At 59.0% G+C, this 67,310-nt stretch overlaps 4 protein-coding genes and 1 long non-coding RNA gene across 8 annotated transcripts in view; 2 read left to right on the top strand and 3 right to left on the bottom strand.

The window, feature by feature from the left end:
- The window catches only part of PTK6 (protein tyrosine kinase 6), a 6,885-nt gene extending 101 nt beyond the window's left edge, over window positions 1-6,784 (bottom strand). The window contains 12 exon segments of the mRNA XM_059036564.2: window positions 1-203; window positions 436-596; window positions 1,668-1,703; window positions 1,706-1,741; window positions 1,743-1,852; window positions 3,071-3,135; window positions 3,137-3,254; window positions 3,830-3,935; window positions 3,937-3,984; window positions 4,524-4,684; window positions 4,975-5,164; window positions 6,601-6,784. The exon segment at window positions 1-203 is cut by the window's left edge and continues 101 nt beyond it. Of these exon segments, the coding sequence (XP_058892547.1) occupies window positions 23-203; window positions 436-596; window positions 1,668-1,703; window positions 1,706-1,741; window positions 1,743-1,852; window positions 3,071-3,135; window positions 3,137-3,254; window positions 3,830-3,935; window positions 3,937-3,984; window positions 4,524-4,684; window positions 4,975-5,164; window positions 6,601-6,741 (1,353 nt within the window). The 5' untranslated portion in view covers window positions 6,742-6,784 and the 3' untranslated portion in view covers window positions 1-22.
- A 3,456-nt stretch (window positions 6,785-10,240) lies between these two features.
- Window positions 10,241-12,847, top strand: FNDC11 (fibronectin type III domain containing 11). Its single transcript, XM_059036569.2, has 2 exons — window positions 10,241-10,317; window positions 11,839-12,847. The coding sequence occupies exons 1-2, from the start codon at window positions 10,241-10,243 to the stop codon at window positions 12,845-12,847; spliced, it is 1,086 nt and encodes a 361-aa protein (XP_058892552.1).
- Window positions 12,848-24,665: 11,818 nt separating this feature from the next.
- GMEB2 (glucocorticoid modulatory element binding protein 2) lies at window positions 24,666-48,840 on the bottom strand. Of its 4 annotated transcripts, XM_059036538.2 has the most exons (11): window positions 48,779-48,797; window positions 47,788-47,848; window positions 39,902-40,066; window positions 39,435-39,532; window positions 38,765-38,892; window positions 33,144-33,247; window positions 30,517-30,674; window positions 28,652-28,723; window positions 28,190-28,327; window positions 27,755-27,877; window positions 24,666-27,240 (listed from the first exon to the last, which is right to left on the bottom strand). In XM_059036538.2, exons 3-11 carry the CDS (start codon window positions 40,030-40,032, stop codon window positions 26,582-26,584), a joined length of 1,611 nt encoding a protein of 536 aa, XP_058892521.1. In that variant the 5' UTR covers window positions 40,033-40,066; window positions 47,788-47,848; window positions 48,779-48,797; the 3' UTR covers window positions 24,666-26,581. The 4 variants fall into 4 exon arrangements, with proteins under 4 accessions (XP_058892521.1, XP_058892520.1, XP_066870020.1 ...); XM_059036537.2 differs by lacking the exon at window positions 47,788-47,848 and having other exon boundaries at window positions 48,779-48,840; XM_067013919.1 differs by lacking the exon at window positions 47,788-47,848 and having other exon boundaries at window positions 38,765-38,887; window positions 48,779-48,807.
- Window positions 48,841-49,052: 212 nt separating this feature from the next.
- On the top strand, window positions 49,053-55,587 carry LOC131740612 (uncharacterized). The gene is made up of 5 exons (XR_010836635.1): window positions 49,053-49,216; window positions 54,331-54,525; window positions 54,615-54,693; window positions 54,848-54,935; window positions 55,234-55,587. It is a non-coding gene; the product is annotated as an uncharacterized lncRNA (long non-coding RNA).
- Window positions 55,588-55,724: 137 nt separating this feature from the next.
- Window positions 55,725-66,895, bottom strand: STMN3 (stathmin 3). The gene is made up of 5 exons (XM_059036603.2): window positions 66,301-66,895; window positions 59,977-60,069; window positions 59,584-59,759; window positions 58,221-58,412; window positions 55,725-57,645 (listed from the first exon to the last, which is right to left on the bottom strand). The coding sequence occupies exons 1-5, from the start codon at window positions 66,317-66,319 to the stop codon at window positions 57,586-57,588; spliced, it is 540 nt and encodes a 179-aa protein (XP_058892586.1). The 5' UTR covers window positions 66,320-66,895; the 3' UTR covers window positions 55,725-57,585.
- Window positions 66,896-67,310: the final 415 nt, after the last annotated feature.

The following is a 67,310-nucleotide window of genomic DNA, read 5'->3' as shown; positions in this document are numbered from 1 at the left end:
CAGTGCCAAGGAGGCAGCCGGCTCAGAGCAGGTCCTCGTACCTTCTGAGGCTGGAGAGCTTTTCCCGCAGCCCTTCGAAGCAGGGCCTCTGCTCGGGGACCCTGTGCCAGCAGGAGAGCGTCAGCTTGTGTGTGGTGGGCGGGCACTGCAGGGGGCAGGGCACGCGGTAGCCTGCCTCTCCCCGCAGGAAGGTATGGACATGCCTGTGGTGGCAGGACAAGAGGGGCTGTGGAGGCAGGGAGGCCAGTGCCATCCCCCCGCCCCCAGGGAGCCTTGGGCTGTGCCCTCGCCCTCTGCATCCCTGGCACTCCCCTCTAATGCCCGCCCTCTGGACGGTGATGCCTGGAAGGCGTGAGGCTCCCAGTGAACGGTGGAGACGCCGTGTCCAGGTGACGGCCCCACCCCGCCCTGCCCGCAGTCGGCAACACTGGGCGCCCAGAACCTGGGTAGGGCATCTGACCCCTGCTGAGAGCCCCACGGAGGAGAACCCCGAAGGACCAGATGTCAGATTTGATGGAGTAATGCCCTCGGGACAGTGCCTCGGGGGCGGCCCACTTGTAAGGGATGCTGTGGTCGTGGGAGAGGTAGACGTTCTTCTGCAATCAGACACGTTGGGGGCGGGCCTGGGGGCCGCCTGCACCCTCCCTCCCCGCAGCCTGGACAGGCTCGGGGAGCCCGGTGCTTGGTGGGCAAGTGTGCCGTTGGGACCCACACTGCGTCAGGGCTTCCTGAGACCCGTACTGCCGGAGCTGAGCAGGCAGAACCCGCCCCAGAGGACCATAGTCACAAAACCCAGCAGAGAGCTTCCCAGGACAAGGGGCAGAGTTTCTCCAGAAGTGAGCTGCGAGGAGACACCGGGAGGGGCGGTGGGTTAGCAGCCAAGCTGGCGTGACACCGGGGTCCGCTCGAGGAGCACACTGCAATGGCTGACACTTCGCTCTGCGGCATCACGATTATAGGAACTCCTCAATTTCTCACTGTGACTGGGGGTCCCGGAGGTGCTAGTATCACCTGCCTGCTGGGCCAGGCTGAGCACGGAAGCAGGGCACTGGCCAAGGGCGAGTGAGGGTTGGGCCCGCTCCCCCCCGCGCCCTGCCGCCTGCGCGCCCGGCCCTGCTGGGCTGCCCACCCACTCAGCAGGGATTTCCCTGCCCCCAGCCTCTGGGCGCCCAAGCTGGCCCCATGTAACTGTCCTCCTGGACTCATCCAAGTGCCTGCACTGCCCTCCCAGGAGCCTCCTGATCCCATTAAGACCCAGCTCCGGGGGCTCCCCTGGTGGCACAGTAGTTAAGAATCCGTCTGCCAGTGCAGGGGACACACGTTCGATCCGTGGTCCGGGAAGATTCCCACATGCCGTGGAGCAACTAAGCCCGTGCGCCACAACTACTGAGCCTGCGCTCTGGAGCCCGCGCGCCTAGAGCCCGTGCTCCGCAACAAGAGAAGCCACCGCAATGAGAAGCCCGCGCACCGCAACGAAGAGTAGCCCCCGCTCGCCCCAACTAGAGGAAGCTCGTGTGCAGCAACGAAGACCCAACGCAGCCTAAAATAAAATAATTTAAAAAAACACCAGCTCAGGCTCCACAGCCCACATCTCACCTGAGGGCGGGAGGCCCATGGGAACCTCCAGCTCCCTGCACCCTCTGGTCTCTGCCCTCCCCCGGCCCTACCTTGATGAGCCTGGCCAGCCCAAAGTCCCTGATTTTTTGCAGATGTTGTTTTCCCCCTCGAGGATGTTCCTGGGGGGCCAGGTCCCTGTGGATGTAATTCTGCGATTCCAGGTACCACGTGCCCTCGGCCAACTGTGCTGCAATGCCCACCAGCTCTGAAATGGGCAGGGTTTTCTCATCGGAGTCTGCAGAGGCCAGGTGAGTGGGGCCAGCCAGGGTTGAGTCCTCTGCAGACCCCTGCGCCCAGGGGTGGGGCTGGGACAAAGGGCAGATGGCCTGATTTAAAACTGGAGCTGTGGACCCACTGCAGCCCTTGTGGAGGGCTATTAGGTATCAGAGCTACCACAGTCCATACGTACCCTTTGGAGTTTCCTTCTGGGAATCCACACTGAAGCAATGGGAACTCAAAAGATGTACGTACAAAGATGTTCACCACAGCGTTATTTACACGGTTAAAAACCTCAAAAGGTTTCAACAACAACAGGCGCCTGAGTGGACGTGGCACATCCACGTGGTGGTGCACAGACCGTCAGGATTTCATTTCTGATGAACAATTAGTGATACAGGAAACTGCTTGCAGTGATCAAGTGAAAAGCACTGCACATGTTGCCGTATTAAAATATACCCCCCGGGGTGGGATAGGGAGGGTGGGAGGGAGACGCAAGAGGGAAGAGATATGGGGATACATGTATGCATATGGCTGATTCACTTTATTATACAGCAGAAACTAACGGCACTGTAAAGCAATTATACTCCAATAAAGCTGTTAAAAATAAATAAAATAAAATATCCCCCCAGATACACACATATGCATACTGGATGTCATTTATCCTACGGTGCACATTTCTTCCCATTTCAGCGTCTCTGAAATTGGGCTGCATCTGCATACAATGGCGCCTCCACGAATTGGCCGCGATTGTCTGGTTTGGGTGTTAAATAACGGGACTTGTTATAGACGATGAGGTCTGTGCATCAACGAGATACGTGGTGCGAGTGTGGGTGCGTGAGCAGAGCAGACAAACACCAGAAGGAGGGACAGCGCCTTCTAGGAAGAGAGAACCGCAGTGAGAACCAGGCCTGTGCGTTCCAGAAGTGGGAGGGGTGGGCAGGCCACGCCAAGCATTTGATAAAAACGGCCTCAGTTCACCGTAGGTGTAGGAATGATGAGCGGCTTCTCTTGTCTTTGTTCTTATCTGTATTCTGTCAAATTCCTGCAATGAGCGGATGGTACATTGGTCAGAAGATATTTTAAATCCTTTCTTAAAACAGAAAAGGCTGATGAGCGATCCCAGGCTGTCTGGTGAATGGTATGGGGGGCGGGGGGGGCGGGTTTTCTTTTTCTGTGCCTGCTTCCCGTTCCCTCCGGCGGGCACGAGTCATTCTGGTGCCCCCGCCCCGCTCACCGCGCAGCGGGTCCAGCAGGCTCCCCTTGGGCACGAGCTCTGTGATGATGTCCACGGAGCCCCCGTGGCGCCACAGCGTACGGTGCCACGATGCGCTTGTGCCGCAGCTGCTTCATGGCCTGGATCTCCGAGTGGAACGTGCGCTGACGCAGAAGGTCAGCCGTCGGGGCAGGCGGGTGCGGCCCTCGAAGGAGCTGAGCCCCTGTCCCACCCACCCCCCGCCCTCACGCAGCAGCGCCTCAGGAAACGTGGGCGCCCTCCCCGATGCCCCAGCTCCCAAGCCATCCAAGGATGCCAGGGCAGACACAGCCTGGGCCCCGCTGTGCCCACCAGCGGCTCTCCCCACACCCCGGGGACCACAGACACCCCCATGTGGTTTATGCCTGCCCAAGCCAGATGTGGAGCTGGAAGGGCCCCTCCCAAGTGTGTTCCCTTGCACCCCTGGGCCCCTGGTTCCTGAAGTGGGCGATCCCACCCTCTGGTGGGTCCCAAGAGGATTTTAGATGAACCTTTCCAGATTTCTAGTGATCTACTTATTTTAATGGATTTCCTTCCATTTAAGAATTTAAAATTCCCTTTTAAGATAAATGCATTTAAGTAACAGCATGAAAGGAGAATGCCACCGGGACACTGCGGCAGCTGCTGCAGGTGATCCAAGTTAGGGCGGCGAGTGGTTGGCAGGGCGTCAGGGCCCAGGGCGGGTGGGCTGCCCCAGCCCCGTGAGTAAAGCCGGAAGCCCCTGGCCTGGAGCCCGCTCACCTCGGACGGTCGCCCCGATGGCCACTCGGACCTTGTCCTTCCAGAGCCTGCGAAGACCTCCCCAAAGTGGCCGGAAGCCCAGCTTCCTGCAGGGCGTGAACGCTTCCCCGCGGCCTCTCCCTGTCGCCACGGTGGGGCGGGGGCTCCGGCTCATGCTGCAGGGACACGGGGCAGGGGCACCCGTCCTCGGGAAGTCAGCCCCTGATCGATCCTCAGATGTAGGGCCACGTCCTGCTTGGGAGGGTCCCAGTGTCCGGCATGTGGCCAGGCTCTCCCAGGGGCTGCCCCAAGCCTGGCTGACCCCTGCTGTGTCCTGCAAACAAATACCACCACCCCTCCACCCCCGCACCTGCTCTGGGCCAGTGACACTGGCCTGAGTGCCACTCACACAAAACTCCTGTCTGGCTGCTCGCCGGGGCACATGGCCCAAGCTCCCACCAGCCCAGAGAGACTCGACGTAACAGGCGCACAGCTGACCTCCAGCGGGCCCGAGGGTGAGAGTGGCTGGGCAAAGGAGGGCACGTCCCCTGCCCACTGTCCCCCCGCGCCTGGCTCTGTACAACCACGGTTCCCACGCGGCCCAAGTCCCTGGGCTGAGCGTCCCCAGGGGTGCCCCGGCCAGTCAGGGAGTCAGGACCCATACCCACCACCACCCAGGGGTCTGTGTCCCTGTAGGGGGCAGGGGGCGGCCTACCTTTCGGCGGGGCGAGGTCAGCCACAGGCCGTGGGACAGGCTCTGGGCCTCGCGGTGGTCCACGGGCTCAGGCAGGCTGGGGAAGGACACAGCCTCGTTGAGGTGCAACTGGCCGTCCTGCCACCAGATCCTGTAGCGGCAAACGGTCTGCTGGCCCCGCACTGGACGGAGGGGACGCTTGTGAACAGGCGCTGAGAGGGGCCCACTGGCAGGGGTGCCCCCAATGCGGAAAGGAGAGAAGCGGCCAGAGCCCGGGGAAGAGGCACCCAGGCCGCGGGGCCTGCACCCGCTGAGGGCCAGAGCTCCCAGACCAGGGCCTGGGCGTCACAGCGCAGAGGAAGGGACAGGCCAGAGGGGCCGGGCTCTGCATGCACGAAGGGTTTAGGGACCAGGAGCCCCAAAGTCAGGCCCAGGTGGGGCTGCGGAGCGGGCAGGGGCAGGAAGCGGGTACCCGAGAGGACGCAGTTGGCGCCCGGCTTCTCGCTGACCCGGATCAGGAAGGCCCCCGGCTCGTTGCCCGCAGCCTGCGGTCGGTGCAGGGCTTCCGACTGAGAGATCCGGCCAAAGAACCACCTGCGGGGCGGGGGGACCCTGAGCGGCATGGACCCCCGCCTGTGCCCCCCACCGAGTCCCAGCCGCACCTGATCCTCTGCCTCCTCGTGACCGCCACCCCGGCCCACAGCTGCCTGCTGACGCCCACTGACCCAAAGGCCCCTTCTGTGCCCATCACCGACCCCAAATGTCCCAAGTGGCCAGCTCTGGGCCCCAGGAAAGACCCTGGTGACCCAGAAGTGGAGAAGGGCCCTCCCGCTACCCGTCTGTGGGCTAGAGCCCCCCGTCCTGTGGGTACAGCAACCCTCCCCACCTCGGATGTGGCTCTGTGGCCACCTTTTGCACCCGGGCCATAGGCACGCCACGCTCTAGCACCGTGGGACCTGCACGTGCACCCACACACGTCCACAGGCATTCTCACACCCCAGCTCCGAGCGCCAGGGCAGGGCTGGGCCTGCAGAGTTTCCCAGGGGACCTCTGCTGCCAGCCGCCCCGCCCTCTGCACCCTCGGCTCCCTCAGGCCCCGTGTGAATGTGGGTCCCTGCACGGAAGACCACTGCCCAGCACTGAGCTCCGTGGGGTCCGCAGGCCACCCCCACCAATCCAGCACCTGTGGAATCTCTCCCATTTGCTCCACCCCCCCCCCCAACCACCCGGCCTCCTTCCACTTCTCGAACGTGCTGGGTTCCCAGGGCCCAGGGCCTCTGCACTGGCAGCACCGGCCCCTGCCTCATCACTGTCGGGGGCCCTGCCTGTGCGGTGCTTATGTGTCTCCCCCAGGAGGGGGGGCCCTGCCCGTGTGGGCTCCGGCACACAGCAGGTGGTCAATCAGCGGCGTGCACAGGCGCGGGGGGGCGGGGCATGGGAACCCCTCCACCGGGCCCTCCCGTCCAGAGCTCAGGGAACCACCTGGGGTCGCGTGGACTCACGCACGCCACGCCGCGCCCGCGGCCTAAGCTTGCTGGGCAGCCCTCAGGCCCACAGTTGTCTCTGGGAGCCACCTTGCCAGCGGTGGGCAGCCGTGCTGGTATGGGCAGCAGGCCTGTGGCCCACACCCGGGCGGGCCTGTCGCAATGGCCCTCCCGCTCCCTCTGACGAGGCCAGCAGGCTGGTGCCGGGTGTTTGGAAGGTGAGCGAAGCTGCACTCCCCAAAAGGCCCAGGCTCTGCCTCAGACTCGCTGTCAGCTGGCTGCCCTTCTCTGGGTCCCGGCACGGAGGAGGGGCCGGAGCCTCTGCAGCCGCCATCCCCAGATGTCACACAGCAGAAGCCCGGCCAGGGATCCCAAGGCCGGGATGGTAGGCCCAGCCCCACTGGGGGGGGGGGGGGCAGGGAGACGGAGCCACGGGCCACCCTCCTTGGCAGCCCAGGGTCCCTGCCCGCACCCGGAGCCCAGCCACGGCGGTGCAGAGCTCTGTCCCAATAGACGCCCTGCAGGGCCCAGGGACGGGCAACTTGGAGTGACCCACGAGGGCCGCGGGGAGACTCACGGCTCCAACCTCGCCGTCTGCTTCTCGGCCAGAGCACGGTCCACCACCACTCCTCCTCCTTTCTGGCCACGTGGAAGAGGTCCCCTGCCCGGAAGCTCAGCTCCCCGGCTGTGCGGGCCTCGAAGTCCCAGAGGCCCACATACTTGGGGCCCGGGGGAGCCTGGCCCGGGGGCCCCATGGCCAGGGCAGTGGCAGAACTGAGCCGCCTGGCCTCACCGCCTCTCTGCTCCAGCTGGGAGGAGCATGTGGGCAGGGCTGAACCTGACAGGCCGTCCCCACCCCACCGAGCGCCGCTCAGGTCCCCGTGACAAGGCAGCCGGGCCAGCCACACCTGTGCCACCAGAGATGCCCCTCCCAGGCCTCCCCAAGCACCCTAGGCTCTACACCAAGGGCCACCTGTCTTCCCACCCCCTGGGCCAGGTCAGTCTGGGCGCAGCTGTTACCCACCCGCTGGTGGAAACGTGCCCAAGCGGCCACTCAGGTGCCCCTGCCCACATGGTCAGACCTAAGTGCCAGGAGGGTGGGGTCACCAATCAGACGGGGGCACTCAGCCAGGGGGCGTGGGACTCGGAGCTGGAGGGTGAAGGGCAAGGCACCCCCTCCCCAACCTCCCAGGGCTGCCGGGGCTGAGCCGGGACTCAGGGACGGCCGGGGGGCTGCCTCTCTGCCCTCCCTCAAAGGAGCTCCCCCAAGGCCCAGGTGCCTCCTCCCCAGCGGGAAGCTGGGGTGCCAGGGACTCTGCCCCCGACAGAAGGGCTGTGAGGAGGAGGATGACCAGGGGAAATCGCACACTCAGCCTACTTGCTGGCGCTTTCCCTTTTATTGAGAAGAGACTGCGGCACCGCCTGCCTCACTTTGAGATCAGCGACAGGTATTTAACAAGTTCGTGAGCATACGGGGGCAACCCGCTGACCAAGGAGGGGCGGGGCCCAGAGGGGAGGGGCGGGGCCCAGAGGGGAGGGGCGGAGCTGCTCGGCATCCGTCGGGCTCCCTCACCCCCACACGCCCACCCCTCACCGCCGGCCAGAACGCTCTCGGGCCTTGGGCCCCACGCGTGAGCCGTGTCCGGGGGGGCCTCGGGGAGACGCGCCGGGTCCTGCCTGAACCACACGGGGAAGCGGGAGGGATCCGAGGCTGAGGTCTGGGCCCCTCCCAGGGCACCAGCACCAAATCTGTTGGGCTTGCGCTGATGACACGCCCCAGGGATGTGCCAGTGACCCCCACGCACACCTGGCTCTCCTGTCACCCCGCCCAGCACGTTCCTCCCCTCGCAGGATGCCTGCCAGCTCTGCTCCCCACGCACCCCAGTCCCCGGGAAACAGAGCGAGCCCTTCAGTGCGTTCGGAGCCCCGGGCCCCACACTGCTGCTTGGTCACTGCTACCTGGCCCAGAGCAGGGAGGAGGGGGCCAGGTGAGTGTGGACAGGTGAGAAGGGTGGGCGAAGACATCTCTGTGACCCAGCTTATCAGCCCTTCCACCCCGGGTCACCCCCTCACCCCCTCACAGCACAAGCCCACTCCTGCCCTCACCGTCTCACTCAGAACTGCGTCCCAGTCCCCAGTCCCCTGCCCTCCAAGGAATGACGCGTCAGCAAAGATTGCTGGATGCCAGGCCTGAATCCCTGCGTGCGGCGAGGAGGAGGGCCTGGCGAGTGCGGCAGGCACACACACCGTCCAGCCAGCTCGCGGCTCGGCTTAACCACGCCTGCCAGAGCCGCTGCGGCTCTCCCTCCTAGCGGAATCAGGTGCCCAGGCACACCGTGCCCGCACCACACCTTTCTGTTTGCTCACCGGGGCCTGGAAGAGGGATGCTGGACGCGCAGTCCCCAGATGCTATCCTGGCTCACTCCTGTCTCCCCAGAGCGGACGGTACTCACGGTTGGTTCCAGAGCGTCTCAGGGGCGGCCTTGGCCACGTCGGTGATGGGCACCAGCCCCGTGCTGGGCCAGCCCGAGAGCCTGCGGGCGAGGATGTAGCCGCCCTCCTCCCTGAGGGCGTGCAGCCTCTCCCCGCGGCTGACACTCAGCTCCTCCGCGGTCCGCGCCGGAGCGCCCTGAAGTCAGCGCCCCGGCGGTGGCCGGGGGGTTGCAGGGCTCCGCGGTGGGGGCGCTGCCGCGGGTTCCGGCTCCACGTCGCCGTCGGAGTCCGGGTTCGGGAACCGCGGCGCGCCCGCCGGCCAGATCTTGTCCCAGAAGAAGGACAGGAAGGTCAGCTGCTTCCTGAGGAAGGGCTCCATGCCCGGCGGTGCGCCAGGCCCTGCAGGGACAGAGAGGGTGCAGCAGCGGGGCCCGGGGACCCCGACGGGAAGAAACTGGAGGGGCGGCGCGACGGTGAGCGCTGGAGCCTCGCTGCGCGGCGCCCCTGCTGGCGCAGGGTGGGCGGCTGAGAGTCGCTCCAGAGGCCCCCGCCCGCTCCCTGCGGTGCTCACACCAGCGCAGGGTGGCCCTCCAGCTCCGGCCACACGACGGCCGCTGCTCTCCTCGACTTCTAGGGTGTCTCGCGGGCAGGACTGGTTCCCCGACCGCTCCGAGCCGCGTGCGTCTGGGGCGGGATCTGTCCCAGGACGGCGTCGGGGCGGGGCCTGGAAGAGGTTTTCCCGGAAACCGGCGTCGGGGCGGGGTTGTGGGGCGGGGTCTAGGTGGGTGGGGCCGTGGTGGGTGGAGTCTCGTGGGCTGTAGAAGGCGACACGGGGAGGTCCCTGTGGGGAAGGAGACATCTGCGTCTTGACTGTCAAGGTCACTCTCGTGGTGTGATCTTGTAGGACAGCTCCGCTAGGTATTCCCCTTGCGGGAAATGGGCAAAGGGTGCTTGGGATCTCTGTGTTATTTCTTACAACTGCAGGTGAATCCACAATTGTCTCAAAACTGAAAGTTTAATTTTAAAAATTTAGCTGACGAGCAAGAAATAGAAAAAAAGATGGGGCCAGAGATGGCAAAGGTCCAGGACATGCCTGACCCAGAGCACGAGGGGAGACTGCTCTGCCGCCCACCCCCTCTCTGTGGGTGGGCCGAAGGGTTTCGGGTGGCTTCCTCTCACCACTTTCCAGGTGCCAGCCTCCCCCTCAACCTTCAGATAGCACCCCCTTTCCAAATAATCCAACTCTTGCGTTTCAGACCCCTAAATAACGACATAACAACAGCTACAACTTACAGAGTTAGCGCCCAGGGCACCCACGCACTCCCTCCCAGGCCTGGACCCAGAGGACAGGCTGATGGGCTCTTAGCCCGGCAAAGCCTCCTCCCAAGAGTGAGGTTACCGGGAGTGGTGGGCGTGCCCTGGGGGGCAGGCCCTGCCACGGAATAGAATGGGAGGAGAGCTCAGGGACAGACACCCTATCCTGGAAGGGTCCCCACCACTGACCTGCAAGGGGGTGGAGGCAAGTGGCGTCCCTTGGCTTGAGGAGGCATCCCGGCCGGGGCTCGGGCCGTGACACCCCGGGTTCCCAGGGAAGGGAGCGAGGCCTCTGGACGGTCTGTCTGAGCTGAAACCTGGGGGCGGGCCCGGGGCTGACACTCGTTGGTTCCTTCACTCGGATCCTGGGGCGGGAGCCCCGCGCGATCTGCCGATCTGCCCGCAGCCCCTCAGGTCGAGGGCACCCGATCCCCACGCCCTGGGCTCTCCGCCCACCCCGCCCCCCCCACCCCTGGGGGCGGGACGTCACAAAGGCCCCCGGTCCCCATGGCAACCCGCGGAACGCCGTGGCGCAAGGCTGGGCACCCCGGCTCTGCGCACAGGCTGCAGCCCTGCTCCGCCCACTCCAGGACGCAGGGCAAGTGTGCGCGGGGAGGCGAGGCGGGCTGGGGGGATGGAGGGCTAGGGTAGCGTGGCGGAGATGGTCGGGCGGGCGCGGGTGGGGGTCGGTTGGGGGGAAGTGGGCCTGGCGCCGGGGGAGTGTAGGGGGTCTCCGAGGCGAGGAGGGTGAAGGTCTGGGTAGGAGGGCCAGGACAGGAGGATTCTTTGGAGGAATTCACCAGCAGCCCCTCTGCCTTTTCCACCTGAGAGACGGTGGGTATCTGGAAACACCTCGGACCCGTAGCCAGGTCTGGAGCTAGAGTGCCCTCCAGAGGCAGCTTGACTCTGCCCCAGGCTCCGGCCACCGCAGGACCTAGGGCAGGAGTCCTGGGTCCTGGTGTCTGTTGCACCTCAGCCCAGATACCGTGTCTGCAGCGTCCAGGACCAGGGTCTGCTGCCTCTGCCCCAGGAAGGTCAAGGTCTGGCATGTGGGGAGGGAGACCAGCTTGGGTCCTAACCTCCCTCTGCCCCTTGGCAGAGCAGCCCTGGGCGAGTCACTCAGCCTCTCAGCTCCCGTTTGGAACTCACCCAACCCCCGAAGCCACTGAGTCTGTCTCACTGGCCTTGGGGGTGGCTGGGGCCTGGGACAGCAGCCGGGGATGCTGGTCCCTTCTGCGAGGAGCCCCAGCCTTGTGGTCAGGGCCTGCCAGCCTGGGAGCACAGCTATGCCCAGCTCTGGGGTGCACTGGCCCCTTCCACAGACACTCAGAGCTGGGAACCCAGGTTGGGGAGGGGTGCCAAAGGACACTCGGGCTCTGGGGTCCACGGTGGGCTAGAAGCCTGGACTGAGAGCAAGCTACGAACTGTTCTAGCTTCGGGCACCCCCTCTGTGAGGCACGGTTACCATTCAGGGGCTTTTCTCATGGACTCAGTGAGCTCATGGGGGTCCTGAGGCCCCAGGACACAGCAGGGCTCGGTAACCAGGAACTGGCATGTTTACTTCTCAGAGCTGAGGCCGGCAGCCTCCCTGCCTCCTGGGCTGGGCCCCGGCCGTCTGCTCTGCACCTGTAGTGGGGCGTGGAAGGTGTGCAGGCCCCTGGTGTCCCCAGCTGGGGTCCGGTGCTGCTCAGACAGGATCACGCTGAATCCTGTCAACAGCTCCAGGGAGCAGCGGGACCCCCTTCCAGACACGGCCACAAAGCCGGGCAGCGGCTGGGCTTTCCGCACAGGCCATCCTGGCCCTGAGCCCCCGTCTCAGCCCTGCCCTGTGTCGTCACAAACGACCGTCAGTAGAGTGTCGTGTCGGCCCCGCAGTGTCCGCTTTTATCTAGATCTGCAACCTGCTCACCCGGCCCTCCAAGCAGCCTCTTTCCAGAGAGACGAGCCCTCCCCACAAAGTCCTCCCGCCCCCGCCCCGCAAACTAGAGGGCCCAGCATGGGGGCCAGGGGCCTGAAGTCACCCCCACACAAACACTGCCCCGAGCGAGCCCCTGGGTGGGTGGCAAAGGCCAGTCTTACCGTCCCGCTCATACCCTGCCCTCCACCTGCTGCTCCCGGACCATGAACTTGCAGGGGACAGGCCTGGACCTGGGCAGAATGAAGCTGGACAGCCCTCGGCGCCTCCTGGACCAGGAGGAGGCGGGGGAGGCCGCGGGCCGGCGGCTGCTGGAGCCCGAGACTTGGCGGACCTACGCCGAGCGCCGCAACGCTCTGCGCGAGTTCCTGACCTCGGCCCTGAGCCCCCAGCTGCTCAGGCGCCACCAGGCCCACATGGAGCTCCTCAAGAAGTGCTCCTACTACATCGAGATCCTCCCCAGGCACCTGGCCCTGGGGGACCAGGACCCGCAGCTGCTGCCCTCCACGTTCCAGTTCATCAACCCCAAGAAGTTCCAGCGCATGAAGAAGGTGGGCACGGCCCAGACCAAGATCCAGCTCGTGCTGCTTGGGGAGCTGCTGGAGCAGCTGCACCACGGCCGGTCTGAGCTGGACGCCCTGCTCCAGTCACCGGACCCGCGGCCCTTCCTGGCGGGCTGGGGGCTCGTGGAGCAGCGGCTGGCAGACCTGTCGGCCGTCATGGACAGCTTCGTGGCCACGATGGTGCCAGGGCGCCTGCACATCAAACACCGCCTGGTGTCTGACCTCGGCGCCACCAAGATCCCCCCCATCCAGCTCACGCTGAGCGCCAAGATGCCCGTCACGTTCGACCGCCGGCAGTCGGTGGCCCACCAGGACCGGGTCAGCCTCCGCTGCTTCGCCACCCTCCCGCCGGCCGCGCCGGAGCGCTGTGAGCTGCGCTACGAGCTGCTGGACCCGCAGACACGGCAGGAGTGCACGCAGCGTGGCGTCATCCCCGTGGCCACCTGCGCCTTCGATGTCCGAAACCTGCTGCCCAACCGCTCCTACAAGTTCACTATCAAGAGGGTGGAGGGCTACATGCTGGTGTACGAGCCCTGGCTGGACAGCCTCACCCTGCAGACCAGGCCTAGGCCCCCTGAAGGGCCCGCCCCCAGTAGGCTGGGCAAGCTAGGCCCGGCCCCGACCACACCTTCCTAGAAGTGATTTTCTAGTACTTATCCACTAATAAAGAGGAGCGTAAGCACACATCGACAGCTGAAGAAACAAACCTACTTACTTTTTAAAGGAGGCGGCAGCCACATGAGTGTTTTTCCTGACTCAGCCCAGCCCACCCACAAGTCCCTGCCCCCCCCCAGCTCCTGCTTCCTTTTCTAGGGGGCGCCCCAGGCTGGCCTTTCCAGGACACTGAGCCCTGGACCCCTGCACACGCACCCCAACACGGAACTGGGCCGGGGAGCCAGGCGTGCCGAAGCACTTCCCCAGCACGAAGACCTGGCCCGGAGAGGGGCTGGGGGCCTCCAGTGAGAAGTCTGCTCCTGGCGCCTGCTTGAGCAGGGCCACGTGTAGCAGGGGTGCCTGGGGGAGAAGACGACGGCGAGGTGACCCCTGGACGCTGTCGCAGCCATCAGGGTCCAGGCTGGTGCACAGACCACTCCCTCCCCTCCTGCTTCCGGGCTGTGACACCAGCATGGTCCTTGGCCTCTTTGAATCTCTGAACCTCGGGGCTCCCTCTGCGGAACGGGGTCACTGAGCGCCTGTGGACGCTGAGCGAGGTGACGGTGCTGCGTGGGGTCCTCGGGGTGAGCAGCCTGGCCCCTCCTCCTCTGCACCAGACACCCCCCAGAGTCACCCCGCGGGGCGGCCTAATCCCAGCCTCAGGAGAGGCTGCTGCAGAGCCCAGACCCCAGCTGACCCCCCCGCCTGTGCTGACCCCTCGCCTCAGAGTGCACGGTAGAGGTCCGGGGGTGCCGAGTTTGCTTCTCCCGGGCCTGATGCGCCAGGGGCTGGTTGCAGCCCATAGATACGCCTTCAGCGGTTTCAGCCAGCTGCACAGGGAAGCCTGGCTCCAGCCCTGTCCCCACCCATTCCCCTGGCCTCCAGCCAACCACCAGGACCTCACTGCGGCTCTGCTGGCATTCGGCCAGCGGCGGGGCCTGGTGAGGCACCCGCCCCTCCCGCCAGGCTGTGGGCTCCCTCAGCGCCTCGGTCCCGGTGCTGGGTCCACTCTTGCAGCTCTTGCTCTGAACGCGCCTTGGTGCACACGTCCCCGAACCCACAGAGGTTGGGCCTGGGGCGGGGGGGCAAGAGTAAATTCTGCAAGACAGCGCCTGGCACAGGCGGCTTCCCTAGACCTCCCTGCCCCACCCCTCAGGGGCTGGGGAGGTGCTGGCCACACAGAGGGGACAGGGAACCCTGGTTCAAGCTGAAGCTGGGCACATCCCGCCGCCCCATCCTCACCGCGGGCAGAGCTCCAGCACGGAAAGCCCAGCAGGCAGGCCGCGCTGCTTCCAGGCCACAGCCATGTCTAAGGCCGGCACCTGTGTACGCTCCGGGGAGGGGCGGTGGTTCTCGAAGGCCTCCCGGGAGCCGCAGGTGGCCCGTACAGCTGGACTGCGGGGGGCTGGCCGTGGGGGTCTGGGTGCCCGTCCCCAGTGAGGGCGCGCGGCGTGAGCAGCTGCTTGTGACCGAGACTCGGCTCCCCAGCCTCCCACACGGCCATGTCCACGGCGCTGTGGTCGCCCCGCAGACGTGCGGAAGGCCAGCGGCTGGCCGTGCGGGAGACGCGCCCGCACCTCCACACCTTGCGGCTTGCGGCGGCCCCCGTGCTCGCGCGCGAAAGGAGAGAGGGGCAGGCTCCGTGCCCGGGGCAGCAGCCCGGGGAGCCCACGGGGCTGAGGCGTGGCGGGCGGCGCCGGAAGCGGGGAGAGCAGATCCGGAGGAAGCGGCCGCCAACGCCGCGCGCATGGCCCCGGCCAGGCGCGCAGCTCAGCCCGGGCCCCGCTGCCCTGCCCCAGGCTCTGCGGCCGCTGCCGCGGCGCTCACGCTCGAGGGTCCAGACCGGCGCCGCCTCTGGGCTCCCGGCAAAGGGGCGCTGGTTGTGGTGGCGCCCGCGTGAGCCGCGGGGCCGCCCGCTGCTCCTGGCAGCTGGCTTCGGGCGGGCCAGCGGGCTCTCCTGGGGCAGCTGTGCTCCACCCTGCTCAGGACGGAAGTCTTTTCCACCAAGCCACTGGGTGCGGCGGGAGCAGCCCAGACACAGGTCCAGCCGGGCGCACGCTCCTCGGCGGCCTTGCGACCCTGGCGGTGCCATCTCTGATGCTGGCCTGGCTCTGTGGGGCGGTGTCTGAGGCTCAGCGGGTCCTCTGGGCTGTTCACCTGCGATGAGAGATCTGGGACAAGAGGACCGAGGGGCCATATGCACACCGGGCAGGGGCTCGGCCGCGCTCTGCCTCTCCCACGGCCCAGGGAACCGACGGCGACACAAAGGTGATGTTTGAAAAGGCAGTGGAGCGTCAGCCCCGAGTCAGAGAACCCACCGCTCCAAAGGGAAACCTTGAGTCCACCTCCAGCGGGGGAGCAGCGGTGCGACCCCAGCCCGGGCTGATGGCCGGAAACCGGGGCGGCTGGAGCCCGTTCAGGACCAGAGTCCAGAGGTGGCTGACTCTCCCTTGAGCGATTGTGCCCCCGGGTGACTCAAACGTCTGAGTGTGGAAATTACCTCATGCCCCCACTCCACCGTCCCCTCCCCCGGCCCCAGGGCCGCCCCCAGACCGCAGCGGTCTCTCCGCCCCTGGGGTCGCCCCGCGATCCCCCCGCTGGTCCACGGTGCGAGAGCCCCTGGGTCTCTGAGCAGAATTCCAGTCACGCCCCGCTGGGGTCCGCGGAGGGCACGGAGGCAGCTTGCTAAAAGGGCTGCAGGTTTGCGGGGAGAGAAACCCCGAAAAACAGAGCGCGTGGAAAGGTGCCGCCAGCAGAGCCGGGGGGCAGCCCCCGCCCAGGAAGGGGCCCTTTCCTCAACGGCACCAGCCAGCCTGGGTGGGAGGGGACCTGCCCTCCAACCCGGCGAGACTCTGAGGTTATATCTACCCCCCTAAAATCCACCAAAGATGTCTGGCCTGTGCCAAGCATCACCCACCATCACTTGCCGTGACCCATCCAGCCTCACCTCCTAGATTGTAGAGCTGCCTGGACAAGGGGAGGGCCGGCCGCGTAACCAGCAGATACGGGGACGCATCAGGGACCCCGCGCTCCTCCTGGCTCTCCTGGGAGACACCGGAGTCAGACGCATCTCCCAGCTCCACCACAGAGACCCCCAGACTGTGCCGCCAGTTACCCACCCCCACCGTATGCGGTAATCGGCAGTGAGACGAAGTGGTTATGACTGTTTTAGGCCACCACCTTTTGGGGTGATGTCTTGCACAGCAACAGGTGACTGATATACCAACACCCACCCTCCCACAGAAAGCCCATGCACGTCCACCCCTGTGGGAGGCCTGTGGGGAGGGGCGGCAATGGAAGATTCCCGTTAAGTCAGGAAGTTGGCCGAGGGCCATGAATTGTCACGCCAGGAGCCTCAACATATACAAACATCCAGCTAGAGGAAAACATTCCAAAAATAACAGCAGAAACAGAAGACCTGCGGATGAGCCTAATAAATGTGCAAGAGAACTGAAAAGTTCCCGAGAGCCACGACAGAACACCTCTGACACTGGGATGGATAAAGAGATGTAACGTGACTGCTGATGTCAATCCTTCCGAAATGGATCTAAGAGTTTAATGCGATTCCAGTAAAAATGATAAGATGAATTAGGGGGCAGATAAGCTGGTTTTATTTTTTATTTTTTTAGCATTTATTTATTTATTCTGGCTGCTCTGGTTCTTAGTTGCGGCATGCATGCGGGATCCAGTTCCCTGACCAGGGATCAAACCCGGGCCCCCTGCACTGGGAGCTCAGAACCTTACCCACAGGACCACCAGGGAAGTCCCTGATAAGCTGATTTTAAAGTTCGTTTGGAAAAGCACCACATAAACAAGCAAGAATAGGCAGGAAAATTATTACAAAGACGAGAACTAGGAAATTGAAGGAGAGAGAACACTCCCAAATTCGGCGTTATCCTGATACCAAAGCCAGATAAGGACACCACAGGAAAAGAAAATTACAGACCAATAATACCCCTGATGAATATAGATGCAAAAATTCTCAACAAAATATTAGCAAACTGAATTCAACAGCACATTTTAAATGCTGGGCTTGGGCTTCCTTGGTGGCGCAGTGGTTGAGAATCCGCCTGCCGATGCAGGGGACACGGGTTCGTGCCCCGGTCCGGGAGGATCCCACGTGCCGCGGAGCGGCTGGGCCCGTGAGCCGTGGCCGCTGAGCCTGCGCGTCCGGAGCCTGTGCTCCGCAACGGGAGAGGCCGTACCACAAAAAAAATAAAACAATAAAATAAAATAAAATAAAATGCTGGGCTTATAGAAGGGCTATAGCACAGCATAACAAAGGCCATATGTGACAAACCCACACTTAACTCGACGGTGAAAAGTGAAAAGGCTTTCCTTTTAAGATCAGCAGCAAAAGACGGATGCCCACACTCGCCGTTTCTTTTATTTATTTTTTATTTCTTTGTTTATTTCTTTCTTTATTTTTGGCTGCGTTGGGTCTTCGTTGCTGCACGTGGGCTTTTCTCTAGTTGTGGCGAGCGGGGGCTGCTCTTCATTGCAGTGCGCGGGCTTCTCACTGCAGTGGCTTCTCTTGTTGCAGAGCATGGGCTCTAGGCACGTGGGCTCAGTAGTTGTGGCACGTGGGCTCAGTAGTTATGGCTCACGGGCTCTAGGGCACAGGCTCAGTAGTTGTGGCGCACGGGCTTCGTTGCTCCGCGGCATGTGGGATCTTCCCAGACCAGGGCTCAAACCCGTGTCCCCTGCGTTGGCAGGCGGATTCTTAACCACTGACCCACCAGGGAAGCCCACACTCGCCGTCTCTGTTCAACGGAGTGCTGGGGGGCCAAGTGCTCTTCAGTCCCTTCCCCTCCTCGTCAAGCAGGCGTCACGCATGGGCATCCTGGACCCCTCCTCCCCCACTACACCCATCAGCAAGTTGATCCAGAACCAGATGCCGCCTCCAAGTCTAGAATCCTAAGCAGCCTCCCAGCTGGGTCCCTTATCCTCATCCCTCTCTGCTAGGAACACAGCCGGCCTTTCAAAACTCTGCTCAGGAGTAAATGCAGAGGTCTAGGAAAGGACAGTGTATGCAGCCATCAGAGTGGTAAGTGAAGCAGGACGTCCGTGTGGTCTCAAATGATCTCCCCAAGCTACCTACTAGTTACAAAGGGAAAGCCATCAGAGGTACAGAAGCCGTCAGTGTCCCCAGAGACGGGACAGCCTGACTTCATGAGCCCCAGGCGTGACGCACCGCGGGGAACACAGCCTCAAAAATGCAGACCTCAAGCAATCACGATGAAGCATCACACAGACTCTGCAGACGCCTCTCAGGATGTCCGTCCAGGTCATGAGTGACAAAGACTGAGGAGTCGGCCCAGAGCGGAGAGATGATGAGATACAGACCTGGCTGCACCTCAGACTCTAGAGGGGATGTCGGTCAGGAAGACATGTATCCCCGTCTGTGAAATTATTCGACAGTTGCCATCTGAGTGTGGGCTGGGTGGAGGTATAATCAGTGCAGCAGTGCTGAACTCCCTGGTTTCATAATGAGGCGTGTGGCGTCAAGGGCACGGCTCCTGCAACTTACTCTCAAACGGTTCAGAAATAAAAGTTTATGCATGTGACAAACCACACGGGACAAAATGGAAGCAACTGGTGGATGGAGATAGAGCGTACAGTTCTTTGAACAATTTTTGCAAATTCTGTGTACCTTTGTTTGAAATGACGTTAAATTAAAAAGTACACAAAGCATCTGCTAACACCCTAGTAAAGCCGAACCTCGGCCCCCAGCGTGTCTCCAAGCGGGTAAAGCTCTTCCTCAGCCGCCTCGCCGCAGCCTGGAGCCCAGGCCTGTTCACCTGTGACAGGGGGCTCTGGTCCTCAGCCGGTGGTCCCAGCAGCCTCTGGTTACACCCACCCCAGCAGAGCTTTTAAGGGCCATCAAGGGCCCTCCCAAGGTCACAGCCAGGGACCCTCCCAGCTGGGGGGAAGGTCACACCTGGCCCTGGGCAAGCAGGTTGCTGCGGCTGTGGGTGGGAGGGTCCCAGATCTCCTCAGCGTCCCAGGAGGGTCCCAGCTTAGCCTGTGGGGATTAGAATCGTCTTTCCCTGTGGGGTCATGGGGAGAGGGTCACGGGGGCCTCTTCCCCCTGCGGATGGCCGGTGCGGGGGGCACCTGACCACGAGGTCTCACCCCCACTGCGCTCTCTGTCCTGACTCCAAAACGCCTCTTCACCGCGGGTTCTCACCTCCACCCTGTGCGCCCACCCCCACCCTCAACCTCGCCTGGAGCCCCAGACCAGCCCCTGGGCAGAGGGTGACTCTGGAGAAGGTGCTCTCCGTGGGGGAGGAGCCGGTGGGGGCCCCCCCACGCTCCCGCTGCCCAGATCAAAGCCCTCCCTCACCCGAGGCCTGACCGCTCCTCTGAGGCAGCACCTTGGGGGTTGGTCAGCTCCTCGCCTGTCCCGTGGCGGCCCGCTGCCCCCCCTCTTGCAGATGACCCGAGGGAGGGGCCTCATCAGGACTGAGGAAGGCGGGGTGGGCGGGGTGCTTCCCAAGCCCGGAGGACAGTCTGCACGGGCAGCAAAGCGGGGGCTCTCCTGTCCCGGGTCGGGTGATCTTGAGGGGCTGCAGCCCCGGCTGACCTGGCCCTCCCCCGTCCCGTCCCCGACCACGGGGACTCAAGGCCAAGGCCAGCACGCACCATCCACCGAGATCGGGCTTCCAGTGAGGGCCTTGAGGCCGGAGCCCGCGTCCTCTCCGGAAACACAGGCTCCTGAGGCCAGAGGTTAGCGTCCACATTCCTGGCCTCTGGGCCTCGAACCTCAGCGTGCAGCCCGCCTGCCACCGCCCAGGGGAGGTGCTCTCCTGGCTGCGCGGCCGCCCATTTGGCGCCTCCAGGACCCTCAGCTGTAGGAGAGCACTGGTCTTTGTGGCAGATGCTGGGTTGCCGGGATCCAGAACGTGCGGAGCGCCCGACAGAGCCGCTGCCCGTGTCAGGAGAGCGTTGCACGGAGGGACGGGAGGGTCTGCGATGACCCACCCCTGTACCTGCAGTCAACTGGCCTTAAAAAGGGCGCCAAACCAGGGAAAGGGCAGCCTTCCCAACTGACGGTGCTCAAACAAACGGATAAACGGAGGAAAAAATGTAGCGAAAATGAGCCTCTAGCCCAGTCTCACCCTGCACAAAAATTAACTCAAAAGAGATCATCTGAATGTCAAAGCTAAACCACAAAGGTTTTAGAAGAAAACAGAAGAAATCTTCACAGCCTTGGGGTAGGCAAATATTTCTTTAAAAGACATGAAAAGCACAAAAAAGTTGATAAACTGGATTTCATAAATATCAAAAATTTCTTCTCTTCCAAAGATGCCAGTGAGAAAAAAGAAAAGGCGAGCCATTGACTGAAATAAAATATTCAAAATACACATATTTGATGAAGAACTGTATTCTTTTAATCTTAAATCTCAGTAATTCGGGAACTTCCCCGGCGGTCCAGTGGTTGAGACTCCGCGCTTCCACTGCAGGGGGCGTGGGTTCCACCCCTGGTCGGGGAACGCAGATGCCACGTGCCGCGTGGTGCAGCACACACCCCCACCCAAAAAAGCCCAGGTTTCTTAAAATGAACAAAATATTTGAACAGACACTTCATATAGAAAAATAAATACACAAACGACCAAATAGCACATTAGAAAGGTGCTCAAGTCATTGGTCACCAGGGAAATGAACATAAAACCCAATGAGATACCACTTAGAACCCTTAGAAAGATTGGCGATACCGTCTGAAAGTACTGCTTTTACAACATGTGATGCGCTCTGAACTTTCTATTCCATTCTGTTCTACTAGGTTCCATGCTGTTCTACTGTAGTCTATCGATAGTATTCACGTTTAAGCAAACATGATATTCTAAAGTGATTTCACAAACGCTAAAATATGTTACCACCTGTTTGAAAAACAATAACCAAGAAGCTATATCAACTATTAACCTAGTAACCTAACCTGAAAGTAGATAAAGGACCCAATTTGATTTATAGGTTTAGTGGAATCCCAATCAAAATCCCAGCAAGCCATTTTGTGGATGTCGACAAACTGAATATAAGGTTTATGTGGAGAGGACGCAAAAGACCCAGAACGGCCAACAAAACATTGAAGGAGAAGAACAAAGTTGTAGCACTGACTCCCTGACTTCAAGACTCACTATAAAGCTACAGGAATCAGGACGGTGGGTACTGGTGAAAGAACAGACAAACGGATCAGCCGAACAGAGCAGAGAGCCCAGAAGTAGATCCCCATAAATATACTCAGGCGATCTTTGTCAAAGGGAGCAAATGCAGTACAATGGAGAAGAGACAGTCTCTTCAACAAATAGTGTTGGAACAACTGGACATCCATCCACAAGCAAAAGATGAATCAAAAGAACTCTTCAAGCTCAACAATGAGAAAAGGAAAATCATGGCTTAAAAGATGGGCAAAAGACCTTAACAGACCTCCTCACCAAAGAAGACATACAGGTGGCAAATAAGCACACGGAAAGATGTCCCCATCATATGTCATCAGGGAAATGCAAACTTAAGCCATGAGGTACCATGACACACCTATTAGAACGGCCAAAATCCAGAGCACTGACACCACCAAACGCCGGTGAGGATGTGAAGCAGCAGCAACTCTCACTCGTTGCTGGTGGGGACGCAGCATGGTGGTTTCTTAGTTAGTGGTTTCTCACAAAACTAAACATACTCTTACCATAGGATTCAGCAATCATGCTCCATGTTATTTACCCAAAGGAGCTGAAAACTCATGTCCACACAAAAACCTGCCCACAGATGTTGACAGCAGCTGTATTCATAGCTGCCCAAGCCCAGAAACAACCAGGCTGCCCTTCAGCAGGTGACGGATAAATAAACTGTGGTCCATCCCGACAGTGGAACATTATTCAGCACTAACTGAAATGAGGTATCAAGCCGTGAAAAGATGTGGAGGAACCTTAAATGCATCTTACTAAGTGAAAGAAGCCAATCTGAACAGGCTGCAGACTGTATGATTCCAACCCTATGACATTCTGGAAAAGACAAAACTGTGGAGACAGTAGAAAGATCAGGGGTTGCCAGGCGTTGGGGGGAGAGAGGGAGGAACAGGCAGAGCAGGATGTTTAGGGCAGTGAAATACTCTGTAGGATACTGTAAAGGTGGATTCACGTCATCATACATGTGTCCAAACCCATAGAACGTACACCAAGGCTGGGCCCTGATGTAATTTCGGACTCTGGGTGATGATGACGTATCCACGTAGGCTCGTTGGCTTTAACAAATATCCCACTGTCGTGGGCTGTTGAGGACGCCGCGCCAGCTGGAGGGGGATGGGGGATGGGGGATGGGAAATCTCTGTATCTTCCACCCAACTTTGCTGGGAACCTAAAATAGGTAAATAAATAAATAAGAATAATACATAAATACATAAGAAATGTTAAAGTATTTTATTTAAGGGACGTCAAACCAACGCACCAACCAAGAGGGAGATTGTAAGTCATCCGCTCAGAAACCGATGGATCGAGCTGAACAAAAAACAAACACAAATAACGAAATGCCAAACAGCACAGTTAGGAACTTGATCCGATAGATGCGAAACTCACCCAGCCAGGAGAAAACACACGTTTCGTTTTCCAACACACGTGGCCATTTACAAGAATCGATGTGGTACGGGCACCCGCTGGCGGATACATGTCATCACGTTGGGGCGCTGGTGCCCCCGAGACGGAGGACCTCAGGCAGGGCTGTGTGGGGGCTGGAGGGACACTGGGAGATGGAGACCACGCGGGAGAGGGCGGGGTCCCTCTGGAGGACATCTGGCCTCTGGGCCCGCCCCCGGGGCCTGTCTGGCGAGCCCTGCTGTGAACAGACGGCTCCTGCGCCCTCGGGTTCCTGGGCCGCTCTGCCCACAAGGAGGGCTCAGCCACACTGGGCAGGAATTCGCTTGAGGTGGATGGTGCCCTCGTACCCCAGCCCCTGGGAGGGGACGGGTCCGTCTGTCCGCCCCCTGGCTGTGCTAAGAGGCTACACCTGCACCGGTGACTCTCTTCAGTATGTTTCCAATGATCGAAGAACCGGCTTTTGAGGGTGATCTGCAAATTGCTGGAGGAGAAAAGTTGACCCGAGGTGCCCCCACCAGGAGGCTGCCCTGCCTTCAAGCCCCCCACCCTTTCTGGACCCTGCTCTCCACCGGCGCTGCTCTCCTCGCCGGGGTACCATCCGGCCCAAGGCCGCAGGAAGCAGAGCACACAGGCCGAGGATGAGGGAGACGCTGGGTCCACTCATCAGTTTGGAACTTAGAGAAGGAGGCAGCAGGTGCTGTGAGTCCGGGTCCTCACTCCCCGGGTCCGGGCGCTGGGTGCAACGGTCCCTGCTGGAAATCCACTCTTCTGAGTTTTGGGGTGCTTCCGTGCACGCCCTCTCTTCCAAGAACCAGGCGTTAACAAGCTCTCAGCTGCATTCCCACCCCGCCCCCACCCATGCAGGCTCACCGGGGCCCGCCGTCCCTGGGGCATCTGTGGGCACCCCAGATCTGACAGCCCGGGACGTAGTTCTGGGGGCGCCACCGTCCACCCAGCTGCTCACGCCAGCCTCCTGAGACCTCACCTCTGAGACACAGCCCCTCCGTCACTCTGAGCCGCGGTGACGCCTGCTCCCTCCCTCCCACCACCCACTCTCCGCACGCACGTGGTCCTGGTCTCTCCTGCCCGCCCAGGCGCTGACACTGCCCAGGGCCCCTCCGGGGACTCTGCCCCTGGAGTGGCTATGCCCTGTTCACGGCCCTGGACACCTTCCACTCCCGACATGCCCCCCTGGGTGGTTCTCAGGCCACAGGAGCCGGGCTCAGAGGGGTCAGCGGGGTCCTGGGAGCAGCTGAGAACACGGGGGCAGCCAGCAGGAGTGGGCGGAGGTGGGCGGCCGCCCGCCTGGGCCGCAGAGCCTCCCCAAACACCTCGGCCACGGCCACGGGCGAGGAGGACCCTGCGGCGTGGCCAGGGGCTCTCCTCCTGAGGAGTGGGGACGGGGGACGGCGGTCACGTGAGCCCTAGAAAGGGCTGCGTGGAGATGCAAGAGACCGAAAGCACAGAGGGACCCACAGCCTCTGCGAGGAGCAGCCTAGGCGGTCAGCTCAGTCAGCAACTGCAGCTTCCGATCAGGACCAACCAGAGAGAGCCAACGTGTCCCCCAAGCCGGTCGTGAAGGACGGCCCCTGCCAGCCCCCTCCAGCGAACAACACCGGCTTCCCTCCCCGCACAGGCCTCCCCGGCGTCGGCACCGCCCCGAGGCGAGCCCCCTGCCCGCTCTCTGTCGGGGCTCGAGGGCGATGACCCCGGGGCAGGGAACGGGTGCTGGGGACGAGGGGCAGGAAGACCCCAGCCCTGGGCACTGGCGGGAGCCTCCGACCCGGACGTCCAGGGAGCCCTGCTCCCACGCCGGCCCTGCACCCGCTCCTGAAAGCGGCTCAACCTCTACCACGTGGAGGGGTCATCAGGCCGTGGCCCATCAGCGCGGCAGCCCACGTTTGACTCCAGGACCCAGAGGCCTCACCGCGGCCCGTGAGCAGGTAAGCCCGACCACCCTCACGTGGGAGAACGCAGGGCACAGCCCCGCTGGCCGTGGTCTGCTGGTCACGGTGACTCCAGGCAAGTCCACTGCACGTGGGGGAGATCGAAGAAGGCCAGCCGCTCGACCTCAGGGCAGCAGAAGGGCCGTGGGCCCCCGGACCACCCTGTCCAGAGCAGGCTGGGGGGCGGGCAGGCACCGCCCCCAGGGGGCGCATCCCCGTGTCACCCACCCACTCACAGCCTTTCATCACCAGACACACACACACACGTTATGAAAAACGTTTTTATTTTAAATCAAAGTACCAAGCAGATACTTGCAAAACAACATACAAAGTAGAACTCAGATGCCTCCCTTCCCCAGGCTGCCTCCGAGCCCCACAGATCCGGTCCTACCTTCCCAGCCGCCCGAGCCGGGACAGCCTGCACGCGCCCGGTGGGTGGAAGGGGGAAGTGGCGGGTGGCGACAGCGAGATGGCCCGACCCCACAGCGGGCTGAGGTTTCCTGGAGGACAGTGGGCCCCTCCCCACACCCCGGGCTCAGGGCCCGCTAGGCGCCGGTGTCCGCAGGAGCAGCTGTCGGTGGCTTCCGTCCGTGCGGCTCTGAAACCAACTTTCCTCCCGGTGCCACGTGGCCTGCGGGCGGGGTGGCTCCTGAGAGGTGGCAGCTCAGACTGGAGAGGCTCCAAGCACAAGACACCCGGTTTCACTAGCGACACGTTCTGAGCCGGACCCGGACGAGCTGGGGCGCCCAGTCCACGGGCTCCCACCACACGTGTGTCAGAGACGCGCCCGGAAGAGGAGCGGGTGGCAAACAGAGAAGGGACATCGCGCTGAAACCAGCAGGCCCGTTACAACGGCCAGCCAGACGTGACAGAAACAGAACAGCCTCGGTGCTCGATGCGGGGCAAGGGCGCTGAGGTGGGGTCCGGGCCACCTGACAGACGGAAGGACGGATGGATGGATGGACGGAGCCCAGTTCCCTTCAAAGTGCGAGGCGGGCAGTGGCTTCTCTCTGGGTCTCCACAGGTGACAGACAGGAGGCCCAGGGTGCCCGTGGGGACTCTCTGCTGCAGTGGCTCAAGGCCTGCAGGAAGGCCCCTCCCTGGTCTTCCTCCTGAGTCCACACAGAAGGGCAGAGGGCCGGCTGGCCCATGACATCCTTCCCGCGAGCATCTGGGTGCCCCCACCTCGCCCAGCACTGGCCCCGAACGCCCTGGGGCACCAGTGTCGGCCGGTGGGGTGCAGCCCGCCTCCAGGAGGGGCCCCACCAGCACGCTGGACACAGGGGATCACGACCCGGATCTGAGGCGCGTCCCAACTGGGAGCGAACCCTCCAGAGCCCCTGCTCGTTCTTTCCACGCGCCCTCCTCAGGCCAAAGCCGCAGGGGACGCCCACCATCTCGCTCCCCTGGGGGCCTTCCCGACAGTCCCCGTGTACAAAACACTCTGGAACCCAGAACAGATCGGGAAGCCTAGGCACTCAGCGTCGTTTAGGTTGAAAACACTATAAACCTGACTCTTCCTAGAAGTCGACTAAGGAGTTCACTTAAAAATACCCCCAGAGCGTGTGCAACGGCCCCTGAGCCCCTGAGCATCGGCCAGGCAGGAGTGGGGCGGGGTGCCCCCCTCGGGCCTGTGCTGCTCAGGCCCCTCGGCCCCTCTGGCCAGGCAGGTGCCCCGGGGTCTGCACCCTGACCCCTGGGTGCCCTGCAGCCCCACCTGAGCCACCTGCAGCACCACTGATGCCTGTTCCAGAGATGGGAGAACAGGGTGCTGGCCACGCTAAACCTACAGAAAACTGTGGGAAGAAACCAAATCCATAGGATCCATGGGTTTCCACACTTGGGGACAGTTCCCAAGACATGTGTTAGTAACGGCCTACCCCAGCCGGTGGGCCGAGGCCCTGCTTCTGCCGCCAGCTGCACCCGGGCCCCCTGGCCTCCCCGACCTGGCTCCTGACCAAGGCCCCACATGTAAACAGTATCGATAAGCAACAGATGGAAAAATATATTTCCCAAGAAAACAGGGGAGGAGGTTCAGAACTCGGAGACCCGTGTCTCAGGCTGCCGCCACGTCCCTCTCCTCTCCGTCTGTTTTGGCGTTTCCTCTCTTTGGTTCCGCAGCCCCGCGTGGCCCGCCGGGCGCCAGCGCTGTGCCCACGAGGGGCCTCGCCCTCCGCCGACGGCTACTTGTGCTCGTGGCCCTCCGCCATGGCGGCCACCTCGATGGTGGCCGTGTGCTCCTCGGGTCCCGGGGCGGCCACGGCACTCTCCACAGCCCCCGTGGGCACCGTCACGACGGCGCTGCCCCCGGGCGACACCTGGGCCACGTTCTGCAGGGTGGGGCCCAGGCCGGGCAGGGCCAGCAGCTGCAGCGGGCTCACCACCTTGACCACAGTGCTGCCGTCCTGCACGGCGGCCGTGCTCAGGACCGTGAGGCTGGATGCGTCCGGGTGGATCTCCACCGTGCTGGGGAAGGTGGTGCCCGAGGAGGCCAGCACCGTGTAGCCCCCAAGCAGCGGCGAGGCGGGGGAGCTTGCCGGAGCAGCCTGGGGCATGGCCTTGCCCAGCATGGGGGAGGGCAGGGTGGACACCACTTTGCCCAGCGGCACGCTGGTCAGCTGGGAGACGGGCACGCCGGGGGTCAGGGCGATCTGGGCGGACTGGGCGAGCACCTGCGAGGCGATGGCGGCCGGCCCGGACGTGGCCCTTGCGAGGCGGGGCCGCTTCACGGGGGGGGGCAGGGAGACGGGCGTCAGCGTCATGAGCACGTTGCTGAGGTGCTGCGACTTGTGCTTGAGCTCCTTGGCCCGACGGCGGTGCTCGTCACACTGCTGCTCCAGGGCTGCGGGGACAGCGACAGGGCGTGACCGCGGGGCACAGCGGGCACCCACACCTGCCCTGACCAGGGCCCGCGCTGACTTGGGGGCTGACCCTCATGTCCTCACGGTGACGCTCCGTCCTGTCCCCCACGGCCCTTGCGGTGACGCTCTCTGTGGGGCCCGCTCTGATGGGGACCCACTGCTCTGAGGAAGCACAAGAGGCATCCTGAGCAGCTGCCTTGCGCCGCCCGACGGGGGGACAGGCCTTCCCTGTTCTCTGCACTGCGTTCCAATCATCCTAGCGCTCGCGGGAAAGATGCCTTGGTGGCGCGTTAAGATAAGGAGGGCACGGCGCGTAAGCAGCCTGTCCCACGCGTGGCCACGGGCACCTCCCCAGGAAGGCGCCACCTCGCAGGCGAGCTGTGGGGCTGAGGGCGAGTTCACGGGAAGCCTGGCTGGGGTCATCTCGGCGTCACCGACCCCGTGCCTCCGCGGCTCCCGCGCCCGTGTGGGGGTCACAGCGCGAGGCCGGCGTACCTGCCAGGTCGCGGGCGTACTGCTCCCGAGAGCGGTCCATCTGGCACTTGTGGCCGGCCAGCACCTTCTTCACGAGGTCCAGCATGCCGAAGTTCTGCACGATGTTGTTGAGGAGGACGGCGTCTACGAGGGCAGGGCGAGCACACGGTGGGAGCGGGCCGGCCCACGGCGGGGTCTGGGGCACTCCACGCCACCCGGTGAGATGCGGGACCGGGCCCAGCAGGTTCCTGGTTCCCGGGCTCAGCTCCATCCCAGTGGCAAGAAGGGGCCCGGTGGGAGCTAACTGCCCACCCCCGTCAACGCTGCTGGGCTCAGCTTGGAGCCGGAGGGAGCAGGCTGCACCCACGGGCTTCCTGAAGCCACCCACCCCCACCACCACCACGAGCAGGAAGAGGCCTCCGGGCCCACAGACCAGGGCAGGGGAAGACCACACACCTCGCAGCTGCAGGGGAGGGTCCTGGACCCGTTGCTGCAGACCCTTCATGGTCTCCACCAGCTCCTGGTGGAACTCCTGTATGACCTCGTCCAGCAGGCCTGCGTCCTTCAGCCCTCGCCAGAAGGCAAACGTGTCATCTGTGAGAGGAGAGGCTCAGAGATGGGGAGTCCTGCACAGGCAGCCCCACTGCCGGTTCGAACCACACGGAGGAGCAACGAACCGCCAGGAGGACACGGCTCTGAGGGTCAGCAGTGTCCCCCACAACCATATGCGCAAGTCCAGTGGGTCGGCCCTGCGCTTCCTGCAAGAGGACGAAGCCAGCCGCAGATTGGAGCCCCGCCCCCAACGCACCCCCTCGGTGAGAAGCTGCCGTGAGAAGCCCGGGAAGGCCCCGCCTCCCCACCTTGACAAGCCCCGGGAAGGCCCCGCCCCCACCGTGAGAAGCCCGGGAAGGCCCGCACCTCCGACGGCTGTGGTCCAGTCCCCAGGGTCCTCACAAGTCTCGATGGTGATAGTGGCAGGAGCCCCGTTCACTGCAACCAAGATGAGCCCGGTGAGCCTCGCCTGCGACAGGCCAGCACCCCCCCCACCCTCCGCCCCGGCTCTGACTCGCCGCCCCCGCCCGCACTGTCACAAAACTGACTGAGGGGCGCGAGCACGACGGAGCATACGCGTGCCTTGCGTCCTAAATTCACTGTTAAACATGGACAAAGAAGGAGCTGGAACCTGCCTCCTCGAACCTGTCCACGTGTCCTGTCCTTGTCGCGGTCACAAGCTTCTGTAGCCTGCTGGCCGGGGGCCACAGGCCGGCCTGCCTGCCTGCCTGGCCTGTTCTTGGGGTCTCTGTCTCACTGACACCAAGCGTCCATCTCAGCAGCTACCATGTTTCCATTTTTGTAAATCAGAAGTGGGACTTTGAGAGATGCAAGCCACCCAAGCTGGTTCACCTCTGACTCTAGTGTCTGCAGAGTCCTGGACACAGTTTGGATTTGGCCATTTGGGGCTTAGAAACAAGCCTGGAAACCTAACCTCTGGGTAAGCTTTCTGACCTCATGCTGGCCTCTTCCACATCTGACAAAGACGTCGTGCTGGGGATGTTAGATGCCTGAAATAGCTCTTTCTTAGTCTGGGCTGATACAGAGCTTTTAACTCCACGAGAGGCAACTCAGGTGTTCTGAGGACTCTGGCTAAAGAGACCACCACGGAGGTGAGTTTAAGCAAAGCGACAAACCATCCAAGCCACCCAGGGACAACAGACTCTAAGAGCTAAATCCCAAACCCCATGTGGCCTTTACCGGACACGGTGCTCTGACTGGAGCGTCAGCACCCGGAGCCTTCCTGGAGATCTGTCACTGTGGCCGCCTTTCACAAGGCAGAACAGAGAGTCTGGACCCAATGAGCCAGAGGAGGCCCTGTTCCCACAGAAGCCACCGGCCCACCAGGAGTGCTGTCTCCCGGTGCTCCTGGGGGCGGGGCCTTGCCGTGACCCAGCCCCTCCCACACTGTGTAGTGCAGTCCCAGGGCTCCTGGGAGGGACTCCCAAACTGGGCCAGCTGCCGGCCCGTGCAGGTAGGGTGCAGGGACTCATTCGGGGTGAACCCCAGGACTTCACGTTGCCCCCGAGCCTCCCTCTCCATCCTCCCAAGTACAGGACAAGGCCCCTCGACCAACCACCTCTGGTCAGCCATGAGCACAGTCCCTGGCCACACAGCAGCAGGCCCAGACCGACCTGTGGCACGACAACTTAAGGACAGTGCAATTCCCATCACAGGAAAGGTGGCGCCACCGAGTTATCAATGGGCAACGTGAACAGGGAACCTGGGACCAGATTTCATGCCAACTTGTTTTACAAAGAATCTCTGTATTCAAAACTCTGGAAAGAATTCCAGGAAATGTTTACTCCGTCTACCAGTTAGAGCAACAGATGCCAACACAGAACATCATAAACACATCAAGAAATCTCAAGTTGCAGGAAGTGCACGAGCCGGAATCAAGTGCCACGGGGAGCGGCCCCAAGGGCAAGGACAGATGGCAGACCAGGCGTGTGGGGCGCTCCCTGAACTGGTCAAAGCCGGGGGTGGGCACTGGACGCTTGCTCTGTTATTCTTCATACTTTTCTCTACATATGAATCATTGTATTTTATAATAAAAATGGCTTAAAAAGAGGAAGCACTTCAGTCCTCCCTGTGGATGGAACAGCAATTCAGCTAGACTTCCTCAGCGAGGAAGGAGAAGGTGGCTGCTGACCCCTGGGGCCTGGAAGGGACAGCTGAGCGGACAGGGAGGCCCCGCTTGTGGCCGGCAGCAGGGATGGCCCAGCACGTACCGTCGGCCGTGGCGGGCGTGAGGGGGATGTACTCGGCAGGCGTGGGGCTGCCCAGGGACGCGCGGGCCCCCGAGAGGTCGATCTTGGTGCTGCGGCAGGTGTTGGAGCAGACCCTGTCGTGCTGGTAGAAGTCCAGCTCCCCGGAGTCCATGATCTTCCTGCGCAGAGGAGGGCGGGGTGTCAGCCGCGGAAGGCCTGCCGCAGGGCCAGCCCAGAGCGGTGTGTCTGCGGAGCCAGGCTCCACCGGGGCTCCCGGGCCGGCTTCTCCAACACCCCAGCACAGCTCTCTCAGCTGGCATGGGGACGCCTACGGGTGGCTCTGTCCACAGGAAGGGCGACCACAGTGTCTGGCGCTCCGAGGGAGGCGGCTGTCCCGAGACGCCGGTCAGCACTGAGGGGCGGGGCCTCTCCGAGATGCTCTGCTGCCCGCCAGCCCCGGGGTGGGGGACTCAGGGCCAAAAGAGGTGCTGACGGTGGCACGCCTGCCTGGTGCGTGGCCCAAAGAGCGAGACCCTCCAAAAGCACCAACAGCAGCAGCGCCTCTGGATTCTCGCTGTGTCACCTCCTGGCCTCAGTTTTACCAGGAAGGCACCACATGTACCCTGCCTGCTGGGACGCCCCCCAGGCCCTCCTCTCTGACCTCTCCCAGAGGTCCTGGACTTCAGCTCGGTACATCTCGACTGGCCTGCCTCAAGCCGCGGAAGGACTGGACGGCTCTGGGGCTGCCGCCCACCTCGGCTTTGGGGAGCGTGAACGCGCTGGCTCCAGGGAGTGCAGCAGGTGGCACCTCCCGCGGCGCTCTTCCAATGAAACAGTCACAGCCGCACCACCAAGATAGCCACGCCCGGAGGCAGGTGGGGCTGAGAGAGGAAAGAGTTGGGTTGATGGGAGGGTGCAAAGCTGCTCCGGGGGAAGGGAGGGGCTCCCCGGGGAGAGTGACAGGGCTCCCACGGGCTGCAGGCACCCAGGGCAGCAGACATGCCCCAGGACAGCAAGGAGCCGCTTCCCCCGGGAATAAACACAGGAAGGAAGGAGAGGGGCCCCTTCGGCAACAAAGCAACCAGATCCCGCCGCTCTGGACACCGTGAAAAACCACGGCTGTCTCTGGGCAGACACGCAGCAGGGACCAGTTCAGAGGGGCCAGCCGTCACCGCCGAAGCAGGAAAAGGTAAAAGGTGGAGAAATCAGGCGTCAGCGTTCTGTGGGGGGGGATAAACGCGGAAGCCTGGCCTCTGCTCAGCGCTCTTGGAAGGGGCGTCGCCCTTCCCGCTTCACAGGTGGGAGGGAGGAGCCCAGAAGGCCACCCGTGACAGGCCACACCCACCAGGGCGGCTGGTGGACCGGGCACCACGGAGGGCCCTACGGGAGAGCCTGAGCAGGACACTCCAGACCCCCGACATGCTAGGACCTGATGTCAGTGTGAAGCAGCGAAGAGCCGGCCTGAAGCTTCCCACCAATTCCCACTTAACTTCAAAGGGAAGACGAAGTGTACAGGGAGAAAGGTGAGTGGACGCCTCACCAAGACCCCGCCACCGACACGGGAAGCCGATGGGGCACAGGCCAGCAGGACTGACTCTAAAAACAGGAAAGTCGGGGCTCCAGGCCAAGACCCCCTGAAAGCGTCAGCTCCATGACTGTCAACACCACGACTGTCACACGGTCACAGGAACAGTCCAGCCTGGAGGAGACCAATGCTGCCAGTGAACCCAGTCCGGACAGGACCCTTGCCGGCAGCCTGGCCATCCAGAAAGGACAATGTCTGGACAACTGGACAGACTAACGCACAGCAGCTTAAAGAAGTGCAGGCTCTCAACACGGACCCGAGTCTGGGGTGATGGCAGGAGGCACACGGGGGTAGGTGCTGCCTCAGGAGGAAGAAGGCTGGCCTGGCTGCTGTCCTGACGCGCAGACAGCTTCACAGCCGGTGTCTTCCTGGTGACACAGTCACAGGTGCCTCGGTAAGGGACTGGTGGTGATCAAACCAAGACAGAAAGGGCTTCCCTGGTGGCGCAGCGGTTGAGAATCCGCCTGCCGACGCAGGGCACACGGGTTCGAGCCCTGGTCCGGGAAGATCCCACATGCCGCGGAGCAACTAAGCCCATGACCCATAACTACTGAGCCTGCGCTCTAGAGCCTACGAGCCACAACTACTGAGCCCACACTCCACAACTACTGAGCCCACGCTCCACAACTACTGAAGCCCACACCACTCCAAGAGCCCGTGCTCGGCCACAAGAGAAGCCACCGCAGTGAGAAGCACGCGCACCGCAACAAAGAGTAGCCCCGCTCGCCGCAACTGGAGAAAGCCCACATGCAACAACGAAGACCCAATGCAGCCAAAAACAATAAATAAATTAAATTAAAAAAAAAAAAAAGCAAGACAGAAACCCCTGCAAGTCTGACAGGGTCACGTGCTGGCAGGGGTGTGGGAGGCCCAGCCCCGGGGACGCTGTCCACAATCCTCACGCAGAAAACGCCCCTCACCTTCAAGACGCAAAACCCAATGAGAAAGCAGTGGCCACAGTGCTCCCGGACAGAGGGTCACCGGCCCATCCCTGCCCAGTCCCTCTGGCCGCCCCCGCCCCCGCCCCATCCAGTCTCCGGCCCCGCCCCCGCGCCCCGCCCACCTGAGCATGATGCCGTTCATGCGGATGGCTCGCTTCCAGTCCTTCAGGGTAGACTTGCCGGCCAGGTGCACAAACTCCTTGGGGCTGATGACGTGCTCATCGTACTGCGGAGGGAAGAGCAGAGCAAAATCAGGACAGAGCCTCCTCCCGGCCCTTCCCTCCTGCCTGACACCACCGCCCCCCAGAGCTGGCCTGGGAGAGGGGGTGGACGGCAGGGCAGGTGTGGTGGAGCCGTGGGCCGACTCTCAACCTGACGTTCAGGATCCAGGAAAGAGCCACCACATGAGACGAGCCTGACCCTTGTGCACAGGGGCTGGAGCGGGGAGCCGGCCTCCTCCTGCCTCAGCGGGTGGTCAGACACTGACCCCAGCGGGGAGGGAGCTGAGGGCTTGGCGCTTCCCCCCAACCACACACCCAATGCCTGGGACCCAGGGACCCCACACCACCCAGAAAGGCACAGCGCTCTCTCCCTCCCTCCAGACAGCAACTGGCAAACCTCCTTACGCGTAACTTATTCCATAAATAATGGACACATATATCACACCAAGTAACAGGAGACGCAGGGCACGGGGTCAGCTGTGAATGTCCCTTCAGCCGGCCTGGCCCACCCCTAATGGCACCCTTCACGGCCCAGGAGCACATGTCCACTTCAAAGTCAGGGAACTGCCTCCCCTCCTCACAGGGCTGCTAGTTTCCCCCAACAGTGGCCTGAGAAGGTAAAGTATCCTATTCAGTCTTATTAAACAGCAATTACTGGAACCAAAGAACCAACACAAAACTGCATTTACTTAGAAAACAAAGGACTTCCCTGGTGGCACAGAGGGTAAGAATCCCCCTGCCAGTGCAGGGGACATGGCTTCGAGCCCCGGTCAGGGAAGATCCCACGTGCCATGGAGCAACTTAGTCAGCGCACAACAACTATTGAGCCTGCGCTCTACAGCCTGCGAGCCACAACTACTGAGCCCACGTGCCACAACTACTGAGCCCACGTGCCACAACTACTGAAGCCCATGCCTCTAGAGCCTGTGCTCAGCAACAAGAAAAGCCACCGCAGTGAGAAGCCCACGCGCCTGAATGAAGAGCAGCCCCTGCTCGCCGCAACTAGAGAGAAGCCCGTGCGCAGCTTTATTTAAAGCAACAACAACAAGAAGCAGGCTGGGGATGGATAAGTCACTGGTCTCAGCAGAGGCAGAAACAAAAGCCCCAACTGTGGCCTGGATGCACAGCTGGACCCCGGCCAGGGTGCCGGCCGTCCCGGGCGTCCCCTTCCCAGGGCGTCCCCTTCCCGGGCGGCTGCCTCTCAGGCACCCCGCAGTCTGTGTCAGGCTGGGCCCAGGTTACCATGCCACTGGAGCAGAAGCACCTCAACTCAGCCACGCTTGCTCTGTAGCGCTCCACAGACAGTCACATTCTACGAATTGGAGGTTCGTGACAGCCCTGTTTCGAGCAAGGCTATCGACGCCGTTTTTCAACAGCAGTTGCTCACTTCAGGTCTGTGTGACACTGTCTGGTAATTCTCGCAATATTTCTAACTTGTCCGTTGTTACTGTAGTTGTTACAGTGACGTGAGAGCAGCGACCTTTGAAGTTACTACTGCCACTCCGCAAGCTCAGATGATGGCGAGCACTTTTTAGCAATAAAGTACTTTTAAGTTAAGGCATGTACATCGTTTTTAGACATGCTGCTATGACACCATTAACAGAGCACAGTCTAGTGTAAACATAATTTTTATATGCGCGAGGAAACCAAACTGTGTATGACTCTTCTTATTGCAACATGGGCTTTACTGAGGCGGTCTGGAACTGAACCTGCAGCGCCTCCAAGGTCTGCCCGGATCTCCGGCACACTTGGTCCCAGCAAACGCCACCAGCCTGGGAAGCCCACTTGACGGAAGCAGCGGTCCCAATTGGCTGAGCCCGGCGCTCTTCCTCTCTGAGTCAGGAAGCCACCCATCCCCTCAGTCAGCTGGTCGGGAGCCAGGCCTGAGCCTGGGCAGACAGGCAGAGTCAGAGTCGGAGGACCTCGCGGGCCGCTGCCCGAGCCCAGGAAGTCCACAGTGGGCCCGGCCCCTGCCCCCACCACGTGACACCCTCTCTGGCCATCGCCTCTGGCCCTGCCCGCACCTGGACACCGCAGCGCCACCTGCCGGCCTGTCTCTCCCTGGCACCTTGCGCGCCCCGCACCCCGCCTCCCTCTGGGGGACCAGGCTCTCCTCTGCGGGCCGGGCAGGTGTGCCCCACTGTCAGGTGGGCCAGCTGGTCCCACCCACAGCCCTCCAGCCGTCCCACCACGGAGCATGCGGAGCCTCCTAGGACGCGCACCAGCGCTGCAGAGCCCATCACCTTAGACTCAACCACCTCCTCCACTCTGCACGCCTCTGGCCACCTAAAAGCTCCTCTCTGGAACCACTTTCCCTCTGCCTGAAATCATTTCTTAGAATACCTTTAGTTGCGACTTGCTGGTGGCAAACACAGTTTTGCCTGAAAATGTCTTTGTTTCCCCTAACTTCTGAAGACAACATCACTGTGTGCAGCTCTCCTCTCCTGGCACAAGGAGAGCCGCCCTGCGCCGGTCCCCCCGCTCCCTGGGAGCCTTTAGGGCTCAAGCTGCCATGGGGGTCTTGCTCCGCTGCTCTCGTTATTACATCTCTTTTGCTTCTAATGTTTAATTCTGCTGTGATTTCAACCTTACAAAATAACTGCAGGTACAGTAGAGCCCCAGCGGCCCCTTCCCCAGGCTTGCTCTCCACACAAGGCCCATCTCTAAACGCTCGCAGGGTAGCCGCCCTGAGTCCTTCACACCGATTTCCTGAGAACAAGATTCCTACATAACCACACACAGCTCTCAAGATCAGGAAACTACCATTAATGTATTATTATCTGATCCAGAGGCAATATTCCAATTTCGCAAACTGTCCCAATAACGGCCTTCGTGGCGACTTTTCTCTGATGCAGGACATGGCCTGACTTTGCGCTGCACTGACCACTGTGTCTTGCCTCCTTGACCCAGAGTAGCTCCTCGGCCCGATGGTGTCTTCCTGACCTCAACGTCTGTGAAGCATGCAGGTCAGTGTTTTTGTAGACAAAAATTGTGCCCCTCAGTTTTTGTCTGATGTTTTCCCGAGTCGAGTCAGGCTATGGGTTTTTGTCGGAAATGCCACAGAATCCCTGCCCATTCGATCAGGAGGCCGGGATGCAGGCTGGTCCCTATACTGATGCCCAAACGTCATCACGTTTAGGGAGTGATCTGCAGGCTTCCCCCTGCTGTTCCTGCTTTGCCTTCGTAAGCAGTACCTCAATGATGGGGGTACCTGGAGACCAACTGTCCCTCATCCAGCTTCCCCTGACTACTTTCAGCACCCCCTTGTGGCACTCTGGCTCCAGCACCCCTTCTACATTTGTTAGTTGGTGTAACAGTTTAGCCTCTCCCTTGTGTCAATGTAAATAAATAACATGAAATACACTGCAATAAATATGGGCCCATAGATTCTTGTTTTTACTTGAATCATAATCCATAACTATCATTCGTTACTCTGATGCTAAAGTGTCCCAGGAGCCAGTGGAAGGTCCTCTGCGCTGGCACCTATGTAGATTTTGAAATGTGGCTGGTTTCTTCTATTCATTCAGTTTAGGATGTGTTAAGTCTCTTGAACTGTGGGCTGCTATCTTTCCTTGGTTATGAAAATTCTCAGATGCTCTCTCCTCTCAGAATTCAGACAGATGCATTAGACTTTCTTGTGCTTCCATTTTCCCTCATGACATTTTGGGGGATCACTGTCTGGATAACTTCTTCACTTCTATCTTCCATTTCACTAATTATCTCTTCAGCTGTGTCTAACCTGCTGTAAAATCCATCCACTTTTTAAATAGTTAGTTAGTTAGTTATTTGGCTGCGCTGGGTCTTAGTTGCAGGAGGTGGGCTCCTTAGTTGCAGCTCACGGGCTCCTTAGTTGTGGCATGAGAACTCTTAGTTGCAGCACGCATGTGGGATCTAGTTCCCTGACCAGGGATCAAACCCAGGCCCCCTGCATCGGGAGTCTTATCCACTGTGCTACCAGGGAAGTCCCTCTAGTTTGTTGTTATTGTTGTTATTTTTATTTTTTTGTGTGGCTGCGTTGGGTCTTCATTGCTGTGCATGGGCTTTCTCTAGTTGCGGCGAGCAGGGGCTACTCTTCGTCGTGGTGCACAGGCTTCTTATTGGGGTGGCTTCTCTTGTTGCAGAGCATGGGCTCTAGGCGCACGGGCTTCAGTAGTTGTGACACACAAGCTCAGTAGCTGTGGCTCACGGGCTCTAGAGCGCAGGCTCAGTAGTTGTAGCACATGGGCTTAGTTGCTCTGCGGCATGTGGGATCTTCCCAAACCAGGGCTCGAACCTGTGTCCCCTGCATTGGCAGGCAGATTCTTAACCACTGTCCCACCAGGGAAGCCCTCTTTTATTTCTTGAAGTAAATTAAACATGATTATTTTATATCCTGTGTCTCAAAATTCCAACCTGCAGCATTTGTGGGTCTGATTCTGCTATCTGTGGTTTCTGTGTGCACTCATTCAGGCGCTTTATTTCCTGTGTACTCAGTGTTTTGTTTTGCTTTACTGTGAGCTGCTCCTTTTCTTGGAACTTTGTCTGTCAAAATGACTTGAAACCTGAGATAAAGATGAGTTCTACCAAAAAGGATTTTTCATTTGCTTTTGTCAGATTCCTAGGGAGCTGCCAGCCAGGAACAACCTACGGCTAAACTCTTAGCTAAAGGTGTTCACACTATACAAGCCACATGTGAATCCTCAAGAGGGTTCTCTCTTCCACCTGGTGCTAAGACATGAGACAGGAGTTTTCCATGTCCTGGGGGATAGAGGGGACGGGGAGTATGTGTTTAGCATACTCTCTAACCCCCAACACTGAGGGTAGAGACCTCTGGAAGTAGCAGCATCACAGGGACAAGCTCTGCCCCCAACAACACACCCAAGTTGGGAGCCCTGGGCTTCACCTTCTCATCTCCAGCCCCATGAGGCTGAGAAAACCAGTGTCAGGCAAAGGCTCTCAGACAAAAGCCGGGGTTGGTGCTTGGCCTCCCTCTATAATCCCCCTTTATTCAGGCCCTGGGCATGACCATTTCCTCCTCTTTTGCCAGCTTAAGGAGGCATCCAGAAGATGCGTTACGAAAATATCTCAAGTGGCACTTTTGGCTGTTTTCAGCACAATGTGAGTCTGGGTACCTAAACTACCATGCTGCAGAAAGAGCAGACCTCTCCCCTCCATCTTACTCATGGCTGCTAACGAGTCTTTGCAAAGCATCCCTCTCCTTCAACCTGTCCGGCAGAGTCACTGCCAATCCCGACGTCAGCAGAGCTGCCTTCCCAGCCTCCCTCCACAGCTGTGCTCCAGGAACACAGAATCTCTGCCCTGAGGCTCTCCGTGCGCCCCAGCGACAACCGTGTCTGTTCCTGAAGGCTCCTTCCTTCTCCTCTGCTTTCCCAAGCGCAGGACCTCTGCCTTCTGAACTGCCCCCCACAGGTCGCCCCCCCCGCCGTAGGGGTCTTCTTCTGTTTGCTTCACAGCTACGGTGCTGGGGGCCCTCCCCGCAGCCGGAGCGCAGGCCTGTGCTCTGGTCGCGTCAGAACCCTCACCTGAACACACTTCACATTGATGCCAGGGCACACAAACTTCCTCCAGATCAGGTTGGCTCTGCTGTCCCCGCAGGTGATGGGGTACACGATCTCGGCCTCCAGGCTCTCCTCCTCTTCAGCCATCTTCACTTCTCACCAGGCGCGTCAACAGGGAAAGGGGCAACATAGAAAATCAGTTACAACTTCTCCAAAGCACTTCCTGCAAAAGCACGACATTGACTACCAACCTAGAAACCAGGAACCAAGATCTAAGAGGGACTGAGACAGGACCGAGGCGGGCGGGGACATTTCTCATCAGCCCGATGTAAAGAGCCACTGAAGGAAACAAACTGTACCTGGCACAATTCCAGAGAAAACCTATTCTTAACATTTGGAAGAGCTCTGAGGCCTTCAGTGTTAGGCAACAGGAAAAGACCAAAGGTGATACATCATCTTCACGGCCACTCACTAAGTAGAACCGCAAAACCAAGCTCTCCCCGCCAGCCGCAGGCCAAGGCCACACCTGGAGACCCTGGAGCCAGGGCCTCTGTGGCGCCACCTCTGAAGAAGAGCCCCCAGGAGAGCCTCGGGAACCTCTGACTGGGCCCCTACTGATGGGAGGGCTGTCCCCTCGGAAAAGCCACCTCCAGAGCTGCCTGCGGGCGCTGCCACGAGGAGGCCGGCTCCCTACCTAACACGGCCTCCTTGAGCTGCGAGGACGCTGTGAACGCGGCTGCGGCAGCTGCCGCGGCGTTTTCCGGCTCCATGTTACCCTCCGCCAGGTCACTCCTGGGAACAGAGGGGAGGAGAGAGGAGACATCAACACCCCCGACGACAGCCAGCCTCGTGCTCTGCTGCCGTTTCGGCCCGACTTGCCAGTCCAGCCCGAAGTCACGGCGCGGCAGGCTCAGGGCCACACGCCGTCCGCCACTGCGCTGCTGGCCCACGGGCGTTGCTCCTCGGCTCCCCTTGGAAAGCCCAGTTCCTAACTGGCCCTACTGTGTTCTTGTCAGAGGAGAAGTTACCATGCGCTTAGGGACACAAAGCTGTGACCTTGGCGTCAGGAGAAGAGTCGGGGAAGCGTTACTCGCTCCTGGTCGGGTGGCGGCTCCGTGTCCCCTGGCGCCCCCTGCCCCCAGGCCGGGTGCCCATCCTCACCCGTGCGGGGCCAGGTTGGTGGTGACCAGCACGGTCTTCACCTCCTCCACGCCACTGCCATCCGCCGCCGTGTCGGGCGTCGTCACCACCACCACCTCCTCCATGTGGACGCTCACGTCGGGGGTGGCCATGGCTCAGCGGACAGGAGGCGCCAGGGCACCGGGCCTGCAGGGCAACAGGGGGGCACAGGGTCTGCACGGGGACCTCGCTACCTTCTGACAGAAGCGATGCAAGAGAAGGGCTCTTCCAGAGCCTCGGGCTCTGGCAAGGATGGAGTGAGCACTGAGAGAGGAAGCCCTGGAAGAACCTCGGAGCCATGACAGGCCTGAAAGCCCAGTGGTCACCTGCGGGGGACGGGGAAGGAACCAGAATGTGGGCAGACGCCTCTGGAGGTGCGTCCCACACCCTGAACTCAGGGCTGTGCACAGAAAGCCCACGGAGGGACTTGCCTGGCGGTCCAGTGGTTAAGACTCTGTGCTTCTACTGCAGAAGGCATGGGTTCGATCCCTGGTCAGGGAACTAAGATCCCACATGCTGTAGCACGACCCAAAAATAAACAAAAGAAAGCTCTCGGAGATGAATCCTGTCTCTGGTCTGGGAGACCCTCCCAGGCATTATTTTGTCTTTGCTGGCTCTGCCCTCCAGCGAGCCCCAGGCACTCTAAACTCCATAACAGTCACGGCCAGGCAGGCACCGAAAACTCCGGGGACCCAGAGGCACCCCACTGCTCTCCTGCTCTCCATCATCTGGCGCTTGGCTCAGAGCAGACCAGGTACTGATGCATCGCAGCACAGAGGACGTGAAAGAGACCTGGCTTTCAGCCAAAGCACAAGGAAGGGGGTTCTGGGGATCAGAGAGTATGCAGGAGACTGCAGAGAGGAGGGAGGCAGAAAGGGCTAGCCCCCAGCTGTGTACGAAGGCCTGGGTCACTCCTCACCTGTCCGTGTGTGGACCTGACCCTAAATGGCAAACCAAAGATTTCAAGGACCGACCTCCAGGGTCGACACCTGCCCAGGTCTCAGACTGGCCTTGGGTGGCACCTATGGGACAGATCCAGAGAACACTGCACAGGCTGGAAGGCTGAACTGATTCAGGACGACGCCCACCCACAGAGGGGGCTCAGAACCTGCAACCCAGGTCCATCTCCTGCTACAACAAAATGCTCCATCCTCCACGGGGTTTAAACAAGATCCAGAATCTTACAACACAATATACAAAGTATCCAGAATATGATCCAGAATTATCTAACGCACAAAGAACCAGGAAAGTCTGACCAATTCTCAAGGGAAAAATTACATGAGAGAAGCCCAATCCAAGGCGACCACTGGAATCCACAGTGACCTCAGAGCTGCGGGCGCTCCTGCTTCACAAGTGGAGCCAGCCGTCCTTGAAAGGGATGCTGCAGGAACCGAAGTCACAGCCAAGTGGAAATTTGAAAATTAAAAAATACATAACAGAAATTTTAAAAATCCACCAGGTGGGCTCAATATCAGAATGGAGATGAGAGAGGAAAGAGATATGGCAATGAAAATAAAGATAGATCAGTACGAATGATCTAATCTGAACAACAGAAAGAAGATGGAAAAACAACATGAACAGAGCTTCAGGGAATGCAGAACAATATAAAAAGTTGGCCATCTGTATCACCAGAGTCCCAGAAGGAAAGAAGAAAAAAGTGTGATGCTAAAAAAACTCTGAAAAAAATAATAGCTGAACACTTCCCAAATGTAGTGAAAAATATAAACTTATACATTCAAGAAGCTCAACAAACCTCAAACAGGATAAACTCAAAGAAATCTATGCCCAGAACATAATCAAACTGCCGAAAACCAACGACAATGTTAAGAACATTCCAAAAGCAGCAGATAAAAAGGTATGTATTTCCTCATGAGAACAATTTGAAGGCCTGTGAGACTCTCTCCTCAGAACCACAGAGCCCGAGGCAGGGACATTCTTAACACGCTGAAAGAAAAGAGCCTCGGCCCAGGATTCTAACAGTGAGAAGATCCTTTAGAAATGAAGGCACAATAAAGACATTTTCAGATAAAGGAAAATTAAGAGACCTGGCCACAATCAGACCTAATGCAGTACTTCAGACAGAAGGAAATTACAGCAGAGGGAAGCCTGGAACTTCAGGAGTGAAGGCAGGCAACCAAAATGGTAAACATCTGGAGAAACACAATAAATGATTGTTCCCTTCAGTTCTTTGGGCATGTCTGACAGCTGAAAGCAAACATTCAACACTGCTGGTGGGACTCAATGTGCGCAAACATAGACCATCTACAGCTTCAAAGGGGATGGTGCCAGGGCCTACGTGGTGGTCCCGCTTCTATATCCCTCTGAAGGGGGAGAACACTGTTCTAAGCAGACAGAAAAATCAAGTCCTTCAAAATGTGAATGGGTGAGCAAGCTGGGTATTCCACGTAATGACCTCTGGAAGGTCATCCAGAGACAAAAGAAGTGAGGTACGAAGCCACAAAAAGACACGGTGGGGACTTCCCTGGCGGCACAGTGGTTAAGAATCCGCTTGCCAATGCAGGGGACACGGGTTCGAGCCCTGGTCCGGGAAGATCCCACATGTCATGGAACAGCTAAGCCCGTGCGCCACAACTACGGAGCCTGCGCTCTAGAGCCCACGTGACACAACTACTGAGCCCACATGCCACAACTACTGAAGCCCGCATGCCTAGAGCCTGTGCTCCGCAACGAGAAGCCACCGCACCGCAACGAAGAGTAGCCCTTGCTCGTGGGCGTTGCTCGCCCACGCACAGCAACAAAGACCCAATGCAGCCATAAATAAATAAGTTTATTTATTTATTTTTTTAAAAAAGACATGGCAGACCCTTAAATGCACACTGTGAAGTGACAGAAGCCAGCCTGAAGAGACCAGAGGTTGCAGGGGGTGAGGTGGGGCGGGGCAGGAGGATGAAGAGGCGGAGCATAGAGGGCGTTTAGGGCAGTGAAACTACTGTGTGATGCTGTCATGGTGGGCATTCACCATCGCGCATCTGTCAAAACCCACAGGATGTGCAACACGAAGAGGGCACCCCAAGGTAAACTATGGACTTTGGGTGGTTCTGATGTGTCAATATAGGTTCATCCTTTGTTAAAAAACATACCGTTCTGTTGAGTGACTTCATTAATAGGGGAAGCCATGCACGTGTAGGGGCAGGGAGTATATGGGAAGTCTCTAGAACTTTCTCAATTTTGTTGTAAACCTGAAAGTGCTCTGAAAACTTAAGTCTTAATTAAAAAATATAAAAATAAAACATACACTGTACACCACCCAAAGTGAACCCCAATGTATACTATAGACGCTGGCTGATGATGGGTCAGCTGGGGTCTGTGATTGTAACAAACATACTACTCTGGGGAGGATGTTAGTGCTGAGGGAGGCTGGGAAGGGGGCACACGGGAACCCTGGGGGCTCCTGCTCAACTGTGCTGTGAACATAAACCTGCCCCCAAATGAAGTATGTATATTACAATACAGCAAATAGAAAATATAGTGGAAAATGCAAAGACAAGCTACAGGTGGAAGAAAATGCTTGCAAACTGCATGTCTGACAAAGAACTTGCATGCAGAATATACAAAGAACTCAACAACAACACCACAATTTAAAAGCAGGCAGAAGTGGGGCCTTCCCTGGTGGTCCAGTGGTTAAGAATCCACCTTCCAATGCAGGGGACGCGGGTTCGAGCCCTGGTCAGGGAACTTAGGATCCCAAGTGCCACAGAGCAACTAAGCCTGCACGACGCAACTAAGACCCGATGCAGCCAAATAAACAAATAAACTTTTTTAAATAAATAAATAAAAGTAGGCAGGTTTGAACAGACACTTCACCAAAAGAGAAGTCCAAATAAGCACACAGAGGGACTTCTCTGGCGGTCCAGTAGTTAAGACTGTGCACCCCCAGTGCAGGGCGCCTGGGTTTGATCCCTGGTCAGGGAACTAGATCCCGCGTGCCGCAACTAAAGGAGCCCGCATGCCGCAACTAAAGGAGCCCACATGCCGCAACGAAGACCCAGTGCAGCCAAATAAATAAATAAATAAATATTAAAAGAAAAACCAGTAAACACATAGAAAGATGCTCAACATCATTAACTCACAGGAAAATGCAAACTAAAACCATAACGATACTACCACACCTATTAGAACAGCTTAAAAAGCACCAACAAAATGCCGATGGTACAAAGACTGTGAGGATGTGCAGCAACCGGAACTCTCACACGCGGCTGCTTGGTGCAGCCGCTCTGAAAAGGGTCTGGACGTTTCTCAAAAGGTTGCATGTACTCTTATTACATGACCCAGCAACCCCACTCCTAAGTATCTGCCCCACAGAAATGAAGACTTGGGTTTCTTTAAAAACCCGTACACACAGTTTTATGACAGCTTTATTCATAACTGTCAGAAACCAGAAACAACTCAAATGACCTTCAGTAGAAGAAAAGAGAAACAAACCTTACAAAAGAATACTAAGTACTCAGCAATAAAAATAAATAAATAAATAAGCTCCTTGATATGTGCAACAACCTGGATGGATCTCCAGAGAACCATGCTGAGTGGGTTACACACGCAGACCCTGGAGGTATCAGCCACCACAATAAAGTAAATGTCACAATAAAGTGAGGCACGTGACGATTTTCATTTCTCAGTGCATATAAAAGTTATATTTACACTATATTATAGTCTATTATGTGTACAATAGCATTATACCTAAAAATGACATACATACCTTAATGAAAAAATAATTTATTGCTAAAAAATACTAACCACCATCTGAGCCCTCAGAGTCTTAGTAGTAACATCACAGATCACGGATCACAGATCACTGTAACAAACATATTAATAACGCAAGAGTTTCAAAAATTCCGAGAATTACCAAAATGTGACACCGAGACCCAAAGTGAATAAATGTTGTTGGAAAAATGGCGCTGATAGACTTGCGCGATGTAAGGTTGTCACGAACCTTCAATTTGTAAAAAATACAGTATCTGCGAAGAACAAAAAGTGAAGCCCAGTAAAACAAGGTGGGCCTGTAGGCTGTATGAGTCCACTTACGTGACATTTTGGAAAAGACGAAACTCTAGTGATAAGAGAACAAATCAGTGGTGCCAGGGGCTGGAGGAGGGGGATGAGGCATAAAAGGACAACACAAGGGAGATTCTGGGGGCGATGGGGTTGTTCTGTATTCCGATCATGGGGGCAGCTACACGATGAATCTATACAGGTGTTAAACTCATAGAACTGTACACCAAACAACCAAAAGTTTACCATTTGTGAATCTTTTTAAAAAATTAAATTAGCCAAAAAAAAAAATGCTACTGTATCCTGGCATATATGGTCAACTGAGTTTTGACAAGGGTGCCAAGACCATTCAATGGGGAATGGGGACAGTCTCATCCGTATGTGGCGCAGGGACAACTGGACATCGGCAGGCAAAAGGATGAGGCTGGATCCTTACACCACAGACAAACATTAACATAAAACGGATCAAAGATCCAAACGTAAGAGCAAATACTGTAAAACCCTTAGAAGAAAACAACAGGGGAAAATCTTCCTGACACTGGATTTAGCAAAGATTTCTTTTTCTTTTTCTTTTCTTTCTTTCAGCTGTACCAGCACAGCTTGTGAGATTTTAGTTTCCTGCCCAGGGATGGAACCCAGGCCCTCGGCAGTGAGAGCGCAGAGTCCTAACCACTGGACATCAGGGAGTTCCCTGGCAATGATTTCTTGAATATGACACCAAAAGCACAGGCAACAAAAGAAAAAAACAGATAAATTAGACTCTGTTAAAATTAAAAACTATTGTGCATCAAAGGACACTCTCAGGAGACTGAAAAGACAACCTACACCCTGGAAGAAAGTGCCTGCAAAGCATGTGTCTGCCAAGGGATTCACATCCAGGATACAGCTCAACAAGAACAAAACAACTTAAACCATGGGCAAAGGACTCAGAGTAGACGGTTCTCCAGAGGAAATATGCAAATAACCTGTAAGCCATTGAAAAGATGCCCAACATCCCTAATCACTAGGGAAATGTACACAAAAACCACAAGGAGATACCACTTCTCCCCCATCAGGATGGTTATTATAAACAACCAAACGGAAAGTACGTGTGGTCAGGATGTGGAGAAACTGGAAACACTGTGCACCATTAGCCGACAAGCAAAATGGTGAAGCCGCTGTGAAAATCAGTCTGGCAGTTCCTCAAAAAGCTACATGTAGGGGGGCTTCCCAGGCGGTCCAGCAGTTAAGACTCCGCGGTTCCACTGCAGGGGGGCATGGGTTCAATCCCTGGTTGGGGAACTAAGAGCCCGCAAGCCACACACTGGCCAAAAAAAAAAGACCACTTTAAAATCGCCCTTAAAGTAACGTTGCTCCGTGGTGCTTGGCTCTCACCGAGGTACCGCTGCTTTCACCGGGTGGACTCCAAGGGGGCCAGAAAGCCAAACTTGAGCTCAAAGCTGCAGAAAGGCAGGGACCCACCCTATGGGCAGCTGTCCTCACCCACATCTCAAAACCGCACAGAGCGCTAAGCAGTGGGAACACACAAACCGGAATTCCTGCCTCTCCAATATCAAGTTTTCAAACTTCTTCTTTCCCAATTAACCTTGAGGTAAAGAAGATAGGAGGAAGTATTTCTAAAGTAGCATTCTTGGGCATAAATATACAAAAACAGCACAAAAATGTGAGTGTGCGGTCAGTACATTAGATTGAGATCTGACTTTCCGTGTCTTCCAAATAATCACAAATATTTTCCTTTGATAAAAATACCACTAGAAACATAGCAGAGGTCACAAAGCAGTGGCCCACGGACACAACTTTTTTAAAAAAAATATTTATTTATTTATCTTGGCTGCGCAGGGTCTTAGTTGCGGCACGCCGGATCTTCATTGCAGCATGCGGTATCTTTAGTTGTGGCATGCAAACTCTTAGTTGCAGCATTCATGCGGGATCTAGTTCCCTGACCAGGGATCGAACCCAGGCCCCCTGCATTGGGAGCGCAGAGTCTTACCCACTGGACCACCAGGGAAGTCCCAGCACAATTTCTTTGATTCTCACTGTGTTTCAAAATTTTTAATTAGTTGCCAGCTTTTTCAAATTTTATAGGGTTCACAGTTCAAAAATCCAGATTTCCGGTTTCTCTTGAAAAATGTCACAAGAATTCATCCCTGGAGGTGGTCCCTCTAGTCCTGCATTTCCTTGCGAATCTGGGCTTCCTGGCCCTGCCCTCCTGGGGGTCGAGGGGGGTGCAATGCACTAACTGACCAGTCTCGACCACACCCCGCGTCACACCCAGCCAGGACGCACCCGGCTCTTAAGTGTGTGATGTATATGTACAAATCCCCGCCCCCCCATCCAGTATGTCTTCCCAAAGTTTGATACTTCCTACAAAGAAACAATTTTTGAACAGTCTGCTTAATTTATCTTGTTACATTTGGAATTTATTTAATCCATTTGGTTTTACCCAAAACGGACTGACCTACACTGTTGTACACTGTTGGTGAGAATGTAAATTGGTGCAGCCACTATGAAAACAGTACCCAGGTTCCTCAAAAGACTAAAAATAGAACTACCATATGTTCAGCAACCCCACTTCTGGGGGTGTATCGGAAGGAAAACAAATCAGGATACCCAAGAGACACCTGCACCCCATGTTCACTGCAGCGTTATTTACAATAGCCAAGATGTGGAAGCAACCTAAATGCCCACGGACAGATGAATAAAAATTTGGTATACACATACAATGAAATATAACTTAGCCTTAAAAAAAAAAAAAAAGGAAATTCTGCCATTTGTGACAACGTGTATGAATGTAGAGAACATCATTCTAAGGGAAATAAGCCAGACACAGGACCAAAATACCACATGCTACCACTTACATGAGGAATCTACACGAGTCAAACGCAGAGAAGCAGACAGTGGAATGGTGGTTGCCAGCAGCTGGTGGAGGGGGAATGGGACACATCAAAAAGTACAAAGCTTCAGTTATGCGAAATGATGAAGTCCTAGAGGTCTAAGGTACAGCATGGTGCCCACGGTTAACAATATCGTACTGTATACTTAAAATTTTGCTAGTTAAGCGTTCTTTTCACAAACTAATGAAGGCGGGAATAAACTTCTGGAGGTGACTGACAGGTTAATGGCATAGATTGTGGTTTTATGGGTGCACACTTAACTCATCAAGTTATATACTTCAGTTATGCACAGATTTGTGTAAGTTAAAAAAGACTGATGTAACTGAAACTGTATTTGCAGTGTTAGCAAAGAAAGAAAACGTTGATTCACTGGAAGTGTCGCTCGACTAGATGAACTATAAAGTTAAACAAATATGTAACAGGTCATTACTGGCAATGGACCCATATATTGATTGGTTCCTACCACGGGGTTCAAGCAGATACGAGTCTCACCAAAGGGTTGCACGCACGCGGCCCCCACGCGAAAGGTGGGGGCATTCACTAGGCCCCCACGAGAGGGGATGTATCCACAAGGCCCCCAAGGGAGAAGGGCATCCGCGTGGCCCCCACGGGAAGGGGGGGGATTATCCACGCTGCCCCCAGGGAAGGGGAGAATTCACGCGGTCCCACGGGACGGGAGGGTAATCACGCGGCCCTCTCCACGCACCCCCGCCCAGGGCCCTCCCCGGCACCCGCCGCCCGCGGCCCGCTGCCTTCCGGCAAGATGGAGGCCGCACCGCCGCCGACGCGCCTGACGCGGGCCCGTGACGCCCGTGACGCCCGCCGCGCGCCGCCGCCCCTCCCCCGCTCCCCTCCCCCCGCCGTAACGTCCTGACGCTCCGCAGGGACCCCTGACTGGACGGCGGCGCGCGGCGGAGCGAGAGGCCTCGCCGCGGGGGGGGCGGCGGGCGCTTACCTGGGCCGCAGCCGGGCCTGCGCGGGCGCCAGCGGGTGGGCGGCGGCGGCGGCGGCGGCTGCGGCGGCGGCGGCCGCGGGCTCCGCTCCTTGTTGGGGATTCGGCGGCGGCGGCGGCGGCGGCGGCCCGGGCGCGCGCTTCCTAGTGACGCAGGCGGCGGGGCCGCGCACGCACGGGGAAGGGCGGGCCCGGATATTTATTTGGCGCTCGGCCGGGAAGCGGGAGGTGCCGAGAAATAAGGCCCGGCTGGGCCCGACGCGCGTGCGCACAGGCGAGGGCGGGGCCAGAGGTGGGTGCTTCGGCCCCTTAGCTGGGCGGTTGCTCCGCGTCCCGCTTCGCCCGCTGGCTCACCTGCTGGGACTGGCTGACACACTCGCTCGGCGCGAACTTCCCGGGGAGAGGGTGCGTAGGGGGACGCGCTTAGGGTTGGCGAGAAAGGTGAGTGACCTGACCGCGTGTGCAACGGGTCTCCCCAGAGGCAGGCGGGAGGGCTGCCCCGGGAGTCGTACAGTCCGAATCTTGTGATTATCATGGTTTATTTTTGTAGCAAGCGTTAAAAACGGCTTTGAACATTCTCACTTCTGGATCCGCGCGGCCCACAGTGTTCCTGTGTCGACCCCCAGCCGCGCTCTCCTGTGCTGTAGTCACTGGCCACGTGTGCTCATTTCAATTTACGTTAACTGAAGTTAAAATTCAATTCCTGCGCTATCACAGAGGCATTAAAAGACACCCTGGGGCTTCCCTGGTGGCACAGTGGTTGAGAATCCGCCTGCCGATGCAGGGGACACGGGTTCGTGCCCCGATCTGGGAGGATCCCACATGGGAGTAGCTGGGCCCGTGACCCATGGCTGCTGAGCCTGAGCGTCCAGAGCCTGTTCTCCGCAACGGGAGAGGCCACAACAGTGAGGCCCGCGTACCACAAAACAAACAAACAAACAAAAAAACCACAACACCCTGATGCAGGGTTAGGAACGCCCTGAAAACTTTTTTTTAATGGCTGGAGTGCAAAGTCCCAGGGTTTTCCAGAACGTGAGAAGGTTAACATCAGTCAGCTTTCCTGGAGTTCCTTTGACTTGGGAGCTAGTACAAACAGGCCTTGCTGTCTGATTGAAAGGTGCAGTGGGGACCCAGGGGGTGGTGAGTGGGGTCACTTACCCTGCCCAGGCCGGGGCACTTGTGAGGCATCCTGTTCCTGCCCCAGGACTCCTGGAGGAAGCGCCGCAGCCGCAGTGGAGTTGGCACACCTCCCCGTGCTGTCGCCCCACCTGCACCGGGCAGTCAGGGGGACCCAGAGAGTGGCTGAGGCTGGCTGTTCTCAGACCAGGGAAGGCACGTGCAAAGTCTCCTTGTGTGTGGTGTCACTGCTCTGGCTGCTTTCAGCTGCGGGAGACTCGTGTGCCCAGTGAAAGGCTGCGGGGCCTGCGGGTGCTTCCTCTCAGGAGACAGAGAAGGCAGAAAACAAATGCCTCCTTTAGGACCAAGCCGTGAACCTGTGTTCACACTTAGGTAGGAGGGCCACTGAAGGCCATTTCCCAGACTGGGAAGTTTCAAGCACATTTCATTTCAGTGATGTTATAATTGGGAGAGTTACGCTTTCATTTTGTTTTCAATAGTATAGAGTGTACTCAAGCAAGTGATGAAAAAGTCACTGTTTTTAAAGATTGAACTATTGAGCCTATGTCAGTGCAGCTGTTTTATCATCTGGTAAATACAAGAGCAGGTGTGTCTGGTCTGTGCATATCATTTATTTGAATTTCCCTGTCCTCACATTCCGGAAGTAAATGCCCATAAAGTCAGAGGGAGAGGGCTTCCCTGGTGGTGCAGTGGTTAAGAATCCACCTGCCAACGCAGAGGACACGGGTTTGAGCCCTGGTCCGGGAACATCCCACGTGCCACGGAGCAACTAAGCCTGTGTGCCACAGCTGCCTAGCCTGCGAGCCACAACTACCGAGCCCAACTACCGAAGCCCGTGCACCTAGAGCCTGTGTTCCGCAACGAGAGAAGCCACCGCAATGAGAAGCCCACGCGCCACAAGGAAGCGTAGCCCTGCTCGCCGCAAGTAGAGAAAGCCCGCGCACAGCAACGAAGACCCAATGCTGCCAAAGATAAAATAAATTTTAAAAATTAATTAATTAAAAGAACATGTTAAAGGGAGAAGGCTCAGAAGGATGCAGGAGGCAGACCAGGCCAGGTCCTGCTGCTGCACAGTTGGGGTGAGCTGTGGCCACTGGCCCTGGAGTCTGCGGGCACCCCAGGCTCCCCAGTCTGAGTTTCCACTGCTGTGTGGCCTCCACGTATTTCTGCCACAGGACCTCAGGCCTGGTGTTTGAACCTGCACTCACTTTTCTGTCTCTGAAGCATTGGGCTCTGCTTGGCTGCCAGGATGGGTTAGTTCCTCCTGGGGTCTGGGGTGGTGATTTCTCCCCTGTGCTCCCAAGAGGAGGGGAGCTTCCACTCTTGGTTTACTACGGAGGAGAGTAAACCAGGAGAGACTGAGTGTCATCACGGGCCCAAGGACGCCGTGGAGTTTTCATGCCCCACCCTCCACTTCAGCTCCACCACACACAGCCCCTGACCAGACTGGAAGCAGGACGAAGGCAGGCCCAGCGCACCCAGCAATAACCTGGCCCACCCTTCCTCCACTCTGCCGGCCCCGAGGTCCAGGGACTCCTGCCTGGGGGAGGGTGGCGCACGCACTGGGAATTACAGAACCGTGCATGGGTAAAGGGTGTGTTTAAGCTCAGGACAGACCATTCAACCCGTGTAAGAGTATGAAAGGTTTATTGATACGGTTTCAGATTCACAGTGCAGCCAACCTTTAAGAAACTACCCCCCATCTAGCTTTGGTTTAGTATTAAAGACAAAGCTATTGAAATAGTTTCTTTTTCCAACCATATATCTGTGTGAGGCTAGATTTTTTTTTCCTCATATGCTTCAACCATTCTCACTAATTCTATTTTAAGGAAAATGTCACTTTTTCTTTTTAAAATGTTAACATGTAATGGGTGTATCATTTTTTAGTGAATTACTGGTTTTTAAAAATATATAATTTATTTATTTTTGGCTGAGTTGGGTCTTCACTGCTATGCGCGGGCTTTTCTCTAGTTGCGGAGAGCAGGGTCTTCTCATTGTCATGGCTTCTCGTTGCGGAGCACGGGCTCTAGGCGCGCAGGCTCAGTAGTTGTGGCGCACGGACTTAGTTGCTCCGCGGCATGTGGGATCTTCCCGGACAAGGGCTCGAACCCGTGTCCCCTGCATTGGCAGGCAGATTCTTAACCACTGCGCCGCCAGGGAAGCCCCTGAATTACTGATTTTTTAAAATACGTATTTGGCCGCGCCGGGTCTTAGTTGCACCGTGCGGTATCTTTAGTTGCAGCATGCAGGATCCAGTTCCCTGACCAGGGGTTGAACCCGGGCCCCCTGCATTGGGGGCACAGAGTGTTAACCACTGGACCACGAGGGAAGTCCCTGAATTACTGGCAGGTTTTTTGTTTGTTTGTTTTAATTTTGGGCCGCACCACACGGCTTGCGGGATCTTAGTTCCCTAACCAGGGATCGAACCTGCGCCCTCAGCAGTGAAAGTGCAGAGTCCTAACCACTGGGCCACCAGGGAATTCCCTGAGTTACTGTTTTTTTAATTTCTGGGTTTTGATTCCCAGTGTGGTCCCTGTCAACCCGAATAGCCCACGTAAACAGAGCTCTTTGGGGTCCTCCATAAATTTTAGGATTATAAGAGGTCCCTGCAACCAAAAAGTTGGGGAACTTTTCTCAGAAATCCTAGTACATCCATGAAATAGATGACTGTCCGACGCTTGAAGTGATGTTTGCGAGGACGCAGGAGAAGTGCGAACACGTGACTGTGCGCGTTTCAGAGGTCTGAACCAGGGCTCACTTCAGCGCCTCTTGAGGGGTAGGTCCTCCCCAGGGGAAGGAGTTTGGTGGATCAAGATTTTTATCTTTATACTTTGTAGTATGCAGTGAACATGTATTATGTTTGTAACCAGAAAAAAATGTTAATGTCATAAGATAATGCCTACTCTGTTTTCCTCATAGTGGACCTTGTGAAGGTTAAAAACATTTTAACGTGCTTTAAAAAATCATAAACTACCACATGTAACATAAGGTTTTATTGACTAACATGCAGTTTCTCACAGGGCAGGGCCTGGGTGTTCAAATCCATCACTGTTCTCTGGAGTGAAACACCGATGTAATAAGCACTCACTAAACTCATGTTGAATACACAAATTAGTGCATGGATGTTTTCAAGTTACGAATTATGTACCTACAACTGCTGCCTGGGATTGACTTGTATCCTCCAGAGATGTGGTGACATCACAAGTCCCAGCACCTCAGAATGTGCCCTTATTTGGAACTAGGGTTGTTGCAGGTATAATTAGTTAAATAATGAGGTCGTGTTGGATTGGGGACTCCCAAATCCAGTGACTGGTGTCCCGTAGGGACAGAGACACGCACAGAGGGAGAGGCAGAGACACATGTGCTGTGTCCACAAGCCAAGGATAGCCGGTGTCCAGCTGAGCCTGGGCTCAAGTTCCCAGTCCCTGGGGAGGCCTCCACTGTGTGGAGGCTGGCACTGCTCATCACAGCGTGAGCCGCCTGAGGGGGATAGAAGTCCAAACACTTCGTTCCTGGCATTCTGACACCCAGGTCGCCAAGGAGAGCGCGAGGCAGCCAAGCACAGACAGGACAAGCTTTGCTCAGGAGAGAAGAGACCAGCTCGGCTTCTGCCGTGGGCATCGTCCCCCGCCCCGTGCTGGCCTGCATGCACCCATCTTGTGCTGCAGGAAGGACCTGACCCCTCCTGAGGAGTCTGACATGCTGAGCGCTGGGGCTGCATCCATCTCACAACCGGAAGGAGGCCCACACACAGGCTCTGTGGGCCCCCATCTGTTGCAAAGAAACGGTGCTGTTCTTAAGTGGCCCCCGGAAGGGGTGGAGAGACGGCCTTTCCCGACAGCTGAAGCTGGGAGGGCCGATCCTGGCCCTCCGCTCCACTCCAGTCCTGAGGGAGGGGCCTGGCAACACCTCACTTCCAACTGAAAGGAGACACCTCTGTGGTTTCAAGGCCCCTAGTTTGTTGCACAGGTTACAAGCAGTCGGGAAAACTAATACAACTGCCAAATAGCACAATTATTTTTCCTCAGCAGAAAGGGAAACAGCTGCAGTTTGTACCGACTCTTGCCACCTTCCCTCCTACTCAGCCGCACCTGAGCTTGCCCGGCGAGGATGCGTGAGGGGCTGGAGGGAGGCCCCGCTGGGACAGGCATCTGTCTGTGCTTCCATCTTGCCTGCCTTGCTGGACACCCTGTTTCACGGTGGGGGCCCACTGCCGCCCCCAGGCACCGAGCCAGCACCCACCGTGTCCAGAACTCACAGGGTCATCAAGGCAGAGTGTCTGAGGTGGTTCTAAAACCTGTCCCCAGAGTCTGTGACATTCCTCCTTTCCAAAGGTGGAGCCTCACCTACTCCCACCCCCCCACCCCCGGCCCTGAGGGTAGGCTGTTCTTAATGACTCACTTCTTTTTCCTGACTAGTTCACGCCCATGCCAGCCGACTTGGAAGTGGGTACTCCAAGCCCACGCAGCCTCCAGACAACCTCCACTGATGTCCTGACTGCAGCCTCCTGAGAGGCTCTGTGCCAGAACCACCCAGCTCCTGGAGTCCTGACTCGACAAACGATGTTTGTTGTTTTCAGCCACTGCTTGGACTCACTTGTTACACAGCAGTAGGTAACGAATACAGCTCTAACTGGCTTCCCAGGAGTCCCCCGTTTCTTTGCTGCTCTTTGTTAAGCAGAAGCCTGATTGCTTTTCTGCAGAGGATTCCCCATCATCTCCCAACCTCAGAGGCTCCATATGGTGACTGACCCTCAGTGCCTTACCAGGGCCGCCTAAGAGGTAAGAGGCCCTGACCTTGATCAACTGCTCTTCTGGGAATTCCTGGGCTGTGCGCTTCTATGTGGTGAGCATGTGTCTGTGAACCCAGATGACAGGCATACAGAACTCAAGCCTAATAAAAATATTTTCCATGCATTTCCTTCCACTCCTGCAGATTTCTGATGTCTCCACCTTACTGGAGACTGTGTGTCCTGGGTTCTGACTTTCTCATCTCTCCCTGGACAGGGGAAGGTGGGGAGATGGTGAGAGTTCCCTGGAGCCTGGGCAAGTAGCTAGGACTGCCCCAGGAGAGGGCTGTGGGTTTGGGGAGAGGTGAGTGGGTCTCTGGGTCCTGGGGAGCACGCATCTCTCCAGGGCCTGTACCTGAGGTCCATGTGTGGACCTGAGCATGGCTCAGTGTGGACATTACCAAACATGCCTCCTCCCCAGCAGAGGGGTCCCTCCCTGCTGGGCACCCCAAGGGGCAGTTCGGGTCCCCTAGGACACACATGTCCACCAATGTGAGTCACGATGTCTGCTTGTCTCTTTTTGCCACTGCAGGTCCCCATGTTGGGGCCAGATCTGTGTCTGTGAACTGTCAGCTGCCTAATGGGGTCCACAGAGCCATGGGACACACCCTGGGATTCTAGGACCACCCCTGATCCAAGCAAGACCCACAGCCATGGTGAGAAGGGCAGGCCTCAGACCTCAGACCTTGATCTTCCTCTGCAGTGGCAAGCTGAGAGCCCGGCCCACAGGAGGGCGCAGCCCTGGGGGAGCTGGGGTGGCCCCACCTGCAGCAGAGGTCCTGGCCTCCTCTCTCCCACCCCCACTGTCTCCTGGGGCTCCGGAGGAGAAAGTGGGCTTGCGTGCTGTTTATATGCTCTTTTCTTAAAATCGCCATTGTCATGAGAACTGTTCGCACTTGTGGCGATGACACACAGGGTGGAGTTTCCAGGGGGACGCTTGCACAGGCAGTGGCCTCGCAGCTCATCTGACCCCACAGATGCAGGACACACACTGGGACAGTTCAACCGTTTCTTAAACACACACATTTTTAAAAATCATTTAATTTTTAAGTTCACTTTTACTACGTGGATGAGATGGATGTGTATTACACTAGGGCTTCCGCTACGAGAAAGCTGCCACTGCTCAGAGAGATCCAACCCTCAGTCCCCTTTCCGCGTCCCATGCAAGCCACCGCTGGGCACTGCTGGGTTCCAGTCCTGGCTTGTCACTCCCTTGGGGGCTGTCTCAGTGGGGACAGGGAGGGGGGCACAGGTCCCAGCTTCCCCCGAAGCCCACTGCAATGGGTCAGTACCCACCCCAAGCTCCCTAGCTTGGCTCTGGGAGGTCACCAGCAGTGTCCCCATAGGTTTCTGTAGAATGAAAGCCAGGGGCACTGAGGGCTGCAGTCATCTGCTTTCTGAGGCACTGGCTCTGGGTCCTTCCTGCAAGAGACGCCTCATGCTTTCCACCGAGAGGCTGGCCAGCGAGGACTCAGACCCAAGCACCCAGTCGTGGGGCTGGTCTGCCATGGAGAAGAGGAGGCTGCTGCTGTGTCCAAACACGTAGCCGTCCTCAAAGGCTGGTGCTGGGGGGGGTCAAGAGGTCCCCCCAGACTGAGGGAGGGGAGGGGGAGGAGGCCAGCCGAGGAAGGTCTTGGCAGGAGATAGAGCCAGGCCTCCAACCTGCAGGCTGGCCAGAGTGGGCCACCAGCCAGGAATGGAAGGATGGAGCAGGTGAGGAGGTGGCTTGGGAGCCCTGTCCCCTGCCCCCCGACATCCAAATCTTCAGGCACTGGTCCCCCGCCCCCCCCCAGCATCAACTCGGGGCTCCCAGAGGGGCACTTGTGGCTGCCACCCTCTCACACTGGGCCAGCTGTCCAGAGGTGCGCCTGAAAGCCCTGTGGCCAGGGGCAGCAAGGGAGCATCTTTTGACCAGAGCAGAGGGCACACGGGAGGGGGCTGAGACTCCAAAGGGATATAAGGATGGGTCCTCCAAGGGCATCTGCAAAGCCTGGAGAAGGAGAGGAGGGACAGTGGGAGGCTGGCTTTCCCTGCACAGGTGCTGGGCCACGAGGAAGAGGGCCCTTCTGGGAGGAGGGGCCAGCATGTGTCCATGCTGCCCATAACCCTCTAGACCACGGCAGCTTGCTCACAGGTCCCTCGTGGAACATGCCCACTCCCCTGAAGATCCAGGCCAAGCCCCACCCCACCACCACTCCAGCCAAAGGCAATGACCGAAGCCTCCCAGGCCAGCCGAGGGTGCAAACCTCAGGCCAGGGGGGTCTCAGAGGGCCCCTGTGCCACCACATTAAAGCGTGCTGCAGCTCCTACCCACCAGTTCCAGAAAGCACCACCGCACACGGGGTTCCCAGGGCTGGCCAGTGATGGTACCTGGCCCCTGCTGCCCAGAGGCCCTTCTCTGTCCAAGTCGGTCTTCCTCCGCCCCCTGCTGCGTGCCCAGGGGAGGACATCCAGGGGACGTGGCCCTGCCTGCCGGCGGGAGCTGCCTCAGAAAACATGCCCTAAGTGACAAGGTGCTCACAGCACAACCCAGCACAAGGACCTGCGTGTTCCTGCCACCATCGCTGGATTTATTGAGGTCGCCACCACGTCCACTGAGAGGGCTGCCAAGAGGGGACCCAGCCACCGCCAGCCTGGGGCCTGAACTGAGGGACTGTGTGCCACGCCCTGGGGGCTCCACAGGGACAGCCTGTGGTCAGAGCCTTGCCACGAGGACTAGACAGCTCGGAACGCGGAAAGAGAAGCCGAAGCTGGGAGAACAGGAGGGGAGGGAGGAGCGGGAGCAAAAGCGGCATCTAGACAAAGTCGAACAAAACAAAACCAAAGCCCAGATGTGTTCTTGTCTCATCTCGGGATCCAGGCGCCGTGCTGTCCAAAAGGCCCCTTAGCCGGACATCTCCCCACGCTGCTCCTTGTTCCTGCGCACTTCGGCAGCGTGCAGCTCCTGCCGGGACAGGCAGGGTGGGCGGGGCTCTGCAGCCGGGAGGGGCGGGGTCCTGCCCCCCACTCCTGGGCTCTGGGGGCCCTGCCCTCCGGCTCCCGGGCTTTGGGGACCCTGGGCTCTTTTCCTCCCTAGACTGGCTCCGTCCCAGGTGCGGCAGATGCGACCAATGAGGACACCTTAGTGACCAGGAGCAACAGAGGGCAGAGGCAGGCCCGCGTCACGGACTGAAAGTGCGGCTTGAGGGTGGGGGCTGGCCCTCAGTGAACCTGGGGTGGTGTCCAGCCCGGAGCATTGTGACTCAGGGAATTTCCCGGGGAGTGAAGGCTCGGGGCTCCGCGGAACTAACCTGGTCCCGCTCGCAGGGAGGCTGCTCCGGCCTGGGCAGGGCCTCGCCTCACCCTGGCTGGCCCCAGTAGGACGGGGCGTCACGGGGAGGCCGGACTGCGGGAGCGCTGCTAGCGTAGTGGCAGGGACCGGCCGAAGCCCGAAAGAAGGGGCTCCTGGGGGCCCCCCGACTCGGGCCCCGCCTCCCCGCCCGGGCCCCGCCCCGGCCTCGGCCCCGCCCCGGCGCGCACCTTCTCACGCAGCCGCTCACGCAGCGCGGCCAGGTGCGCTTCGCGGATCTCCTTGCTGAGCTCCATCTTGTAGTTGAGCTTCTCCTCGGCCAGGCGGCTGAAGTTGTTGTTCTCCTCCAGCGCCTTGTGCAGCACCTCGCGCTCGTGCTCGCGCCGCTCCGCCAGCTGCTTCAGCACCTGCGCCTCCTGCGTCTGCGCGGGCGGCCGGGCGGGCGAGCGTGAGGGGCGGCCGGGCCCGCCCCGCCCCGCCGGCCTCCCTGCGGCGCTCTCCGCGCCCCGCCGAGTGCCCGCGCCCAGCCCCGCCGCCCAGCCCGAGCCCACCGCCTCCCGCCCACCGGCCTCGTCCTCGGGGAGTTCGGACCTACACTGTCCTGCCGTCAGCTGTGGGGACCACCTCATCCCCAGGCAAGCCCTCCCTGTCCACCCTCGGCCGCAGAGCCGCCCCCTCCCCGCTGGGCTCAGGGCGCGCCCGCTCCATCCCGCTCCAGAGTCCGAGCTGCCCTCGGGGAATGTGGGCTGTCACGGAGCCTTCCCCGTCTCCTCAAACGTCTGCCCGCTGAGCACAAAGCAGGTGCTTAATACACACCGGGTTCTGAGTTCCCTAAGGTGCCGGGGGCGGTGGAGGAGTCCCAGGGCCGCTCGGGAAGGGACGAGTGGGAACGAGGAGGGTGGGGCTGCTGACGCCACTGTCCGGCCCTGCTGGTGGCCGCGGGGGTTGACCCGAGGCGCCCAGAGGTAATTAGCCTCCCTCAGCCTCCTTCGGAAGGCTGCTGGGCTCCACCCACGTGCCAGTCACTACTAGTTAACCCCGAGAAGCCTGGGTCCCCAGGGCTCACCGGTCCTGCCGTAAGGGGGATAGAGCTGCTGCCCCTGCCCAGTGGGCTTGGGCACCAGGACAGCACTCCTGAGAGCATGTGCTTCTCTGCGTGTGTCTCAGTTTCAGAGGAGCTGGTGTGAGAAAGGGTGGGGAGGGACCTGCTTCTCCCAGGGGTCCCCTGAGCTCCCAGCTCGAGGAAAGCCCTTCCTTAACGCTCCCCTGCTCGGGAGGCTGTCGCGCAGCCTCCTGTCCCAGGGCCTCTCCTGGGGCTGCCACCTGACCCTCCCACCCTGCCAGCATGGCCAAGGGTGCCTCTCCCAGCAGTATCTGGCTCCTGGCTCCTTGCAGCTAGCTGCCATTGAGGGCTCCTTCCTCCCCCCTGTCTCATTCTGATGGCTCAGGAGGTGGCCCCGGGACCATGAGAGCCTCTCTGCTACAGGCCCACAGCCAATCGAGTGCTTGGGGCGCCCCGCACCCTGGGGACGCTGTCTGCGGCAGCAAGGCCCCCGACGGTCTTTATCAGGACCCAGAGGGGTGGCTCCTTACCTTTCTCCGCCCCTCGGCTGCCTCCAGCCGCCTCTGCAGCTCCTCCAGGGAGGTGTCCTTCCTCTTGGGGGGGGAGGAGAGCATGGGACTCTCCGGGGACAGGTCGGAAGGGGACTTGAGGATGACCTCAAAGCTCTGGCCGGAGGCCCTCTTGTCCAGCTGCTTCACCTCCATGTCTGCAGGGCAAGAGCGGATGGGGGCTTCAGGAGGGCCGCTCATGGAGGGCCAGGCCGAGCGCACACCCAAGCCAGGGGTGGAGGGGGGGTGAGGCTGCTCGCGCGGGACTCCCAGGACCGGCCCCTCCCCACAGGGAGCCCTCTCCAGGAGGCAGCCAAGCGGGGGTTCGCGGACGCCACAGGAGGGGTAGCGAGGGCAGCAGCCGGGCGCACTCACCCCCATACTGGTAGCTGGCGCTGGGGTGCGGCTGCGAGAAGCAGGAGCAGATGAGCGACAGCACCGACAGCTCCTTCATCTTCTCCTTGTAGGCTGCGGGCGTGAGGCCAGCCTGAGCGGCCGCCCCGTGACGCCTCCAGCCCCGGCTCCCTGCGCGCCCGCCCCCACCTCCCCGCCCCCGCCCCCGTTGCTGCCCCCGTGCGCTTCTCTGGGGGCCTGTGTACCCTGATCTCTTGCGTCCCGCATCTCTCGCTACGTCCCTCCCTCCCTCCCTCCCAGATGTTGGCTGTCTTTCCCTGGGCGCGCCTCCCTGTGGGTGTCCTGCATTGGTCTTTCTGTTCCTGTCTCTGAGTCCCTGCCCGCCTCTCTTTGTCTCTGCCTCTCTCTCCCTCCTCTTCTCTCTCTTGGCATTTCTGTCTGTGTCTCCGTTCATCCTTCTGTCTTTCTGGCTCTCCATCTGTCACTGCGTCTCTTTGTATCTTTACGCCTCCATGATTCTTTGTCACCGCGTATCTTCCCGACTCGCCCCTCCACGTACTCGTCCTTCCTCCCCTTCCCTCTCATGGACACTTGCCCCGTCGGTCGAGAGGTTAACCACCACACTCGTGACTGGGTCAGCACAAATGTAGGGCTTCTGCAGGCAGCAATTTCTTGGGCCGTGCACCTAGGTGAAGCCCTCAGACCCTCCTGTCTGCCCCCCAGCCCACGCCCCATGTACCCTGCAGTGCGCCCACCGTGGGATGAAATCAGGTTCTCACCAGACACGCACTGGCCGCTCATCCAAAGCCAAGGGGACGGGAGCTGTCCGTTCAGCACCACAGCCCACCCTCTGGCCTTGCAGGGTGAGTGCCCGCAGCCAGTCTCTACACTACCCAACCAGAAAAGGAGGTACGCCCGCCGAGGCCCTGAGCCTTGTCAGGGAAGGGGAGATGCTTGCTCTCAGAATGGAAATAATTGAGCTCTTTGTGGTTTGTTCGTAGCAAGCCAGGCCCCAAAGCAGACGCATGGGTCTGATGTCTCGCTGACTCTCAGCAATCCTGTATGCCCAGTACTGTCACCCCCACTCAACCAAGAGGACACTGGGCCCAAGTAGCTGGGTGACTTGTTCAAACCTCCTCCAGGGAAACCCCAGGTGGTCTGTGTTCTTTCCACCACTGCAGTAGGTCCCAAAGACTAGGGGGCTCAGGCCCATGCACCAGCCTCCCTGGCTGGAGAAGCTAGGAGAGGTCTCTAGAGAGATACTCCACGGAGAGCGGCTCCGGCTTCCATGAAAGAGCGCGCATAGTTACCCGCAGCATTCTTCCAAGGGGCAGACAGGTTGGACAAGAAACTTTCTGATGAAAGGTCACACAAGATAATGCTTTTAACTTGATTTACCGTAAAATTGGGGCAAGTGCTGGTGTAGAAACAGGACGCAGGACAGAAGCGACTAGGCCCTGTCTGAGGGAACAGCTTGCTGTGAGCAAGGTCCAACAGCAACCAGTGCAGAGAATGATGTTACTTGATGGAAATGTCCTGATGACCCAGACTCTTCCGGAGAGAGAGCCCAGGAAGTTGTGAAGGGAGCACAGAGGGTCCCTGAGCAAGCAGCAGGGAGAGCCTTTGGCGTCTTGGAGGAGAAGCAGGGCAGAGACACATGACTTGGTCATCGGCTCAGGAGTGTGGGAGGAAGGGCCGGGCCTCAAGGGGGATTTGGGCCTGACTTGTCGATTTTGCTTTTTCACAAGCAGAATCTACTCGTGTATTACTTATGTCATTAAAAGTTAACTTTAGAAAGGAGGCTGAGGGGTACCTCCCAGGACGTGTGCTTGGGAGTTAGAGGAGGTAGGACCAGGCAGAGCAGCTCTCCAGGAACAGCAGACCGGGAGATATTTGGACATTTGGAGAGGCTGGGGAGGTAGGCAGGCCTACCTGGTGCTCAGAAGGGAAGGCGGGGCAGGGAGTGGGAGGGAGTCTGGCCACGGGCCTACCTGGGTCCTGGGAGAGGCCAGGGAGGAGGGGCCTCGGTCTAACCCTGCCAGCACCCACCACTCTGGCAACACACACCAGCCCCCTACCCTGACCTTTCAGAGAGTCCTTTCTCATCCCGTGTTAAAACCTCCAAAAGAGTTTACCTTACAGGCCAGGAACCTGGGGCCTCACAGCTGCTCAAGGCCCTCTCTGCCTCAAACCTGAGATTTTCCCAGGAAAAGGGTTGCAAATTAATAACAGACGAATTTTACAGACAATTGCCAGGGGCTCCCTTCCAGGCAACTGACGTCTCAGCCTGGAGGGGGGCTGGTGGCAATTCAGGGGCAGGAGGGGGGAGCTTGGGCAGGTGTGAGTATAGGCAGGTGGGAGCACCGTGTCCTCGGGGGGGAGAGGGGAGAGAGCTGGGGTCTGGAGACTGAGGTCAGAGTCTCCGAGGTCATGGCTCTGCCCAGGGGACAAGTGTGCAACTGGGAAGTGAAGGACCATGTCCTGCAGCTGCAAACAGGGATGCAGCTCAGCATCCGGTGGTCGCGGAGATCCCCTCGGTTGGTGGCCTATGAGGACCTTCCTTCTCAGAAGGCCCTTCCTCAAGAAGCCCAGTGGGAAGGGGCAACTCCCCCGGAGGGGGCTTGGGAGTGAGGCCTGCGCTGTGGTCTGGCTGCAGGTCAGAGGGGACTGAATGGTGGGTGGGGAACCGGCAAATTTGGAGAGAGTGAGGAGGGGGCAGCCTGCAGCAGGGTTGGAGATCAGGGCTGGGCCGAGCCACATGCAAGATGGGAGGGTATGCCTGTAGTTTCAGAGCCGGAGGGGCTTAAAGTTCCTCTCGTTGCAGAGGGAAGAGGTGGAGGCCCAGGCCTCTCCACAGACATAGCTCCAGCCAGGAAGTGGGGCCTCGAGGCATGCCCTCCCTTTTCTCTCCTCACCAGGACCCTCTCTTCCTTCCCCATCACTGACTTCAGAAAGTCATTAAAAACAAATCTCTACCATGAACTGGATTGCTTTTATCCTCCCTTCATAGTAAATGTTAAACATGCAGAAATGCATATTGACCTTTTGGATGATTACATCTCAGAAGAGCAAGAGTTGGAAGGCACCAGATCAGCCTAAAGCACCTGGTAACAACAATAATTGTGCCCAAGGGGGATGGGGTGGGCACAGAACACCCTTCCTGCAGACTGACTCTCAAGACCAGCCAGCCCAGGCAGACACCCTCATCAGCCTCATTTCTACAGAGGAGAAGGAGGTTCAGAGAGGGCAAGTGGCACTCCCAAAGTCACACAGCATGCCAGGATGGCAGCCCTGTCATGAGCCCAGACCTCTGCACTTTCCTGTGGGGAGCCTCATGAGGGGTGGGGAGGTCTTCCAGAACTGGGAGGGAAGGGGGCCCACAGATTCCCGCTCACCTCTAAAAGGGCCCTGGAGGCTGCTGCTAACTGCCTCCTAACAGATGGCGCTTGTGGCCACCCAGGCTGTCCCTCTCTCACTTGTCAGTCTCTTCCATCAGTGTTGGGAGCCCAACATGGCAGGAGTTGACGGCAGGATTCACCTTTCTCTAGGAAATGTGGCTACAACAGTCATGCTTCCTGCCATGGACTGGGCACTCACCTCTTGCCGGGCCCCAGGCCAAGCACTGTTTCCTGAAATAGCTCATTCACCCCTCAGAACAAGCCTAGGGGAGGTGCTGTCACTATCATGGCCACCCAGATGGGGAGTTGAGCCCCTGAGAGGCTAGGAAGCAGGTGCAAGACCTCGCGGCTCGCCAGAGTTGCATAACGGGATGAACACGAGCAGGTCTACAAAAGTGCCTGAAGAGCTGAGCACCTGGGAAGGACACCAAGACGCAGTGTCCTCAGAACGTGGCCCATCAGGAGGCCCTCAAGGGAGAGGCAGGGGCAAAGCTTTCCAATCTATGCACAAAGATGAGGCTAGCGCAGTCCTGCAGCGGCCACAGACCAGAGCAGAGGTGACACTTCAAGGCCACTGAGGCACGGAAGTCCGCTCCAACCAAAGATGTGTTTTCAGAGAGAAGCCATAGCTGGTTCACTTACACCAATTTCGGCCACAGTTACCGGCGCTGTCACGTAGCCACTTCTGGGCCAGACCTCTCTCCTATCAAACTGTTATGGCCGGGAGAAGCTGCAGGTAAGCACAGGTGTGTGTACACATGGGCTGTGCTCTATAGAGGGCAGTGCTGATGACAGAACATGAAAGGCCCAGCCCCATGGCATGTCAGCTAGGAGCAGTTCTCCAGCTGGCACTGCAGTATGTCTTTGCTGGCCATGCTGGACAAAACTGACCAATTGCACTCACGGTCTCCTTCTTTCTTTTTTCTTTAAAAAAAAAATTTTTTTTTTTTGGCTGCGTTGGGTCTTCGCTGTGGCACGCGGACTTTCTCTAGTTGCTGCAAGTAAGGGTTACTCTTGGTTGCGGTGCGCGGGCTTCTCATCATTGCGGTGGCTTCTCTTGTTGCAGAGCACGGGCTCTAGGCACGCAGGCGTCAGTAGTTGTGGCATGTGGGCTCAGTAGTTGTGGCGCACGGGCTTAGTTGCTCCGCGGCATGTGGGATCTTCCCGGACCAGGGATCAAACCCGTGTCTCCTGCATTGGCAGGTGGATTCTTAACCGCTGTGCCACCAGGGAAGTCCCGTGGTCTCCTTCTTGACACCAGGGGTAACTTGGACACCCAGAACAATCCTGGGAAAAAGCATGGGTCAGCAGTGCCCCAAAGTCTGGCCAAGAAGAGGGTCTGGTGCCAGGAAACTCTAGGGTCAGAGGGTCTGGGCCCAAGCCCTGATGGCCATCGGTGGTGTGGCTTCGTCTGCATCCCTCCAGCGCCTAACCTCAGTCTGCTCGTGTCAGAAGGATGAGAAGGAGCCCTGTTGTGCAGGGGTTTTACCAACGGGGTGAAAAGCTGATAAATGCTCCCAGGAGTGGCTGCCCACTGTCCCCCAGCTCAGGCACAGATGGTGAATGAGGACGCACAGACCTGCCCCAGTGTGGGATTGGGGCAGCACTGGCCACCCTCCCCTGCTGGTCCCAGTATCTCCGGGGATGTCAGGGAGAGGGCAGGGGGCGTATGAAGTCCAGATGGATAAGACCCCCAGATGGATTTGGGGCTGTGTGTGGTCAGTGACGCACGTGGTCCCCTGCCAGGCTCCCGCAGAAGTCACTGGGGGCCAGAACCGCCGGCCCTGAGGGGCGGGGTCAGGGCGTTGCACACGTGGGTGTGCGGATCTCTGGCGCCTCAGGCAGAAGCGGGCGCCGCGGAGAGAGTCGAACTAGCTGGGGAGAGGGGATTGCAGAGAGCCGCCCCCAGGGCGGACGGAAGGGTGGGCGAGGTGACGGGGTGGAGGTGGGGGCCGCCCGCCCGCCTAGCCATCTCGGGCACCGAGTGCAAAGGTGAAGCCGGTCCCTGGGAAAGCCAGACTGGGCAGAGCGTCCTTGCCCCGGGGGTCGCCTGGCAGCACTCCCGCGTCCAGTATCTGTCCCGCGTTTCCCGCCTCGCCCGGTGCCCGCCCCTCCGCGGCAGCTCCGCGCCTGCTGCAGGCCCGGGAGGAGAGGGTCGTGGCCGTTGAGGGCGGTGGGTCTGCAGCGGGGAAGGTGGAGCGGCGGGGGAAGGAGGGGCAGACGCCCCCATCCTAGAAAGGCTCGGAAACAGCGGCAGCCCATCCCCCATCCCATCCCGCAGCGTAAAGGGCGGTGGCTTTTTCGACCGAGGCGGGTGGCACTGTTGTCACAGAGGGTGGTCCCGAGCCCGCAGCGGCGAGGGGAGGGCGCGGCTCGGCTCAGGTTTCCGTTTCCCGTCTTCTCGCAGCGCCCCCTCCCGTCCCCCGGCCCGTCCGTTGGCGCAGGGAGAGCCTGGGCCCCGCCGGCCCCGGGCTGGGACTCCTGCAAAGGGTCCCGCGCTCCTCCCTCGTACCCCCGAGAAGGCGCGGTCCGACCCGGGTCTGCGGTCGCCGGGCGCCTCCAGGGACCCTGCCCGCATCCCGCGAGCGCGCCCACCCACGGTTCTCGGAGCCATCCTGAGGCACTCGCTGCCGGCCTGGCGCAGCGGGGCCCCAAGGGGCAAGGGCAGCCCCGCACCGATGCCCCCACCCCGAGCGGGGCCCCTGCTGTGCGGCCCAAGTCCGTTAGGCTGGCGCCGCAATCCCCGCCTCATGGGCACCGGGTCTCCCCACCCGGCGGCCCTGAACCCCGTCTCCCGCGGGTTCCGCCCGGAGCGCGCCCACGCCCTTGCAGAGCGTGGGGTCCGAGATGGGAAAACACTCCGTAATCGGCCCAGCAGTGGGCGAGGCCAGACAATAGCGTCTGCTCAGATCCGCCGCCCCAGGACTCCCGAGGCCCCGGTGCCTACCGGACACGGTGCTGGCCATGGTGCTGGCGGCGATGGGGTTGCGGAGGCCGGAGAGGCGCGGGCGGTGGCTGGAGCTGCAGTCGGCGAATGCTGCAGTGTCGGGGAGGGGAGGGGGCGGGGGAGGGCAGGAGGCGGGAGCAGCGGGGAGAGGGAGGGAGGGAGGGAGGGAGGGAGGGAGAGAGAGAGCGCGCCGGGCTGTTGCGCGGGCTGCAGCCGTCAGAGGGAGGGGGTGATGGGAGGGGAGAGATCGGCCTGGGACGCAGAGTTGAGCGCTGCAGCCAGTTGCCCATCCTCCCACCGCTCACCACTTGGAGCCGGTGCCCCCCCACCTGGCTTTGTGCACTCTCGGGGGGATGGCGGAAACAGCCCCCAGTTCCCCAGGGTGGGTGCAGCAGGAGGGGATAGGCCTCCACATCAGAGTGGGGTAGGAGAGCTCTTCACTGAGGCCAGTGGAGGCTGGGAGGTGCCTTCTGTGCGCCCAGGCTTGTGCTGAGGGCAAAGCGAGTCATGGATGGTGAGGGTGGGGGCTGGTCCGGAAGGCCTCCACGGGCATCTGAGAGCAGCTCCTGAGGCAGAGAAGAGGGTAAGTTGATGTGAAGAGGCCTAGAACAAAGGCTTTGCAGCGAGACGAGACTGCAGCCAATCCCAGCTCTGTACTTGCTGTGTGACTGAAGGCGAGTTTCTGACCTCTCTGGGCCTCCATTTCTCGGGTGTGAGATGAGACAATGGTGTCAGTCCCCAGGTGGTGTAGGAGGGATGTGCACACTTGGTGAGTCGGGGGCGTCCTGCCCCTCCCCCCACCAGACTCAGGGTTTTGGTTGATACCCCCAAAGGCAGAGCTGTTCCCGCAGTGACCATGTCAGCTCTTTGGTGACATGGGTGATGTCACCCATCACCCATTTGGTGATGGGGATGGGAAATCAGGCAGATGGAGCGTCATTCCCATTTTAGGGACGGAGCCACCGAGGCCAAGAGAAGTGCTGACTCCACAAGCAGTGAAGTCCTAGAGC

Source organism: Kogia breviceps, chromosome 14 (assembly GCF_026419965.1).
Source record: "Kogia breviceps isolate mKogBre1 chromosome 14, mKogBre1 haplotype 1, whole genome shotgun sequence".
NCBI lineage: Eukaryota > Metazoa > Chordata > Mammalia > Artiodactyla > Physeteridae > Kogia > Kogia breviceps.
Note: the sequence above shows the minus strand (reverse complement) of the source record. Positions and strands in the feature narration are given on the sequence as shown.

Bases quoted from the DNA above. Each gene is read 5' to 3' on its own strand.
- FNDC11 (XM_059036569.2), top strand. From the start codon at position 10,241: ATGGCAACCCGCGGAACGCCGTGGCGCAAGGCTGGGCACCCCGGCTCT. The intron at 10,318-11,838 runs CTCCAGGACGCA...CCTGCCCTCCAC, and splicing joins CTGCAGCCCTGCTCCGCCCA to CTGCTGCTCCCGGACCATGA.
- GMEB2 (XM_059036537.2), bottom strand. From the start codon at position 40,032: ATGGCCACCCCCGACGTGAGCGTCCACATGGAGGAGGTGGTGGTGGTG. The intron at 39,533-39,901 runs GTGAGGATGGGC...CTCTGTTCCCAG, and splicing joins ACCAACCTGGCCCCGCACGG to GAGTGACCTGGCGGAGGGTA. The intron at 33,248-38,764 runs GTGAGGGTTCTG...TTCCCTCCGCAG, and splicing joins TCAATGTGAAGTGTGTTCAG to TACGATGAGCACGTCATCAG.
- STMN3 (XM_059036603.2), bottom strand. The intron at 59,760-59,976 runs GTGAGTGCGCCC...CTTGCCCTGCAG, and splicing joins CGCCAGCTACCAGTATGGGG to ACATGGAGGTGAAGCAGCTG. The intron at 58,413-59,583 runs GTAAGGAGCCAC...CCGCCCGCGCAG, and splicing joins CAGCCGAGGGGCGGAGAAAG to ACGCAGGAGGCGCAGGTGCT.